At 48.6% G+C, this 64,484-nt stretch overlaps 3 protein-coding genes across 4 annotated transcripts in view; 1 reads left to right on the forward strand and 2 right to left on the reverse strand.

Annotated features, from left to right (window-relative positions):
* The window catches only part of Bicd (Microtubule-associated protein Bicaudal D), a 31,569-nt gene extending 21,745 nt beyond the window's left edge, over nt 1-9,824 (forward strand). The window contains exons 8-11 of the mRNA XM_077690227.1: nt 1,267-1,455; nt 4,274-4,372; nt 4,797-4,938; nt 6,481-9,824. Coding sequence (XP_077546353.1) covers nt 1,267-1,455; nt 4,274-4,372; nt 4,797-4,938; nt 6,481-7,304 — 1,254 coding nt within the window. The 3' untranslated portion in view covers nt 7,305-9,824. The remainder of the gene's footprint in view (nt 1-1,266; nt 1,456-4,273; nt 4,373-4,796; nt 4,939-6,480) is intronic.
* A 5,544-nt stretch (nt 9,825-15,368) lies between these two features.
* Lsm7 (U6 snRNA-associated Sm-like protein LSm7) lies at nt 15,369-15,930 on the reverse strand. Its single transcript, XM_077690228.1, has one exon. It carries the CDS (start codon nt 15,795-15,797, stop codon nt 15,474-15,476), a length of 324 nt encoding a protein of 107 aa, XP_077546354.1. The 5' UTR covers nt 15,798-15,930; the 3' UTR covers nt 15,369-15,473.
* Nucleotides 15,931-27,364: 11,434 nt separating this feature from the next.
* Nucleotides 27,365-60,638, reverse strand: LOC144159003 (venom serine carboxypeptidase-like). 2 transcript variants are annotated; one of them, XM_077690229.1, is made up of 5 exons: nt 60,495-60,638; nt 49,888-50,269; nt 41,260-41,455; nt 34,755-35,085; nt 27,365-29,182 (listed from the first exon to the last, which is right to left on the reverse strand). In XM_077690229.1, exons 2-5 carry the CDS (start codon nt 50,106-50,108, stop codon nt 28,377-28,379), a joined length of 1,554 nt encoding a protein of 517 aa, XP_077546355.1. In that variant the 5' UTR covers nt 50,109-50,269; nt 60,495-60,638; the 3' UTR covers nt 27,365-28,376. The 2 variants fall into 2 exon arrangements, with proteins under 2 accessions (XP_077546355.1, XP_077546356.1); XM_077690230.1 differs by having other exon boundaries at nt 49,888-50,274; nt 60,495-60,623.
* Between the last annotated feature and the right edge of the window lie 3,846 nt (nt 60,639-64,484).

Below are 64,484 nucleotides of genomic sequence, written 5' to 3' on the forward strand. Positions count from 1 at the left end.
AGCAGGAGCGCGATGAAAAAGATCAGCACAACGAGCCTCCTCTATTGCAGCGCCACCTAACATTTTTCAAATGAAACAGTACAAAAACTTATCAGAGACTCCGTCCGAATAGAAAGTTCAACTAAGCAGCAACATTAGACATCCGGATATATCCTCGCATGGAAACGAAACTGGAAGGCGAACAGCTGGCAGTGTAAGGCCGGTTTGAAGCGCTGTCCTCAGCGGAACAGATATCTGGCGACTGGGTGTGACCTTTTGACTTGCATCTGAAGTTCTTATCGCAGAAATCGGGTTAGGGTGGGGGGAAATCAGGAGCGGCGTGCTTTGTTCGAGGATCAGTCGCGGACGCTTCAGGCGCCATGGCAGGTAGCCTTGAAGTTGGGTAACTGCGTAGTAGCGCTAAATATGAATTTCGCGATGCAGAAACGAAACCGAAACTGTTGTAAACTGTTTGCTAATGGTCCTGGGGTAAGTAGAACTACCACAGTACTTAGAACAACTTGCGCAAAGGCAATAAAACTGCCTAAAATCATAAAGTAGCTTTGCAACCAGGCACTGCTTGACATTTTCAGCCGATTTCTGGGATTATTACTGTCAGAGCGCGAACCTGACGATTGAAAATCGTTTGCTAGTTCCCCATTCACGCCCTGATAGCAAAAAACAAGCGCTGGTGCAGAGCAATTACGAGTTGCACGCATTCTTCGTTGGTAGCCGTGACGCGCGATGACCATGCCCCTTTTCCACACCCAGGTGATTCAAAAGCGTGTCAAAAATCACGTTTCCGTTGCAAAAATGAAAACAAAACTGATTTTGAAAGGCCATTTTCTGATCTAACGCCGAACAGCTTTACTTGTTCGAGAAACGCCTGGAACGCTATGAAAAGGCGCTCGCAAAAGTATCGATCAAATTGATCGATTTTGATAGGCGCGGTAGCGAAAGAGTTAAGGGCGCCCGTTGGGTTGGTTTCTACGATAGCAAACGCAAAATGTGGCAGCGCAACGCCGGCACGTGCAGGGATAAAAGCACAAAGAGAACAGAACTCCCGCTGGCGCAGTTTCAGGCAGGGGGCGTGCGAGCACTGCGAATGCGGGAAATTTGAATTGCGTGGGGTGGTAGCAGTGAGCGGACAATGGCGGTACAGCCTGTTATGGTGAATCACTGCTCTGCCCTTCTGACAGCTTTCACATTGAGTGGAACGGCTTTAATTTTTTCATTCCCTGATTGTGCACAAACGTTCCGCTGCTTCTTCTTCGTCTTCATCCTTAGGATGTGGACGACGTGGGCAAGCTCCAGCGGCTGTTGGACAAGCACGAGCAGCGCCACAAGCAGGCCCTGCTCCAAATTGCCCAGCTGCAGGCTGAACTGGACGGCCTGGGCGACAGCGCTGATGGCGGGGAGCCCGATTCGGTCGCCAGCAGCAAGCTCCGCGACGAGATCGCCAACCTCAAGAACAAGGCAAGGAGCGGCCCCTCCCTCCCTCCTTCGTTGTTGTTGCGAAGGCGGGCTGTTGTTCGCACTTCGTACCGTATTTTTGCGCATATAACCTGCACCAAAAATGCGAAAATTTCAGTGGCAAAGTGCGGGTGCGGATAAAATGCGGGGTTTTTCTTTTAGACGGCAATGCGCGTTGTGCTGTGAAGGTGACCCTGTGTACAACAGTGAGGGTTGCGGCTCAAATGATAGCTCTAGCGAGAGCACAGGCACTGGGTGAATTGGGACTTTCGCCTTGCAGTCAGTGATTCTACTCACTGAGTATATGCTTATTCTGTCTACATAGCATGTGATGTGTTGCTTGAGCAGTAGCTTTGGTGCAGCCTTTCCTGTATCAAATGTGCGGGCAATACGCGAGGATTTTTTTTTTCGGAAGGCTGAAAGTGGGGATGCAAATTATATGCAGGGGCAGGTTATATGCGCGAAAATATGGTACGTCGATTGCAGTGCAGTCGAACGCAGCACAAGGAACACCACTTCGAAGAAGTTTGAGTGTGCTAAAATGAAGTGTATCTGCTTTTTTTTTTTTCCCACGAGTCACTCATAAGTGCTAATGCGCAAAAATTAATGTTGTACTTGTACTGTTATGCCTTATTGGAATTTTCGGGAGAGGGAAAAAGTCAATTTTCCTCTTTTTTTTGGCAACCAAAACTCACGAAGTCAGGAGTTTGTAAGATTGGCAACGTATGCACACAGTCGTCGTTCTACTACAGTTAAACCTCGATGTAACGAAGTCGGTAAAATTCGTAATTTACTTCGTTACATTGAAATTTCGCTACATTGAAATTCGCGGTTTTAATGAAGTGTTCATCCCGTGAAACATTTCCGAAAAAAAAAAAAAAAAACGTGGCGCACATACACGGCTGGCGCACTCTTTCTGTTTTATCAGAGCTTAATCGTCTATGCGGGCATGAGAGTGAACCGCATGGAGCGTTTTCTCCCCGCAAAAGCGCGCCCCGCAAGCCACAGGCGCGCTGACGCAGCCGCGGAGTCAACCCGCGCGATGTGAGTAGCTCCAGCGACCGCTTCCGCTCGCTGAAACGCAACTCGAGAGGCAAACGAGAGGGGCATGCGAGAAAAAAAGCGGGTAACGTGGGCGAAATTTTCACTGTAAAGCGTCATACGCGCCGCTTACGAAGGCGCCCATCAAATATCCTCGGCATGCCCGAGCGCTTCGAAGCTCCCGCCATAGGGAGCGCGCCTCCCCATTGGCGAAAAGTCGCTTCCTGGCGCAGAAGCCGCCGCCGGCGCGCAATCGCGGACGCGGGTATGAAAAAAAAGCGCGCACAAGGCTCATAAAGATTCACAAATGCTTGCTGGAACGATGAAACCCAACAAGCATGAGCGAACTCGAACGAAGGGCAAAACGGCGGCATGCGGCGGCGGCGGCCCCGCAAGAGGCGATTAGGCTTACCACCGCGGAGGATGTTTGATGGGCGCTTTCGTAAGCGGCGCACATGACGTTTTACTGTGAAAATTTCGCCAACATTATCCGCTGTTTTTATCTCGCGTGCCCCTCTCATTTTCCCCTCGAGTTGCGTTTCAGCGAGCGTTTGGAAGCGGTCGATGGATCTACCAACATAGCGCGGGTGGTCTCCGCGGCTGCGTCAGCGCGCATGTGGCTTGCGGGGCGCGTTCTGAGTTTTTGCGGGGAGAAAACGCTCCGTGCGGTTCACGCTGATGCCCGTAGTACGATTAAGCTCCGACAGAAACAGAAACAGTGCGCCAGCCGTGTATGCACGCCACGCAGTTTGTAGGCAAGGGGCTCGCTCACAGACCCGTGTCTCGCTGCATCCGCGGCAATGGGCGACCCGTGTTGCCGTTTGCGTTAAATTGAGACCCCATTTCGGCGCTTGCGTCTCCCAAAATATACCTCTACAACATAAATTTCGTGCCCAGTTCTCCATGAAACTTCGTTACATTGAAATTCCGGCAAACGGGACTTCGTTACACAGAGGGTGAAAATACATGGTGTGCATACACTTGAAGTTACGAAAAATTCCGTGGTTCGTTACATCGAGGGTTTCGTTACATTGAAGTTCGTTACATCGAGGTTTAACTGTATAGTCATCTTTTTCCTCGTGACATGGTACCTGCATGTTGTTGCTGCCACTGTTATGGAGCGTACCATTGTGCCGTGGTAATGATGGTATGGCATCAACTTGTAAGGCAGCTTACTTAAAAACTGCATCTCAGTCCCCACGGTGTCGTCGTGGCTGTGTTGCCACATGTTATGCAACAGTCAAATAACGAGTGGGGGCTTCTGTGGGAATGATTACTACCAGTTCATTAAAAGAGCATGCTTCAGAGGCACGTGCACTCGTTGCTGGAAGATGGTACACACAACGTGTCAGTTCCAGCAGGTACCTTCTTTGCCTAGGCGTGCATTGCACGTGCCGCTGTTGTCTGATTGCTTAGCAACGTTCTGCAACTGGCCAGTGAGTATCAATAACTTAATTGTGAAGTAGCTGTCAAAAGAATGGTCTGCATGGGGCAGTTACTTGAAAGTAAAACTTTGCCATTATTTTGCTCCCTAGTTTACTTGTTTGGCTAATTCACAATGGTGAGGTTTTCCACGGCAATAGATTTTTCTGGGTATCCTATTTATGTCGTTCTAGTGGGGTTTGGCCATTTACAGCCATCATCTGATCTTTTTTGCTGTACAGTCCAGGTATGAAGCTGAATCCATATGGTAGCAAATGGCAGCAAGCCACGCTCCAACATTATTCAAGCTAGTTGAATTGATTGATTAAAAAACGGTTTCGTGTCCCTTCTTTTGCAGGTGCATGACTATGAGCAAATCATGGCGGAGATCAAAGAGGACCTCGCGGTCGTCAGCGAGTTTACCGATGAAACACGCACCAGACTTGGAACCGCACAGGTCAGCACTTCCTTTTTTTTTTGAAGCCGGCTTGCAAGATTTGTTGAGTGACCTCTTGTTTTTACGCCCAGTGACAGTGGAAGTTTTCTAGCAAAGTGAGAAAGAGAACCCTAATAAAAAAACAACAGAATTGTTTTCATAACTTAGCTGCTCAAAGCTATGGTTCGGAGCACCCGGAACCCAATGTTGCGATCCCTACACTGTTGCTGTATGAAGTGTTGCTGTTGTACTTTTGCAACATTCAGAATCATATGAAGTGTTGCTGTTGTACTTTGGCAACAGGGAACTGGGCCTAATAGTTTGATGGAACCATGCCCCAGGTGTGGTCACCCTTGTGTTCTTTGGGGATTCGTTGCGTCTTTGCGGGCCTCCTCGAATGAAGGACGTTGTTGTTTCTTTCTTGTTTTGCTTTTTTCGACCGCAGGAGGAGTTGTTGGCGGTGTCGGATGATCTGGCGCAGCTGTACCACCACGTGTGCACGGTGAACGGGGAGACCCCCAGCCGCGTTGTGCTCGACCATGCCAAGGGCTCTCGGGCTGGCGGCAATGGAGACGGCGACTGCCAAGGTGGGCAGCAGTGCGCTCAGTCAAGCAAGTGCGAAGGACTGGGAGCGTCCTTTGAAAACGGTTTCACATTGATGTGGTTTCACATTGTTTTATGGAAGTGGCTATTTTGCCGGCAGCCGGCAGATTAGCCTGGGAGAAAAGTTGCCGGTAGTTCCTTCCCATTGGCTGGCCCAGACCACGTGATTACTCTGCCGGCACATTTTCGCTGTTGCTATTTTGCTGGCTGACGGCACATTTTAGCGGGTCCTATTTTGCTGGCAGTTCCTTCCCATTGGCTGGCCCAGACCACGTGATTACTCTGCCGGCACATTTTCACTGTTGCTATTTTGCTGGCTGACGGCACATTTTAGCGGGTCCTATTTTGCCGGGACAAAAGTTGCCAGCAGTTCCCTGGCAATGCCGCCTCTGGGCACGCCAATGCTGCTGCAGCTGGAGATGTCAACTTTAACGTTGGAAACAAGTTTTTGAACTTTCCCAAGCTTAAGGCGAAGGTTGATTGGTACTGTTCAGTGAATTACGTGGAGTTATAGAAAAAGCGAGTCTGCAAGATTGCGGCACTTTGATGATTACAGACAGTGGCTAGTGGGTAAGGGTGCTGCAAAAGCTGCAATTAAAGAAAATTAAAGCTGCAATTAAAGCTGCAAAACTTTTTTTCCTGGCATCTAGAGGTTTCCATTGCCAATAGTTTTATTTGGAGGTGCACACAGCTGCAGAACCATGGTGAGAAAGAGCAGGGGAACCTGCAGTACTGCCGCAACCTCGTCCAACAGCTGGCGAGTGATCTGACGGCTCGAGCCAAAAAGCGGGGCCTGTCTGCTTGTATGGGGTGTCAGTAAAGGCTACATGGGACACGCCGCTTCATCTAGAAGCTCCCAGGCTGAAGCAGCAAAGACTGCTATTTGTAACAGAACAAGAGAAAAAGAAAAGGAGGCAGGAGGGAAACTGTGTTTTTCTCCAAGACCTGCAGTAAGAACCTTGGCCGGCACTCAGGAGAATGCTTCGAGCGGTTTCACATGCTGCTTAAATATTGGTAAAGGAGTTGCAGGCAGAATGCAAAAGAAAAAATAAATATCCTGGGAGTTTTTCTTGCACAGTTCGCTTTTTTCTTCGTGCCGTCAAAAACTGATGAAATAGCTGCCGACCGGAACAGCCAAAAAGGGGGTAAAAGTTCCGGGCTGCAAAGAGTTAATGTTTATGTGTTGTAGGTGCGGGTTATCTGCGCGAAAGTATGGTATGTCTTGCTGCATGCTAACCAGTGTTATCAACTTTTCTTCGTAGCACACTAAGTGCTGTGCAGGGCTGGAACTTTGATGTCGACGAAAATTTTGGTTGGTGTTAGGGAAGTGTAGGTAGAGTTTATTCTCTTCGCTTATGCACTGCCAGTTGGCTGTGCAGTGTCATTTTGTAAGCGTAAACATATTGCCATAACAAAACACAATTGTTTTGCTCTGCTAGTATAACGTGTGTCTCAGTTTGGTGCTTTTGCCACAAAAAGAGCCAAACTCCGCAGACTTACTTTGCCTTCATCTCATTTCCTTGCAGCCCCCATTGAGGACACTCCATCCCTAGAAAAGACCCCAACAGAAACCTCTCCGATCGAGAAGCTCAAGAGCGAGCTCTTCCGGCAGGCCCTGCTCCGGGAAAACACCGTCGACCCGTCGCAGTGCGCGACTCTCAGCGAGACACTCCGCGACCAAGTCCGCCACTTGCGGGTCGCCGTGGAGACGACGATGGAGATGGGGCGCAACCGCGCGCCCGCCATCGGCGACGGCGTCGCCGGCACCGCTGAGGAAGAAGAGCTCCAGGAGCAAGTGATCAAGCTCAAGTCGCTCCTCTCCACCAAGCGCGAGCAGATCGCCACTCTCCGCGCCGTGCTCAAGGCCAACAAGCGCACCGCCGAGGTGGCCCTCACCAACCTCAAGTCCAAGTACGAGACGGAGAAGTCTGTCGTCAGCGACACCATGACCAAGCTCCGGCACGAGCTCAAGTCGTTGAAGGAGGACGCCGCGACGTTCGCCTCGCTGCGCGCCATGTTCGCGGCCCGCTGCGAGGAGTACGTGGCGCAGCTCGACGACCTCCAGCGGCAACTCGCGGCGGCGGAAGACGAGCGCAAGACGCTCAACTCGCTCCTCCGCATGGCCATCCACCAGAAGCTGGCGCTGACGCAGAGGCTGGAGGACATGGAGATGGACCGGGAGCGGTCGCACTTGCGGAGGCACACGGGAACGCCGCGGCGGGGCCCTGCGCAGCAGAGCGGCTCGGCGCAGCAGCAGCAGCAGCAGCAGCAGAGAGGCAGCCCCCACCACTCTTCTCTGCCCTTCTTCGGCTACGGCGGAGGAGGCGGACACCAGCGTAGGGACTACTGAATGCGAGGCTCTGCAGCACGGCTGACGACTACCGAACGAAGAGCTGCGCAGGGTAGCCGCCCGAACGGGCGTGCCGAGGCACTCAAAGGCGTCCCGGCTAACGAGACCTAGCGAACGGTGTTGCTTCCTGTATCGCGCACAAACGGGTTTTCCTGAAATCACTCGTCCAGTTAGAACCAGGAGGCATTCCAGTGACGGCGGTGTCGATTGCCTTCCGGGCAAGACTTGCTGTGCGGCGTTGTTTTGCGGAAGATATGTTTGCGGGTGGCTGGGAGGCTGCGTTGCGATTGTTGTGTTGGTTGAGTGCCAGGAGTGCGCTCCATCTACACTCTGCCGTCCTGGGAAGGGTATTGTGGTAGGATAACGATTGCTCACAGTGTCGATGCCATGAGACGTCTAGGAAAAAAGGAAACCGGTATTATTCCACCCTCGAAGAGACACCGTGTGAGTGTTGTGGAAGACTCGTCATCAAATGTTTTGCAGTACTGGGCAGCTCTTCTCGCGATGCAACGTGCGGATCTTCGATGGAAGACACAAGAAGCTCGAAACCTTCTGGAGGAATTCCGCGCCACGTTTTAGACTGCTCCCGTGCCGACGTGTCGAGGTCTCGCTTTGAGCACGGAAAAGCGAGTGCCCCCGGCTCGCTTCCAACACACAGTTTGGACTCTCTCAACACAATGTGTGTAACCCACAGAGCAACTTGAGCACATTTTCGGTGTTTAATGGCTGCCTACGGCAACGACTTTTAACAGGGAACAGGACGATTTGTCTTCTTATTGTCCAAGGCTTTTACACTGCGTGGCGGGTTGGTACTTAAAAGAAAATACGGTAATGGAGAATCGTTTTGCCGTCTGCACGTTCGCTGGCAGATGCGAGGTTGGTTCTTGCTAAAGGCCCTGAAGCTTACGATGGCACCGACGCATCACAACCTGAATGCATTTGCCTTGTTTTAGACATTAACATGACGCAACTGCTGTTTGAGACAGATTTTTTTTTTTACGTTACGGAAGAGTCATGGTTGGGTAAAACCAGAAATGGCAATGTGTAGCAATTGAGTAGCAATTCGCTATACCATTGCGTTTGATGGAATGTCGCCAAAAAAGTGCGGCAGCGTTTCGTGACGTGTTCATCCACGACGTGGATGAGATTGCATTCCAGTCCGGGGGGCCGGTGTTGTCCCCCGAAGCCAAAGTGGTGTTTGAAAGGTGTGTTTGGACCACTTGGAAGTGTCCCTGTATTTTTTTTGCATTTGCATAGGCGGCGCATTTTATCTACCCTCGTCCAGTTTTGCACGCTAGTTGAGGTCATTTGTGGGGGTGGTATTTTGTGTTTATATTTGCAGGAGTGTTTGTATTTTACCTACCGAGGTGTTGAGGTGGGTGCTCGCTACACCGCTCCCCTAACGTTTTTTCCCCGTGACTTACAGGCATTACGTGGCAGCAGCTCTAGTGCTTTGGACAATTGTATAGTAGTGTTGCTTGTAGTTTAACTTATATTTGTGTGCAATTTGTTTGCGTACGTACGCTAGCGGTAGCCTAGCTTGTGTTAAAGTAGGGCTTATAGAGATTGAATGCATTTGCCGTGCAGTGGGACGTGTTTTGTACCTTGTTCTACCAACGTTACTTCCTTTTTTGCACGTTACGCATGCTTTATGTATGAACGATAAACGTCTTTGTTTTGTAGGCGGTGGAAAAAAAAAAAAGTCAATAGAGCTGCTTGAAACCACTCTTTGCAGTGCATGCGTCAACCAAAAATAGTGTAAAACACTGGTGCTTATTTATTGCAGTTATAAATAGCTGTACTTGTTGTTCGCTTAGCACTTTCTTGGCGAGGTTCTCCCTCGGTGACTTAGACCTGTGTTGAAAAAGTTGCACCAAGACCTGGGCAACTGCATCCAAACGTTTAGCAGCTCATTTCTTCACACTGTCGACAGAGTTGAGCAGTCCAATACTCGTTCTCTTAGCTGTTGTTTTTGTTTTTGCTGTAACTGAACTTCAGCAGTCCTCTTTCTAGTGCAGCAGCTGTTTCCAGCAATCTAGCAAAGCCAAACTTGCGAGTCGTGCCGACTAACGCCAATCGGAGCGACTCGGGGCGCGCTGCGCATGTAGCGAAGTTATTGAAGTGCCTAACTGATGTGCCTTCCCCAAGTCCTCCTCCTCCCCCTCCATTTTTTTTTAGTTTGTACAACTCGTTCTGTTTACCCCACAACCTGAATGCGTGGCGCGGTTGCATGTTCGTAGAAACAGCGGCGCTACTTGTGTAAGAAAGTACTGCTTCCCGCGAAAATGTGTATTGTCTTGTTTGAGGAGCGGCGTCTGCGAGTGATTTTGCTTTCCGCGCCGTGTTTTCTTGTTGACGTGAAGGGGGGTGAGCCATCCTGCCAGGGCTTTGCGAGTTTTGTCCAGACGTCGTCCGTTTACTACCGTCGAGTCCCAACTATCAAAAGTTGCTTGCTTTGGAGTGGTGTGTTTATTATTTATACATTTATGCAAAATAAAGACTATAAGGTGCTTGTTGTGAGTTGGTGTGTGTCGCTCGCTGGTGGTGTGTTGGCAGTGCTGCAAGATGGCTAGTGATACTTGGCATCTCTAAATCAAGTGGTTCGGCTGAAGCTAACATTACAAGCAGTGACGTATGCGAAACGGGTGAGTAATCTACAACAAAACGGTACGTCGTAGTTGTCAAATTTCTAGCTAAAATTTACAACTGCTAAGAGCTCTTGTCACCTAAGCAATATATATATTCCCGATCATCGCTAGTTGAAAACCAAGACCCTACTTCTGTTAACGATGGGCGCACGAAATAATCGGCAGTGTGATACTACAGTCCTGCAATGGAACTGTAGAGGGTTCAAAAACAAGTCCGGGACGCTCCAGCAATACCTGTCAACTTGGAACCCAACCCCGGACGTGCTCGTAATTCAAGAAACTAATGTCCCCCCAAAATTACCGGGTTATGTATCACATATAGATCCCACAGGCAAATCTACAGCAACGTTAATTCAAAAATCCATCGCGTCCACGCAGCACCTTCTCCCTCAAAAAGAGTGTCACCACACGCTCACCGAGCTTATCCCTCGTTCCTCCCAAAACAAGAAGAGCCTGTTCATACTTAACATGTACTGCAGGCCAACGAAAAAGCAGTCGGGAATTGAAGACAATCAAAGCCGCGCTTCAAATTGCTGGCGGTTCCCCAGTCCTCATACTAGGAGACTTTAACGCTGCTCATCAGCTGTGGGGCTATTGCTACAGCAATAAAAGAGGTTTGGAGCTTCTAACAGCCATAGAAGATCAAGACCTCACAATTATCAACGACCTAAATACTCCCACAAGGACTGGGAACAGTGTAACGAGGGACACATGCCCTGACCTGTCAATCATTCACAACGTCCAAGAAGCCACCTGGATCAACACAACAGAATCTTTAGGGTCGGATCATGACATTATCAAAATACAAGTTAAGGGTATGGACTACAATGCCCGTATTGGTTCGGCGCATATCACTGATTGGGACACTTTCCGCAAAATCCGGAGGGAGCGCGAGATTCCATCGCCGGACCTCACTTATGACCAGTGGGCCGATGAACTCATTCAAGACATGAAGACCTCCACAAAGACTATAGCCACTTCTTATCAAATCCTGTACGTCGACTCCAAGCTGTTGCATATTTGGGAAGCACGACACAGCCTTACGCGTAGGTGGAAAAAGCAGCGACATAACAGAAAACTTAAGCTGCGTATAGCACAACTTAACAAGGAAGCGGCGGATTACGCAAATTCGCTATGCAAGGAAAACTGGTTGAAAATGTGTGACGGTCTTCGAGGAACACTGTCCACCCGGAAGACATGGCGGTTGCTTCGATACCTAATTGACCCGCTGAAAAGCAAGGGTGAAAGCAGCCGCACGTTAACTAAAACTCTCAATTCTTACCAAGGCACGACGGAAGACCTCATTAGAGATCTTACAAGCTAGTGCCTCAAGGCCGGGAATGGATCTCCATCTTTACCGTACACTGGGACCCCCAATCCCTTGCTCGACCGGGACATCCAACTACACGAGGTTCGAGCAGCCATCGCCGAAAGCAACCGAGCCAGCACACCTGGGCAAGACAAAATCACTTATAAACTCCTGTCAAACCTCGACGACAGAGCCATGCAAAGCCTCACAGACCATTTTAACTCCTGTTGGCGCTCTGGCAAACTCCCTATCGCCTGGAAAACAGCGGAAGTCCGGATGATCCCTAAACCGGGCAAATCTCGTCACATCGACAACCTGAGGCCAATATCTCTCACTTCGTGTGTGGGCAAAATTTTAGAACGCATCATACTCGTGAGGCTTCAAGAACACTTGGACCACACAGGTCAGATGCCAAACACTATGTACGGATTCCGCAAGCACCTTGGAACACAAGACGTGCTGATCCAGCTTAAGGAAGACATCCTAGTTCCAGCCTCCCGCCACTCCCCAAGAGCCATCCTCGCCCTGGACCTCAAGGGGGCATTCGACAACGTGGCACATACTGCAGTCCTACAGCGCCTGGCCGGAACGGGATGTGGACAACGAACATACGACTACACCGCGGACTTCCTCTCGAACCGCGTGGCAGTGCCCAGAGTTGGAGACGTCTCCTCAGCCCCTATCCACCTCGGAGACAGGGGGACCCCTCAGGGGTCAGTGTTATCCCCCCTGCTTTTCAACCTAGCACTACTCGATCTTCCGAGGCGACTCAACGAGGTTCCCAATATAAAACACGCCTTGTACGCAGACGACATAACAATTTGGACTGGCTCTGATTCACTGGGTGGCCTTCAACACAGCCTTCAACAGGCAGCCGACATTGTTAACCAGTATACCCAGGAATGCGGCCTTTCCTGCGCCCCGCAAAAATCAGAGCTACTACTAGTAAGGAAAAAACTCACCACCAAGGACTCCAATGACATTCAGATCAAACTGGATGGCCACACTATAAACCCTTGCAAACACCTCAAAATTCTCGGGCTAATAATCCAAGCGGATGCCAAGAACACTATCCTGGTGAACCACCTTAAGCACTCAGCAGAACAAGTAACGCACATGATTCGCCGAATCTCCAACAGACAGCGCGGAATGAAGGAGCAGGACACAATACGACTCGTGCAAGCCTTTGTTATCTCCCGAATAACGTTCGCAACCCCTTACACAGTCCTATCCAAGGCAGAACTCGAAAAAGTAAACATAATCATCCGAAAAGCCTATAAGCAAGCTTTGGGATTACCCATGAGTACCTCCACAGCCCGCCTGCTCAGTCTCGGCCTTCACAACACTGCCGAAGAACTTATCGAGGCCCACCTCGCAAGCCACAAACTGCGATTAGGCTTCTCCACTGCGGGGCGACTACTGTTGGCTACATATAAATGGCAGGCTCAGGAGAAGCAGCAACCGCAGATGCTTCCACCAGAAATCGGAAAGAATGTCTACGTCGCCAACCTCCCAAAGAATATGCACCCAGACCATCATGAGGGGAGGAGAAAAGCCAGAGCAGCGGCCCTCGACAAGCGGTATTCCAAAGACTCCTCAGCAGTGTACACTGATGCCGCCCCATACCAGCGTTACCGAGGAGCAGCGGTTGCAGTGGTCACCTCAAGGGATCAACCCCTCACCAGTCTCACAATCAAGACCGGTTCTATTCAGGAAGCGGAAGAAGTGGCGATTGCCTTGGCCATAACAGAAACCACCGCGATTACGATAATCACCGATTGTCAAGCGGCATGCAGAAGCTACGCGGCTGGAGTAGTTTCTTCAACAGCACTGCGCCTCCTGAGCAAAACCCCTCCCTCTCGCACGGTCAGAATCGTCTGGACCCCTGCCCACTCCGATCTCCCGGGCAACGACACAGCCCATGCATTGGCCCGCGCTCTCACCAACCGGGCCCCAGAGGAGGAGCAGAGTCCAACGCCGATTGAGACCTTCCAGGAAATAACAGAATATTATAGATTAGGTAGAAGGACCTTACCCCCCGCCCAACGCAGTTTGTCTAAAATGCAGGAAAACACATTAAGACGAATTCAAACGAACACGTTCCCAAATCCAGTTCGATTAAATCATCTATTCCCCACACAATACTCCCCGGAGTGTGTTTTTTGCGGCAATTCAGGCACCCTCTACCACATCGTCTGGGAGTGCGACCGAAACCCCGACCTTCCCCCCATTCCCAACTCTTCCCGTGAGCAGTGGGAGAGCATGTTGTCCAGCTCGAGCCTCGACGACCAGGTGATCTTGGTTGACAGAGCGGGCAGAGCCAGGACAGCCCATGGACTTCCGGACTAGGAAGCCACCCCACAATTTATTTGCTCATTAAAGTTTCTTCTCTCTCTCTCTCTTATAGGGTAGCTCGCTCACACCTTGAAGGGGCCATGCAGAGAAAGCAAGTTTGGTTCATTCGAAAGATTGCCTCAGTAGAATAATCCTGACACCACTCTTAATGTAAACTTCACCTAAATAAGCTATACAATTAGGCAAAGAGGGAATGGCCATGCGACCTACTAGCTCATTTCCTGCAACAGAAACTATGATGTCATATGCACCAGCTCTGCGATTAACGGAGGCTGGCAAAAACAAATGCAAATTAGGCAGAGCGTATAAGCTTCCCAAACGGGCTATTTGTGCTTACATTTAGGGCACGTTCTTTTTTATAGCAGTAAGAATGGTGCGGTAAACAGTGGAAGTTACAAAAGTACACGTAAAAGTACCGACGCGTACTGCTGTTGGTACTGCACGCACCATGCTTGTTTTAGCTGCACAGCACTGCGGCTCTTTGGGGTTGTCTCAGATGAGACTGGCCGATTGGCATAAGCACGGTGTCTTATGGGACCATATTGGTCGAGCGAGCACCATGTTTAACAAAGCGATTACTTTCTCCCTCAACAAGTACAATCCAGGTACAAATATGAAAAAATCCCGCCATCTCCACGAAGTGAATGTTGATGATAGGGGTGAAGCTAAAATGCTTATCGGTAAAACCGTGAAACATTTGCCCACACATCATACAAAGACTCGACACGTCAAGCTTTCCACTGCTCCGTTGACAAGCCCGTCGACGACGTCGATGTTTGTGGTGATTATGTAGGGCTTATTTGGGACGATGAGAATCTCCATGGGTAAGTTGGCGAATTCGGTGTGTGACATTTTAGCCACCTTGGCTGTCGCCTTCTGCAGAGCGTCTTGCGTCGCTTACCCCTGGTACGTGTCTTCAGCTCGCAGGTGACGAACGACAACCTCTTCTTCTTCCTCTCCTCCTTGTTGGGTAGCAACGAACGCGTTGAAAGGTTTGACTTCTTCGGCTGATCCCTTGGGGGATCCTGCCACAACCATCATCATTCCACCGTGTATGGCAGCAACGAGTAATGGGACAGAGCCCGAGCAAGAGCCTTGAGCTCGCAGGCGACGAACGACAACCTCTTCTTCTTCCTCTCCTCCTTGTTTGGTAGCAGCGAACGCGTTGAACGTTATGACCTCTTCTGCCAATCTTTGGTTGGCCAATCCCTGGGGGGTCCTGCTACAATCATCATCAACGTGCCGTGTACGGCCGGGACAGGGCCCGAGCAAGAGGAGCTTCGCCCCTAAAACAAAGCAAAGGCAGAAAACTGTCCACTGCAGTATGGTGGTGCCATCTAGGTTGACTAACGGTAAACAAGTCTCCGCTTCACACCAAGTTTAGCTTTAAAACACGATTTGGCGGGAGAAACAAAATTTCAACAATAGAGGAATTTTGCAGCGAATAAAGGATCGTTTGCTTCCGGACAAGCACTGGGGCGCTATTAAACACGAAGCCTTTTGAATAAAGCGAACTTGTATTTTGTCTGCAAGGCCCCTTTAAGTGCACGACCAGAGACTTTTTATAACTTCATGACCTTCGGGAGATTAGGATGGAAGCAGCACTCAGGTCTAGAACTATGTAATCATGTTCCACAACCGAAACTACCAAATAGCCCACATTGACGCTCTCATGAGTGACACAACTGCACGATAAACGCCGGCAGATCAATGAGCATGGCGCCAAGTTTGCAAAAAGGTGCTTCTGGGTGGTACGACAAATGGCATTTATTTACAGGCAGAACAAGCTCGAAGCAGCAGTCGAAAAGCTTTCTTGGTAAGAAACACTTGCACGGCAGGCCGAAGTGAGCAGCTCGGTTAGCCTTCGTGCTGTACGAACGGGTTCGGGATAGACTCCATGCCGTCCACGGGGCAAATCACCACCACCGCCGTTCCGCGGCACACCACCAGTCCCAGGGTCCTCGTGTCGTCGGTGAGCTTGTAAGGGTCGTCGGGGTCTCGCAGAAACTCCGTCGCGTTGTCAATGACGAGGTTCAGGAGCGGGTCGTATCCCTTGAGGATGCCGGTGGCCTCGCGGCCACCCTGGAACTTCACGCGGATGGCTTTGTCCAAGTACTTGGAGAGGTCGACGATACTCTCTTTGCGCTTCTTCTCCTTGTCTCCTGCAGCTGCGTTCGACATGGCTGGTTGGATTGGAAAGCGTGTTTGAACGCTACACTACGTGCGCGCAACGCAGAGGCTTCGAACGAATCGTAACACACGGAGCGTCGGACAGGAACAACGCAAACCTAACGTTGGCGGTGCAGATTTGGGACGTTTGCAATTTCCTCCGCACGAGGCGCCACCAACAAATAACGAAACCAAAACTGTCATTACGGAAAAATACCAGTGAGCGTTTCTTGTTTTCAAGTAATCAAGATGAAAGCGCCTTGATAATTGCCATTTTTCTTGCTTCATTTTGCGCACTTAAAAAAAAACAAATTTGTTGTTCCCTCATTTTAGTCGTGTCGCACAAGGACTGCGACCGTACATTGCAACGTAATGCTTACAGGCATGATGCATCGAATGCGAAAGCTCTACTTATCGAAGAATACGCGTTACTGTTACATAGCGTGTGTGTATCCTGCTGGTTTATGAAGCTAACTTAATACGGATTTGTAGCTTGTTCCGGATTCTGAATTGTCTGTGGTAGTGAAGACGAAGAAGGCAATTTCTCTCTCTCTCTCTCTCTCTCTCTCTCTCTCTCTCTCTCTTAGACCAAATTCTTCCTTCTGTTCCATTATTTGGCATCGCATGATTGATTACAATAGAAGCATAACTCTTTTTGGCCAATCCCCCTGAGTGGGTATGCGCTATTTTTTGAGCCACCACCACCACCACCAAGAATCTGACCTTTCTTCCAACTTTGCAACAATGTGACTACCCAAATCGGACCTTCTGTTGATCTGTTGTTGAACTTTTCTTTTAATTTTGCGGCCGCATTTCGTCCCCACTCGACCAGTCGACCAGCCCAAAGGACAGCGCCCTCGAAGCTCGTTCCGCTCGCTTGCAATCGCCAGGGGCATCCTCTTCGCCCCAGGACCTTCACCTTTCAAGGAGGCTCGTGCTGCACTTGCGGCTCTCTTCCCACGCACGTTCCGTTGCGTTTTCTCAAACTAAGCTCATTCCCAAACCCGGGAAGGCCTAGAGAACTTGAGGCCTATTTCACTGACCTCGATCTTGCCTCGGGAAGCTGATATGAGTACGTGGTAAATTTTGACCCGTCTCAACCGCCACATGGACACACATCAGCCTTTCCCGTACGCCATGGTGGATTTCCGGCCTTCCTTATCGACGCAAGATGTGATGTTACAATTTCAACATTAAATAATCGACAACCCGGGCGCGTACGTCCCTACTTTATTCTCGAGTCATGCTTGGCTTAATTGACTGCGTGGCACACAGCGCTATCCTTCACAATCTCAGTGACTTATATGTGGCCAAAAACGCGTAAAACTACATCGCCGACTTTCTGTCCCAAAGGAGCACCCGAATAACGGTACAGGGCCTCAAATCTGACCTTATAAGTCTGGGTAGCCGTGGCACCCCACAGGGGTCGGTCTTATAACCATTTCTATTTAATGTGGCCATGATTAAATTACCTTCCCTACTACAACAAATCCCTGACGTGCATCACACCATCTACGCTGATATAACAATCTGGACCGCTGGAGGCAGGGACGGATACATTCAAGAGAGACTACAAGATGTTGCCACAATTGTTCATAACTAAGTCTACTCACGCGGACTCGCGTGTTCGCCTCAGAAGTCAGAGATCCTCAGACCCGCCACAGCCGGTCGGAGGCCGAGAAATGCACTATGAGCAGAATTACCTACGTCACTCCGTACCTCAAGCCCACTCGAACAGAGAAAGAAAAGGTTGGGCGTTTTATACGCAAAGCCATCAAGTTGGCAGTGAACATCCTAATTTCGGCCTCTACCGAACGACTAATGGAGACATGGAGATGGATCAGACTAGCCGGAAGCGCCACCGGAAGAGCCATCTTAGATCTTCTCCGCATCTCCTACGCAAAAATTTTACTTGGGGACGAGTTACGCGCGCACCTCAGCGGGGCTCCTTTCCCGAAAAATATGCATCCGGAGCATCAACAAGAGAGACGGCTGGCCCGAGCCACGGCACTTCACAAGCAGTGCACTCCGACTCAGAGGTCTGCTGCGTTGACGCGGCGGACTACCCCAGACGACGAGCGGCAGTGGCTGTTGTAGTACTAGTAAACCAGCGGGGTAATACGGTCGCATCATGCTCCGTCACAGAGGCTAATCCCGACATTGGAGAAAAGGTAGCCATCGCTGTGGCCGTTGCGGGCACATCGGCCACGACCATTATCTCCGACTCCAAGACCACACTACGAAATAATTCACGAGGAAGAATATCCAAAGCTGAAGCCGAGATAATCCAAAGCAAACCAATCATACCCCTCGACACCAGCGCACTCGTCTCTCCCGGGAAATGAGATGACACACGAAGCGGCCCGAGTATTCTGCAGCTACCAGGGCCACTTCGAAGACAACGTGCCGTCATCGGCGGGGAGGGACAGGCTGGCTACATATCAAGAAATTACCCAGCATTATAGATTGGGCCGACGCACACTTCCAGTCGCTCATCGTACACTTAGCAGAAGGAAATAGGTTGCATGGTGCAGGATACAATCGAACACCTTCCCACACCCCACCCTGTGCCACTGCAGCTTTCCAGATAGATACACAAATCAGTGCAAGTGGTGCGGCGCCGCGGCCGCCACGCTCCAACACATGGTTTGGGTGTGTTCCAGTAAACCAGAGACACCCACACCAGGTGTACGCATTACAAGACATGAGCAATGGGAGGGCGCACTGCTTAGCTCCCAACCCGACGTCCCAACAGCAGTCGTCCAGCTGGCGGAAGACGCCGCCAGCGCCCATGGGTTCCTGACCGCCATCTGTAGGGACGAGGACACTGCCACTCACGAGCAGTGACTCCATCTGAACAGAGACGACAATAAAGTTTTTCATTATAATAATCATCATGGTCACCATGGCTACTTTCGGCAATTTACCGGCGGCTTTTCCTTCTGAGGACTTGGCAACCCTGACTTAAGCAGCGGTTGAGGTGGCCAAGCAGGGTTATCAGTAAAGGAAACTGGTACGGGAACTGACTGGTAGTTATATCTTGAGTTATTGCTGTTGTAACATTAATTTGCAAAAAAAAAAAAAAAAATCAAGGACAAATACTGCAGCCAACACAAAATAGTCGTATTACATTGCTGCGAAGTTTTTTTTAAGTGTACATTACTATCCCTCTTAAAAACTCCCGCATTTCGGTGTGCCAAAGGTTAGGCCCCCACACTTGTCAAATTTAGCACAAACTGTTAAAGGGGCCCTGAAAGGCATTTTGAGCACACTAAATGAACTAGCGCAATCGCTAGATTGGGTCGCCAACGTCACCTGTGCCAAGTATTACTCTTTTACGCGCAGCGGAAAGCTCACACTTTTGTTGCAAAGTTTGTCGCTTTTTTCTCACCCTTTCCTTCGTGTTTTTGGACGCCGCCATCTTCACATGTCTACATCATCGATTCCCAGATGTTCGTCATGAGCTAGACATCCTGTTATTGGGCGGCTTTTTCACGCACTTCCGGCAAAGAGATGAGTCGTCTGCTCAGCGTCGGCTCGCCGGCTGATCTGCCAGCGGAGTGCCGGAGTGCTTTGACATTTTACGACAAACGAAACAAGTGTAAACAAACGCTTAACCGTTTGTATTGAATGCAACACGGCCATAACACGACGTGGATTTTATCTTACGTGAGTACGTACCATAAAGAAAGTCCCGTGGCACTTCTTTGGTGCAATCGCAGAGAACGCCCTGAGCCGAATGCCCGGGTTTGACGCGTACATTTTATTCAACTTCAAAAGAATCCAGAGATGCGTTTCGAACGAACGCAACGTCACAACATGCGTTGCAAGTCTGAACCGCGATTGACAGACGATGAGTTGCCTCCTCCTGCCCGTCGTAAATTCGGCACTCACCTCACACCCGGTGTGCGGGGACGAGCAGCAAGTCACAACTCTGGCGCGCAAGCGAGAAGGCTTTTAGCCAGGCACACTGCACATACCCCATGCGAGGTTGAGTGCTACGTCGTTCGAGAAAGATAATCCAGACCATGGGAAGCACTATCCACCCGCAGAAGTACAATGTCGCATTTCATCGCGAAACGAACGCGTCCACAACACACAGGAGGCGATGCACACACACACACACACAGCTTCGGTCGCTGCATTGGCTTAGCTGCAAGCTTCGTTCGGACAATCAGCGATGCTGCGACGATACAGAGCTGCGTGAGGACGACGTGCTAACCACTTCACGTATTTAAAAACACAGGGGCAAAGAACTAGGTTCATCGGAAGCAAAAAATCTTTCCTCCATTATAGTGCCTGAAATATACTGGCTAGTGTGCCGAGGGCGGGCTCCAGGCGGGCGCCGGGAGCGATGTACGCGGCCGTCTGCCGCTTGGGGCGCTGCCGTGCGGGAGTGTGCGCGTTCATCCGGCCCGAGCAGATCGCGCGGTACCTCCGAGCTGCGTAGCAGACGGCAGCGGCAGAACTTTCCATTCCCGCTTGCGACGAAAGCGAGCGAAAGCGACGGGAATTCTGTCGCGCAACCAAAATTTGTCCCGACCATTCGACAAAAACGATCGTCGCGCGACAAAGCGACGGAATTCCTGCCGCTCTCACTCGCTTTCGTCGCAAGTGCGAACGGGCCTTTATGCGCAATCTCCGCCCCACATAAAACAAGCTCTTGCTTGTCGCCTGGGCATACGGTTGTTATCTGACTACGTTACACTCTGCTTGCCAGTGTATTTAAACGATGTCACTAGGTTTGAAACGTACGCGCTCGGCGTGCAGCTTTGTAAACGCAAGCGGTTTCACATACGCACGCTATTTTGCTGCTAATAGAGCTTTAGTACAGCGTTTGTGGCCTTTGCATACGCTAAACGCTAAATTTTTGCGTCCCGCTACGTGACACCGCGATGGGAGTTTTAGTAGAGCGTCTCATCAGTTTTGCGTAGCGACACACTAATGCATACGGCGCCATCTGTCAAATGTTTTCCGAAATGTCTCGCCGGCTGATCTGCTAGCGGAGTGCCGGTGTGTTTGGACATTTTACGACTATCCAAACAAGTGCAAACAAACGCTTTCCCGTCAGTGTTGAATGCAACACATGGGTGCAGCTTGTCAGAACACGGGTTCTCGCTGATCGAGTGCAGCGTTGGTTTGCTCTTCGCCTTCACGTTCATCGCCGCTGATAAAGCGATCCGATCCGGCGTGTTTTGTGCACGGGTTCTGTGTCGGTTGAAAATGTCTTTTTTCACATGCCGCCGGTAGTAGGAAATACAACCACCGCAAAATAACACCCGGCACCAGCGGGGCCACATCTGAGACCGCGCTTTTTGGATAAACAGTGCGCGGTGCACCAAAGGGAACGAGCGCACGATTCTCCCCACGCGGCTGCGAGTTCGCCGCCGATACCAACTGCAGCTACGTCACCGCGAAAGGGCAAGGCCAGGCCGCACACATGCGGCCAGGTCATTCGTTCGCTTTTCCAGCCTGTGTCCATGGTGTCTACAGAGATGAAAAAGCCGAAAGAGCTGGCCCGTAGCAGACGGCAGTCTGTGGGAGCGCAATAGCGGAAGTACGTCACCGCTGAGGAGCGGAGCATCATGGGAGGGGAGGCCAACAGCGAAGAAACAGTTGAAAGGAGGAGGAAATACGGCGCGACGATAATTCGCGGTTTTTGATTTACGATTTCTCAGCTAATACACATCGCTTTAACAAAATTCTTGCAGGAGGAGATTGCTAATACATTGCTTTATTTGGTTACATGTACATCCATGCATCGGCGGAAGGCATTTCAGGACCCCTTTAAGTACATGAAGCATTTCCTTATACTGTTTCCTAAGTGACAGTTATGAACCTTATAGGGATATCAAATTTATCAAATTTTTAGGATTGACATTACTAAAGAATATTTCTGGAATTTTTGAATGTATAAGTGCAGCCGTAAAAATGGGCTATGCGCTGCCAAATACAAATAAAAGTGTGTATCTTGCAACACACTTTATCTTTTAGCTTGGAAAACTTGCAAAGTGAGTGGAAAACAAAACAAGCAAAAAAGGCGGACACGTTGAAACAACCGCAACAAGGTTCACCTGGGAACCAACCATTAAACTGCCCTTCATAAGAGCAACATCTTGCCTTAATAAAGGCCAGTCCAAAAGCTTTTAATAAACCAAGTAAACCGTATTGCTGTGGTTTCAATGTGTGTCCTATTTTTTACATACATACAATATATGTACTTTTTGCAAGCAAGGGAGAATCGTATCATGGAGCTCCGTGGATTCAGTCCAATGTATCGTTCCCATATTGCTTTGAAGAATGCAAGTTTTCCATGCACTTGTTTTCTAGCGTTATCATGCACAAGAAGCAGCAACAACGTGAACTTCGTTCTTTTTTACACCCTTTTGGCGCTGGAGTAGCTATGGAATTCTGTTTCAATTAGCACACGTTCATGCTTCTGGTTACACGCTGCAACAATGCCTTCTTTTTTATGGGACGGGTAGCGAAGAATAGTTCGTGTATGCTGTTTCAGCGCACATAAGAGAGAAGCAGACGGTTTTAATTAATCTGTGCCCGTCCACTAGAGAAAGCCTCTTGACTTAGTGTAGCTTCAGTAGAAAAAGGCTAAATTTGCGGGAAAGAACACCTACATGGACGCCTCGGGACGCCTCCCGGCGCTCCGCTTTCTCTACCAGTATTGGTCTAACTGTGAACAATCTTTTTCATTTTTTAGTGTATTGTCCTGTATATATGTATGTATGTATCCCTACCCACTCTTTCTCCTCTTTTTGCTGCCTGTTGGTTTTCTCTATCTTCCACAGCCCACACCAGCAGGCGTTGTGATGTCCACTCTTAGGTGAGACGAACTACGCCTGCGGGAAAACATTCCTTTTTGTTGCTTGTGATGGTGGTGGTGGTAAAAAAATTATTCATCCAAAGCTGTACAGAAAGAGGCGCCGGCTGGGAGCACCGGCACACTACAGTCCCCTAGTCGACGGCCAGGAGCCCGTGGGCCCTAGCGGCGAGATCGGCCAGCCGGATTGCACACTCTGGCACTTGTGGGTCGGAACTGAGCAGCGTAGCCTCCCATTGCTCTAGCGAGGCTGAGTAGCAGGATGTCCAATGAGTCAAGAGGTACAACGCGTCAAAAGGTCCATATTGGATCTCTCGACTCGTTGGACCTCTTGTCTCGTTGGACCTCTTGACTCCCCGTGGACCTCTTGACGCGGCTGAGGCGAGTCGAAAGGTCCAACGAGTCGAGAGGTCCAAGCTGTAACAAATCACCGCTACAAATCACAGCCACGTTTGGGCTTCAAGTCGCGGCGTTATTACGAAAAGTTGGAAGTATAACGCGACTGCGTATATAAGTTTTGTATGTATATAATAGTGTATCAGTGGAAATTATAACGCGTCTGTGTATTAAAGTTTTGTAAGTATATAATTGTTTATAGATTGTGTATATATTGCCGCGAGCATGTCTTGCCTTTATTTTTAGCAGCGCACGGCCGCGCCAGGCTATTTTAGCTTTTTAGAGCTGAGCCGAGGTTTTCTCCGTTTATTGTGCGCAGCGCCGGGCGACCTTGTTTAATATGAAGATGGTTTCCCCCTTTCGATACTTTTGCATATCAAACGTCTCTTTGATGAACAATGTTTCCGATCCAATTCGATTGTTCGGGATATAATAACGCTGAAAAATAAATACTCACCGGGAAGAGTATACATTGTAGTCGACGACGCTCGACCGTGCACGTCACTTTGTAGGGTGCTTCTTCAACGTTTGTGTTTACTTGATTGTTGCGGACATCTCATTCAATTTTAATATCATTACACTGTTCAATAAATGGTTCCTGTAACTTTGCGTTTCTGTTTTAATAAACGTTCCTCATTACACTTTTCTCGAGTAAAATAATTAGCATGGCGCTTAAAGACTAGATAATCGACAGGGTGTGTCGGCGTTGGGAACTTGTTAGATGGAAGCTGAATTATTTTACTTTGCAGGGACGAAGAAACGCGTATATCGTGCTACGCGTTGAAAGAAGATTATTTCTGGTTGGGGTCTACAGCATTCGGCAACCTTTCGGAGCAGCCCCGATTGCTAGTCACGATATAAAACAAACAGAACACACGAGAATCCAGGACTGGTCAAAGTTACGCAAGGAAGTACTGACGATTAAGAGTACTGAGATATTAAAAGGGAAGGCTATACGTAAGATGCTGAAGGTCACTTCTATAGAATCGGTATAGTATGTTTCATAGAACGCGTACACTGGAACACCGACCCTAAATTGTAAAAGTACAAAATATGTCACTCAAGAGTCGGTGACCGTCACCAGGAGCCGTTATTAGCATATAACCGTGCAATCTGGAAAACAGCCTGTCTACTTTTCGCCAATAACCATATAGTAGTCATATAGTACAGAATCATCAAAATAGCTAGAACAGTCAGTAACCATCACAAGCAGCCATTAATCGCAATGTAGACCCGCATAACTGAAAGGAGTACTGACTCGAAATTTTCGTGTTACGTTTTTTTTTGCTGCTATGGGTACCTATTAGCCCACATTAGATGGTCGATAGCAGACTAAACAATAATTTACGGCGTCGTCTTTTCGTGTCAGTTTCGGTTTCACAAAACGAACGAGTGGCCGCCATGACAGGAAATAGCACTTGACGTCACCATTCTTGTGGCACCGCTGCAGGTCTGGACGCGCGCGCGAGCGACCGCACGCGCTCGCCCAGACGGGTACAGGTCTTCACCATCTCCGCGCGCCCGGACAGCACGACGTCGATCCCAAAACCATGACGTGTACACACGGTGTAGCAGCGCGCGCCAACCGCAGCCAGCGCGTCGGCTACGTCACGGGAGCCCCGACGTCGGCAGTTTGCGGCAAGTAGCAGATGATGTCATGCTAGCCCGCTCTGGGCTTTCTCGTGCGGACAGAGGTTAAAATGGATTTAAAATACGTTATACGGAACGGCTACTGTTCGAACTTTCTGGGAGATGTCTCCTGATAAAAAGTAAGCATTTTACATCGTTATCTCAGCTTTGAAATTTCGTGTCCTTTTAACGACCAAATATTACTAAGAGATTTTATTGCATTCAGCCATTTTATAAAATGAGCTGAAGGGGTTAATGTATTAAGAACGGCTGAGGGGAAATTAAAAATGGAGAAGACCAAAAAAAGCAAGGCTCGTTGGACCTTTTGACGCGTTGGACCTCTTGACGCGTTGGACCTTTCGACGCGTTGGACCTCTTGACGCGTTGTACCTCTTGACCCAAATTGGACCTTCTGACTCGTTGTACCTGTTGACTCGGCTGTCACGTGACTATTGGACCTCTTGACTCATGGGACCTCTTGACCAGAAGCGGGTTGGAGGGGCACGCGCCCAACTTGTGAAGGGAAGCGAAAGGCGCGCCGCACCTTGTGCACGTGTGGCAGTATCGCGTGGGGAAGGGGGGGTGGCACAATGCAGGATGCGGGAAAGTGTTCGTCTGGAGTGGACGCCACTGAACGGACTGCCTGCGCTTTAAGGTGTGAGCGGGGTATCCGTCTAAGGCGGTAGTGTTGTGTTATGTGCCGATACGCAACCAGGCGATCCCTCCCTCTTGCCCGAGGTGGAGAGGCAGCATCCGAGGCACCCCGGCAGCAGAAATCTCGGGCTACCTCGTTAGCCAGCTGGTTACCCGGAAGGGATTGTACGGTCGCAGTGCAAACGACATCGCCTGAGCCGTCGATGATCGTTGAAGCCGAAGAAACGGCCATCGCACTGGCAATGACGTCTGCAACTTCGAATAAACCGCTTCACGTAATTACGGACTACCAACAGGCATGCAGGAACTACGGCAACGGTCGCATCTCAACATCCGCCCTCCGATTACTCAAAAAGCACAAGGATACCCTGAAACCTACCATACTGATATGGACACCAGGTCACGCAGGGCTCGACGGAAACGAGCGAGCACACGCTACAGCCCGAGCATGCACCATCCAGGCATCGTACCAGTCGCTCCGTGACCCAGATCCTGTCCAGCAGCAGTTCCGTGCACTTCTGCAACACCACCGCGTTGCCAAATGTGCCTACCCACCACCGCACCAGAAGCTTACCCGAGAAGAGGCTGTAGCCTGGCGGCAACTACAGACCAACACATACCCCCACCTTAGCTTCCTGCACATCATACACCTCACAATATATACACCAACATGCCCACACTGCAGTGAACATGCAACACTGTACCACACCACGTGGGCTTGCCAGAACACACCAGCAGCCCCCATTATTCGCACCCCCACCCTCGAGCAGTGGGAGGCCGCGCTGTGCAGTTCGGACCCTGAGGACCAGCGACAGTTGGTGGACCGGGCACGCAGGACCGCAGCCGCCGCAGGGGCCCTGGACTGAGGGCTTCTCCCGCTTTCAAGCGCAAATCTGTTGAATGAATGTTTTTACCACCACCACCACCACCACCCGGAAGGGACGAAAGGGCTGGTGTCCATATCAGGCGTGGGCAATGTGCAGGCGGAGTCGGTGTAATTAAGTAATTAATTGAAAGAACAGTTGCTCTCCTGTAAAACGTGCTCCACAGCAAGCAGTGTAGCACTACAGTGAAGGGTGACGTAGCAAAGCGGAGCGACGTGCGAAAGTTTGAAGGATTAAGTGCTACAAATAAATCAACCCAAACCGAGCACCTGCCATTGAAAAAACAAAACAAGAAATGTCTTGATTTTTTTACTACGCATGTTACATGCGAGGCATTATTGCCGTGCGTGGGAATCATGAAAGGCGACGTGTTTACGCAATTTTCAATGACTGCTTTTGTTGTCGCTATTTCGTACAAAATCACTTATTCTTATCTACTGGCATGGTCACCTTTCAGAGATGAAGCTACAGCATTCACCGCAGGCTGATGCAACCTCCCCTATCTTCTTATCGCGGAGGTTCAGTGGGCAGATCGAGCACACCGATCACCTGCGGGCTGCAGGTGACTTGCTTGGCGTACGTATACGCAGTATACCTGTCAGTCCAGAACGTCCCACTCGAGCAGAACGGCGAGCTCATTTCCTGAGTGTGCAGGGACGTCCGGCGGTTACAGACAAGGCACTCGTAGTACTTAAGGACCTCAATGGGTACCTAGCGGAATTGGGTGGACATACGGATAGAAATGGGGCCCTCGCCCTCCAACTCGCGAACCAGCAAAACCTGGAAATTACTAATTTGAGTGCACATTGTGAGGGGCAGTAAAGGTGGTGCGCGCGGGGTAGCGAAACAGCGATTGACTACGCGTTGGTGTCGCCTCGCCTTGCAGAGATGCTGCGATGCAGCGACGTATGTACAGCCTCGGAAGCAACCACAACCGCCTCCGGCTTGAACATCTTGTGCTCACAGGAGTTCGAAGATAGCAGGAATAGCCGGGAGGCCACTTCGCATGAGCAATATGTGGAGGTTCAATGACAGGTGATGCTCAAGCACATGGCTGAGAGGAAGACTTCTAAGGCAGGGCTGAAAAAAACAATGGTGCGTGGGACAAGGAAGGGGTGGGGGCGTACGTGGCACGCACACAGTACCTCGAGAAGGAGCACAAGATACAGGCTCCCGTGCAAGCAAAATGTCCGTCACGTGAATCCCCCATAACCGGAACAATTGCAGTATCCTTGGACCTTCGCACTGTGGTGTGGCTTGCAGAGCTTTGCCCGCGAACAGGCATGTAAAGGAAAGAGCACCCCTGTACATGAACGTGATACCAAACATTCATATGATGCCGAAAATAAAAATTACAGGCCTGCTACGCTCAGACAAGCGGTACAAATTTCGCGATGCATTCTAATTTCTGACGCAACGGTTTTGGAAGTTCTGCGTCTTGTTCTGAAGTAGCTATCGTCACCGCTCTGCTTAGTATCGTCTCGTATGAAGGGCACGCGCATTCAAGCTTGCCGTCTTTATCTGGTACATACTGAGTCTGTTTTAGCAGGGGAGATCGTCTAGCTATTAGGCGCCGAAGTTAAGAGGTTTCCTGTTTCGTGGCTATCAAGGCGGCGACCACCCCTTCTGCGGTGGCTTATAGACTGGTTAATGTGGTCACAAGAAGGGAAGTCGATTCCTTGACCGCTTCAAGTGAGGTGTGCTCTGCTCCATAAACAAGCGTGGGCAGCTGCGGGGAAGACACGAAGCTAACGACACAGAAAATGGCATCCGAGTGTCAGGAATGGTGCGGACGTCTCTGGGCGGTTCCGTTAAAATTAGCGTATTAGTTACCCCTGCGATCGAAGAGGCAGCAAGAAGGACGCGCTCCTGAGGCGTCACTTTTTGACTGACTAGGGGACAGAGACAATTAGCAAATAGTTGATTTCGTTCAAAGATACATATCTATGCAGAAAGCGACACCGGAATATTTCAACAGGTTGCGAACTTGTCTGAGAAATAAAACGGGCGCATGTATTATAATCGAAGTAAAAACGCATAAACCACGAAAGCAATCGCGAATGAATCAAATGTGTCCACGCGAACGATGATAGAACACGCACACAGCCACTCCACTCAAGAGTCACTCTTAGCGCTCAATCAGTCCAGTTAGTTTTGTCCCTCGTGTCACGGGCTAGCTGGCTGGCACATGTACTAGTGCAGCTGCGTCAAATTTCCCGCCACGAACCTCCGCATCAAGTCGTCGACGGCTCGTGTCTGATCAAACCCCGGGTAGTGTCCGGCGTTGACGAGCACGACAAACGAAAAGTCGCCCGCCGTGGTCACGTATCCCGAGACGCCTTCCTCGCGCCCTCCGGCGAACCAGGGCGCGCGGTGGGCGTGCCTGAACTTACCGGCACGGCTCCAGTTGAGACCGCGCAAGAAGTCCTCGGTGGGGTTGACTGCGAATATCGGATCCAGCTGCCCGGTGTACGCGAGGAAGCGGTAGTTGTCCATAAGGGTGCTCACTATGTCCGATATGTTGCGGAAGTAGTCGAACGCCAGTTTCGCGTTGATCTCGGCGTCCCGACGGAACTTGGCGTTGCGTCCCACGTGGACGGCTTGCTTGAAGTCGGCGGAGGCCACGTGCTCACGGTACGCAATGAACTCGGCTGGCTGGACGCTCTGCAGCACGTTCCCGTCGAAGGCGTAGCCGCTCAGGCGCTGGAACAGCGTGGGCTCCTGGTTTGGATCCGTATTGACAAACACGGTCTTCATGAGAAGACCGAAGGCATCCATGGAACGGTTTGCGGTCACGAGGTCCTGCGCGTCCGTCATCGCCTTCTTGTAGATCTGCCAACCCTGGTAGTCGAGTACTCCGAGCTTGTGGAAGTAGTCGGATTGGTCCAGCATCGGCACCACGGGGCCCAGAAAACCGACGCCGCTGACGACACCTCGCAGTTTCACCGGGAGGTCCGGGTTCTCGTGGATTCGGATGGCCAGGGCTACGGCGGATCTTGCTGCGTATAGAGAGAAAATGCGTCGTTAGTTTGAGTGACGTATTTGCATTGGTTGATTTTTAGCCACGCATAGCCGCACAGGTCATCACGGCTGTGGAAGGCCGATGGGTCAAACGAGAAAGAAAATTGGCATTATTCTAACTGCGAATACAGATATTTTGCAGGATGTTGACGGGCTTTCAGTCAGCAAGAATTAGGACGGAGAAGTTTGGAGTGCTGCTTCAGATCAAATTCACAGTCAATGATGAAAGAGGAGCAGGATAGCACAGAAGCACTGAACAATCACCTAACTAAGGTAATCGTGCAATCAGCAGTAGCTGTGGGCGGCCCCGCAAGTAGTAGACTGTCTCAAAACACGAATTCAAAAACGCAGACACACGACAGTATCAATTGCGAAAGAACTTACGAATTGACTGTTTAGTCCCAAATTAAAAGCAATATTGCGAACATTCATGCATACAGAACGGCAACAAACTGAGGAAACATTAAAGCCTAGGGGCCATGAAAACGAAGCAAAAGTTTGGTTCACGAGAAAGGCTGTATGTCCCGATAACAGCAATACCAGTTTTATAGCCTACTTCAAACAAACACACATTCAACAGTGGCAACCCCTTAGCCACTTTGCGGAATTTTTTCTATGACGTCACAGAATCTCGTTTGTGCGATTGGCGGCTCTCGACCTAAGCCACCGCCAAAACATTGTAGTAGGGCTTTTAGTTCCATTTGATTATATCACTTGAATGACTAATGCGCAGTTAACACACCGATAAAGATGTTTTTAGCGCGGGTCCATAACACGTCACTCGTACCCACATAACGTCACTATGGCGCAAAATTTGAAAGTTGTTCTGTATTTATCGCGCAATTCCTAGAATGGAGCTGGGTGAGCTACCAAAATCTTGTTCTTTCAAATAGAACAAAGTCGTATTTTGTCTTCATTGCCTCTTTGAAGACAGCAAAGAAGAAAACTATTGGCAGAGATGGAGTGTGCGCATTTAAAGACGAATGACATCTTCCTACAGAGTCGATTCGTACAAGACCAAGAAGACATGCTCAGAGAATTGACTTACAAAGTTCGATTGCATACGGGTAACAGTAAATATAAAAGAAATTGAAAATAATGTTAAACAGACATGGGCGCATACATGTAGGTACTAATAGAATACCAGAACAACTTGATGATTATACCTTGGAAAGGTTGTCAGAGCTAATCGAAACCTTAAGAACGAAATTAGACGCATAATTGGAACAGGCAGGGCTGCGTCCGGCAAGTATACTGATGTGATGAGTAGTGGCTTCTTCTGCCCATAAAATGAACAAATGTGCCATTCCAGTGACGACATATGGGGCAGCAACTTTGGATCTTAACTCCGCAACTTAAAGGAAGCATAGGCCAGCCCAACGAGCCATGAAAATAAGGATGTTACAGGGGCAACACTTGAGCATGAGAGACGAGCCTAGTGTATTAGTGAAAAACATTGCGCCTCAAACTAAGCGGAAGAAGCGGGGTGAGACACGTCATGTAATGAGGCCAACGGACGATAGGTTGACAGCTCGTCTAACAGAACACAGCTCTGGGGTGTGAGAAAATAAATTTGCTTGCAATGTGCTTTCTGTGTTTAAACAAATTCGCGCATTGTGTTACATTCTGTGTAAATTTTAAACGTGTGCGTCGGGTTGTTTTATTTTATTTTAAATGCTACGTAACGCGTGCCTTTTGTTACGTACTTGGGATGTACTCTTTGTGTTTGTGCATGACATGGAATCGTTCGGAGTTTTTTTAAGTATCGTTTGAGTTCTATTCAACCTTATGTCAAATGCTTGAATGTTCTATTCTAAGCGCTATGTATCGCGTTTTTAGGGGCGAAGCTCCTAAAGCCATGGGTCTGTCCATCCCTTGTGTCTCGTGGTACGTGACCGCCGCATGCTTTCGGAGATGTCGCAAAGTGGGCCGCGTTGCACGCGTAAGAACCGGCTGCAACCGGCAGCGCAAATTCGGCACCGGGAGCGCGAGCTTGTCTGTGTTCGCCAACGGAGGCGCGAGCGCACGTGCACTGCGAGGGGGAGATCACGCAAGAGATCACGCCACGAACGCAGGCAGTCGTTCTCGGAGATCGAACGAGACGCAAGGACCTTTGCTCGTTTCCTCTCGTCTTGTTCGGGCACAAGTTCGCCCTAAATAAAAGTTCTTTCTTTACCGTTGTGTCCCATCCTACGTGACAAATTGTGGTGGAGGTGCGGGGTAGTCCTCGATGGCGCGGGGTCTTTCACCAGGTCTGGGCCTGGGAGCATTGACTCCGAAAATAAAAGTTGATTTGTACAATGTACGCACACAGGCTTACGTCTTCCTTAATGATGTAATGGGCGAACTTTCACGGGAGAGTTACGGTTACCGATGATCTCCCCCTCTCGAGCTTCGCCCCCCTTATCATCATTCATTCCGTGGATATGGCGTGATTTTTTTTGTTGCGTGCTTGAGAATACGTTTTCTGCATTAACTTCTACGCCGAACTGTAGGGGGGCAGAGGCTCTGTCAGGCATTCCGCCTATATCTCTGCCCTCCTCACGGATAGCACCCGTGAAAACAATTCTGAATAAAAAAATACGGGAAGACGAAGGGCTCGATGGAGGAGGATGAGCTAGGAGAATTCCTGGAAGATATTCATTTGCAAAATTCTGGAAAAGGGCGGTCGGAAGTATATGAGGCGTTTTTAAGTGCGAATGCACTTCTTAAGCGAGCCTGAATCGTCCGCCGCCGTCCGCATAGCAACAGCTGCGGTGCGCGCGCTCCTCGTCTTCCTCGTCTTCTCTAGCAACGGGGGGAGATGAACGCGCGCTGCCTGGCCGCTGGCATGGCACATACCCACGTGGGGGATCGTCCGCCGCCGTAGTCCGCATAGCAACAGCTGCGGGTGCGCGCGCTCCTCGTCTTCCCTAGCAACGGGGGGAGATGGGCGCGCGCTGCCTGGCCGCTGACATGGCACATACCCACGTGGGGGATTGGCCAGGAATCGGGCGTGAGAAGGGCTAATGCACCCGCTTAAAGGAGTACTGACACGAAATTTCAAAGCTGAGATCCGCTCTAGCAATCAAGTACAACGACAACACAAATAGGTGTCTGTGAATAAATGCACCTTTCTTTCTTTGTAGTTGTGTGTGTGTGTGTGTGTGATCTCTCTTTCGCGAACATTACCGAACCGCGCAAATTCAACTCGTGCATTCGCACTTTCACATTCTTCCCCTCGGGGAAATGCGGGGAATTTTTTTTTTTTTAAATGAGCCAGATCCACCTAACGCGAATTTGAGCAACAAGCGGTAGTTTGTTACCGGAGCTAACTGCAACGCCGCCAAAGCTATTATACGATGTATTTTACCCGCCAGCTAGGGGAAGTTTATGGCCACAAGCAATTGAAAATTATGCCGTAAATTTGGGAAATACTGGGGTGATAGGTTTGGATTTGGCATGCATATTCAGTTGAAACACCCTGGTTGATGCGGAATTCTCATGAAAACTTCAGTTAAATTGACTTTCAAGCACGGTGCGATTGAGTTTTGGTGGAAAAGGCATTAAAACATGCCACAGGGCTTCAAGAACAGTAGAACCATACACGGAGAGCAGGCGAGTCCTCTTGGCATTATTAGTAGCTCTTCTCGAATTCTTCCCTAGGATAATTTTCTTGGGCACGCCTGAAGGCACTCACGAAGTGAGCAAGCTCTTCATTGATTTGCCATGAATTTCTGGAACGCTTCACAGGAAGGCTGTTCATATCTTCACCCTAATGAAGTGGTTCGCGCTCCCCGAGGGGGTGGAGGGAGGGTAAGCGTCAGCTATTTAGTTAAGTGCTAAAATGGTATATATGGGAGTAAAGAAATAAATAAAAACAGAGTTACTTTGTAGGGACGTGGGATACGAACTGAAATCATTATTTCACATTTCCGTTTCGTTTTGTTCCCTTCTTCTGTTCATTCGTCGTTGACATCTGGGGACAGATATTTCACCCATCAGGTAATTGCCGCATGCATTTATTACAAGCCAGCTCCGAGAAACAAACAAAAAAAAAGCTTGCGAGAACAGACTGAACAGTCAAGCCAAAAGAAAACTCCCATTGGGAAATTGGACTTGCCTCATTTTGTTTGATCCATGAAATAGCTGGATCTGGATCATTTTCGATACGAACTACGACCTGCGTAAACGTTTTCAGGGCGTTATCTCAACTATTTTCTTGCCGCCCCTTTTTTAGGGTAAAGTTGCCGAGCTTTTCTTGTCACTGCATTTATCCAACTTCGTTTCGGTTTCTGGATCTCGCTAATTTCGAAAAAAAAAAAAAAATAACGCCTCATATATCGTCGCAAAAAGATGTTCCGGTACACCTTGGCTATGCACCGAGGCAGCTGCTGCATAGCCGGTGGCAAACCAAGGCGGTTGGCTATTGTGTCTGGTGATGTCGAAGTAAACAAAGAGGAAGACGAGCGCCGGTGCCCGGCTGCGAATCGCGAGCGTCCGTCTCGCTATGTCCAGATTCTTGCTGAATACACTACACTATGGCGGTAAATGTGGCCAGGGGCTGGCAATCCATAAAACCAGAATCAAGCGGTTGAGGGAAAACCCGGAAGAGCAGAAATTCACCATTAGCAATATAGTTGAAACTCACTACTCCATCTGACGAATAAGTTCTTTCACGCGTTGCATTATAACGCGCAAATAAAGAGTTCTAGCTAAGGTTTTTATTTCCTCTCAAAATGAAAGCGCCCTGAAGTACTACTTTTCGGCACGGACGCATTCATACAAGCTTGGCTCCGAGCGCTGCCTGCAGGGGCAAGGCGGTCGGCCGCGACGTCACGTTGATAGAGCGACATCATTGGCTGGAAGGGGGGCATTTGACTGGGCGACGCCGCTTTTTTCTTGACTTGTATCTGAGCATAGCTTTCACCTTGCTTACTCCAGAGAATATGGCAGATTGCTTCGTCCTGCAGCGGGAAAATTTAGTCAGATGATCATGATTGTGCTGATCAGGAGCTATTCCTTTTTGAAGTGTTTTGTCACATAGCTTGGTTGAACAGTCAGCACGGCTGCCACGACTACCGTCACCAAAACGATACAAAACTGCCGCCATCATGGTCCATGCCAAAACGACGCGCATGCGCTCCTGACATTGCGAAATAGATCCAGGACCATCGGATATATAGGCACAGCTTCCGCGCAGTCAATCAATCAATCAACTTCGGCTTCCGCAGAGAAGCCGAAGTTGATTGATTGATTGTTGGGTTTAACGCGCCGACGCAACGCAGACGATGAGGCGCGCCGTAGTGGAGGGCTCCGGATTAATTTTGACCACCTGGGGTCTTTAACGTGCGCCGAAATCTCGTACACACGGGCGTTTTCGCTTTTCGCCTCCATCAGAAAAGCGGCCGCCGCAGCCGGGAATCGGACCCGCGACCTCGTGCTCAGCAGCGCAACGGCTTAGCCACTGAGCCACCGCGGCTGATTTAGACCTGACGACCCTACTCGCCGGCCTTGCCTAATCACAGTAAATAAACCCATCCAATTAGTTGCATCTGCAACAATACGTACCTCCGTAAGACTCTCCAGCGACGTAGAAGTCACGGTCTTTGTACTCCGGGAACAGCTCGAAGAACTGCTCGAGGAAGCGGTATATGTCGCGGGACAGCTCCTCGAGGGTGGTCGGGTACCCCTCGGGGCTACCCGTTCGGCTGAAACCGGCACCAACTGGTTGGTCCAGGTAGATGACGTTCAGGTATTCGCGCAAGGTGTGCTCCCTCGGGTGCACCTTGCCGTGGGCATCGATGGCCAGGGGTCCGTTCTCGAGGAACTGACCGAACAGCGAAGAGCTGCCAGGGCCTCCCTGGAGCCACAGCAGCAGGGGAACCTCCAGGTGGTTTCGCTGTGGGAGAAACAAAATTGCGGGGCATTGCTTATAATTTTCTAACAATGTGAAAGCGAAAGCCTAGATGATCCCGCTGTTGATCTGCTGTAGAACTTTCTGTTGAACTTTGCGGCCGCGCCCGGCACCACTCGACCAGCCTCGACCTGGACAGCACCCTCAGAAGCTAGTTTAGCTTGCTCGCCATCGCCAGGAACCTTTGGTAACTTACTAAGCAGCCTTCCAGCCACACACAAAAAAAAAACAACAACAAAACAATGCAGGGAATATTAAAAAAAAATGGCCGCGCATCTGCTCCTGTCGTTGCAAAGGTCGGCGAAAGACGATAGTCGACTGGCACCCCTGGCAAGTAAATGCCTCCCTTCTCTTTCCCGCTTACCTCTCACGCTGTTCCTCCCCCGTCTCGTTCATCCCAAAATTTGCTCAAGTCAAGAGGTTTGCTCAAGTCAATTTAAATTTACTGCGTTCCACTGCTCCAAGTCGGGTGCCTCGACGCTAGCGCTGCCGTACACTGTAATCTAACAACTTCTAAACGGAAGTAACCTTTAGCATAAAGTTTACAATGGAGCTAATTTTATATTTTTTTATCCCAGGCCATTTTAAGGGTTACAGGCGTGAAGTTAAAATTGGTGTAAGGGTTACGTCACCTATATTTATAGGTTACTTCAACAAAATCTGACACGTAACCTTTACGTTGTAACCTATAAAACGCCCTGTAACCTATAAGAGATGCTTGTCACGCCATCTATCCAGGCGACCTGTGGTTTCTCCGTTGCATGACGGGATATACAGAAATGGCGGCGACCGCAGGCCCGGTGGTCGCGTTCGCGCCACTCGAGCCTTTTTACCGCTGTGATACCCTTACGATGAGGCGAGGATTGCCGTTACGAGACTTGTTTGTCGGCGTGAGTCGCAGAGACTGCGGCGAGACAGTTTGTGACTGTCAGCGCTACACGGCCCATTATTATACGACCAGCATCAAGTTGGCATGTTACCCGCCGCGGTGGCTCATTGGCTAAGGCGTTGCGCTGCTGAGCACGAGGTCGCGGGCTCGATTCCCGGCCGCGGCGGCCGCTTTTCTGATGGAGGCGAAAAGCAAAAACGCCCGTGTGTACGAGATTTCGGCGCACGTTAAAGATCCCCAGGTGGTCAAAATTAATCCGGAGCCCTCCACTACGGCGCGCCTCATCGCCTGCGTTGCGTCGGCGCGTTAAACCCTACAATCAATCAATCAATCAAGTTGGCATGTTGGACCAATGCCCCGGCGCCAGTGAAAGCGAACTCGGTGAGTATATTCCCGTAACGGTTTCCGTGTTTTCATTGGATATGTATCTTTCCGCTGGAGGCTTTTCAGTTTGAAATTGCAGCATTCGAGAGGGATTTTCGTTACCTGAATGGTTGCGTCCCTGGGTGTTTTCTGTTGTCCGCGACGGCAATTGAATGAAACTACGGGCTTGCGTTCGTTGCGTGAGATTAGAGAGGACGATCGGGCAAGCCCGCACATTGTAACAGATAACGGCGCTAATGACCTGCTTTCTGCGCTGTTTGCGCGCCTTAGTCATGTGTTGAGCGTTTGTTTACGCTGTTGGCTGCATCGGGTGCACTTGACGAGTTATTGGTCCATGTAATTGTCAGGTAGCTCTGCTTGAATAATTGAATTTTTTCTCTTTAAACTATTATATTATCGCGATATTCTGTGGGTATTATCATATTGTTTCAGCCGTCGGGGAATGTTCATTTTTCTCGCTGCATATGTTCGAAACGGTGTCTAGTTTATTGGTCTTGTAGGAATATATCCGTTAAACACAAGGTGTGCACTACAGAAAAGTAGTCCACTAAAAGCTGCCCGAAATTTCTAAACTCACTTTTGTCCAGCACAAGCCTCTTTTTTTGCGAAAGATTGCCCTACGGCATAAAAAAAGCTTTCATATGTACGACACCCCTCATTTTTGTCATTTTTTTCCCTTGAGTGGGTAAATTTGGTGTTTATCATTTTGAGACAGCGGGCCATTTTCACCATGTTAAGTGGGTTCATTATTCTCATTGGCACAAATCAGTTGTTTATTTATCCGCGTAGTATATCAGGGCACATGGTTGTTTCGCGTGATCCCATTGTATTTCAGTAAAGCGACTTTACAGAATGGTGGTATGTATGAGCCCGCATGCTGGCTGCTTGATTGTTGTTTTTTGATGATACAGAAATTGGGATGGATTTGGTTACAGGATGGGCTTGCCAAGTTACACAGAGACAAGTGCAGGTGTAAAAATGGGTGCTGCACCCTCATCGGTTCCTGGCTATTCGAAAAGTGTGGTTGTATCTGGCTACCTATGCTATGACTTATCAGCATTACTGTTTTTCCAGGCAGTGTTCCTTGAGCTGACAACCAGGACTCCCCTGCGTATGACACAAGTTGAAATGAAGTCTGATTTCAGTGGGAACAACGTTATGAAAATGCAATAACTAAAGCCCATTCATTCAAATATTCTTTGTAAAGATGGCAACCAGGCCTGCACAAACAAAAATATGATTCACTTGTAAAAATGCGAGGCATTTCTTCAAGTGTTATGGTTTTATATTTCGTATCTTATTTTGTCTCATGTTTAGTGACTCTTTCTATCAGTTCGTTACTGCATGTAGGTTATGAATTTACATAACGATGTCCTCAGCATGGAGATTTGTAGTTTTTCAGCAACTCTAGCTAGTCTATAAGATGGGTAGTTTTGCAGAGCCAAGAAGAAAAAGAGCTCTTTTTCGAAAAGAGCTCTTTAATAAAGATTCAGTTGTTAGTGAGTGCTTGTGTTGTGTTCTTTTCTTCGTCTTGTCAAGTTTGCGGTGTTCTTTTATTATGCATGTATACCAGCTGTCAAGCTGTCAAGCCTATTGCATTTTCACCCTATTAACCCTTCGGGTCATTACAGGTACAGACCTCCTGGAAATGCCACTTGAAGATAAGTGCAAGTTCTACACAGATCCACTCCCACAACACATCTGGACGATGAAAAAAATGTAAGTTGGCGATTACTTTTCACTAACAGCCGAGGAAGAAACCACCGATCAGGATCAGAACACTTTACTGAAATGAAAACTTTTCGGCTTCCACATGGCAACCTTGTTCAAAATGAAACTGCCAGTACGAGGGGGGAGGGGGATGTTTAAGTACAGCCAAAAATGTGACGCAGGCTGTGTCAGAATCGTGACAGCACGTTTCCTTGGTTTAGTGCGACGTTGGCTCTGTTGCGTGTACTAGTGATTCCACATGAAGGCGCGGAAATGTATTTGTTTTCTCTTTTGCAAGTGTATGTGCGGCCCCACAGTTTATCTCGTAGCCCAAAGTTTCTGCCTGTTGTGGGTGAAGAAGCACAAACATCGCGCGAGATAAACTGGAACACGGCACGATTAAAATTCTGGAGGGTTGGCCGGTATGGCTACAGTGGCTTCGCTTGTTCTGAACAATGCGACCAAGTTACTCTGTGTAACGATTACTGAAGTTATGTGAAATTGTTTGAAAGGCCGTAAATCACTCTATCTCTGGTGTGGCCTTTCATTTCATTCTCTGGTCTGCGTCTGCGTGTTCATTTCCGTGAAATATATTTTCGTACTTCACATGCCTGTGGTTTGGTGTAAGGGGCTTATGGCTGCACTGGATCTTGTTCCTTTTCTGAAATTTTCTGTAGATGGCTCTTCAAGGTGGGGAAATTTAGAGTTCCTGTATATCGCGTAGCGCAGGAGTTGCGCGTCTGATTGCCACATGACGCGGGTTCCAGTTCGACAGAAAGCCCGCTTTCAGTGCTGCGCACAGTCAGTTCTACCAGAGTCTTTCAGTAAAGCATTGAAAGACTCTGGTTCTACTCAACTGGGCATCGGCGGTTGTGGAAGCGGCGGCAGCGGCGGCCGCTCATCTGATAAGCGGTCCAATATCGGGCGCCAGTTTTTGCCCGGCCGCTCCTCGCCACTCCTCGCCACTGCCGCTGGCGCGTCGCCCCGGCGGCAGCTTTTCACGCGAGAAGGGTGGCTTTCCCGCACGACCTGGAACTCAAGATGGTGGATGGACGCGCAACTCTGCTCCCCTAGGGGAGCTATATACAGGAACTCTAGGGAAATCCAAGTGACGGCCTCTCACTTATATACCTCCATCTATGGCATCAGGGAACAAGTTATTCAGATGACCTCGGGTAATCGTCAGCGTGCCCTGATTTTGTGCCTGCTTGTGTACTACATAATTGCGAAGCTTATCTCTTGGAATTTTTCCAAGTGATTTTTTTCATGCAGGAAATTAAAGCTCCCATTGAAAGTTTGTCCAAAGACTGATTGCAATCGGCCTAAAAAACTGATTAGTGCAGCTTAAAAAATGATAACTTGGCGTGAGAATCACAACTCATTTGCGGGACAAGATGAAGTTGGCCGTGCAAACGCCGCAGACCGATTTTCTTTAGAAGTACGAGCGGGGCCCGCCGAGCCTCGTACGTGGTGGATGACCCCTGCGTGCACCTGCCGGCTACATTGGTGTCACTTGGGAGGGTGAGGGGTCACGGCGCCGCGCCGGGGAGGTCGACAAAAGGAGCTCTCCATGCGCTAGGCGTGTGCTAATTGAACTAGCACGTGCCATTCACGGGAGCATTCTGTGGGGTCGGCGGACGTCTGTTTGGCAGCGCAGTATATTCTAGGCACTATAGCAGCGCTGTAAGCCATGTTCATTTAGCGGACGGGTCACAATGACGGGAATATTTCGGCAACTTTAGGAAGAGAGAGTGAGAAGCGTGCAAGGGGGGGGGGGGGGTGTAAAACCACTAACACAACACTACACGAGGGGAAAAGAGAGCGATGGAAAAGCATTTTGAGAAGTTGGTCGGTGCAAGGGTTGCATTCCGTTGCGACAAACACTTCGTCTTGACCTCCGTGGTCTTGACCAGCTGGTCACCGGAGGTGTCTGGGATGAAAGTGCAACTTTGCGTAGCATTAAATAAAAATTCATATATTACAGAACTTTGAGCGCAGATGGACAAGTGCCGCGTCATTACAATGCTGCTTCTTTTTCTTTTTTTTTTTTCAGATCGGCTGTACAACACGCGCCTGTAAGTGTTGAAGTAGATTTAAAGAGCTCTGTAATCCCTGTAATGCCGGTACTTCCGTGGCTTCGTGGGAACATGCCAAGAGGCGTGGCGACAAAGTCAGTGTTTGTGGAGCAAGTGCAAGCGAACAGCGCAACTATAAATGCCAGCAGGACTTCACTGCTTGCTAATGGTTGACTTTTTTTTCGTTGAACAGAGCTGTAATAGTTAACGTTCTTTGCAAAATGCCTTTTATTATCGATGTACGCGGTATGTTGATTTAACGTTGCGATATTGTGTGGTTATTTATGTGTTTCGAAGCATGTTTGTATGTATGCAATTGCTATGCAATCAATTGCCTGTGTGCAGAGAATTGACCTTCCACGTTTTGCTACTGAAATATTCGAAAAAGGAAACAAGGAATTGCCAGTAACTAGTAATTATTAGTAAAAACTAGTAATTACAAGTAACTAGTAATCACGCCCAAAGCGGTTACTCAACACCTAAAATAAAATAAATGCGAGCTATGAGCCTCATAGCAGTGTCCAAATACAGTCGAAAATTCCCCCACAGCGCTTCTATAAAACAACTAAAATGGAGCAAAAATACTCCGAATTCAGCTGAACAGCCCTCACAACACGCCTCCCGAAAACTCCCAGTGGGAGAAGATAATATACGCCCAATGCTCACCTTAAAACCTCCCATTGTTAGTGGCAGTAAAACCTTACTCCCATATACTACTAAATAAACTGCGGAAATATTGGGAGTAGGGCAATACGCCCATCGGAAGGAGTACTGGATACTCCGACGTGGGACTAAGTTATGCGACAAGCCATTTACTCCCATTTTGGCTTATTTGTGTTCTGTTAGACCCGCGTATTCCCATCATGTGCCCCGTCTTTCAGCGCTAGCAGTATGCCTTCCAAGATAATGGTAAATGTGGCTGCCTGTCTGTTTTCTCGTTTGAGTGCGTTCTTACGCTGCCTCACTTCGTAGCGCGGTGTAATGGTCTCGCCGGCCACCTTTCGCTACTGCAAGGAACGCCTCGTGCTATGGAACACTCACCAGACACGTGGGTTTAGACCTTCGCAAGACGGATTTCTCGGGTTACAAGGTCGAACTCACCGTGGCTTGGATGTGAAGGAAGAAGAGGTGGCTGTCCAGCGTAGCGTTGACGGTTATAAGCCCCGCGTGGGCCTCGGACCCCAGGTCAGGGAGGGAGAACATGGGCACCACGCTGCGGGCTCGAGCTTCCTGCGTCTCCTGCTTCTCCACGTATGGGCTCAGGTACAGCGTGTCCTCGTCGCCGCCTTGACCGGTGCTGGCGGGAAGAATGATTCTTTTTAAAACGCCGCCTTAACCGTAAACGTCGGACTTTGTGGCACGGACCGTTAGGTTCGTTGTGTGCACAGAACACCACAGAGATGCCGGCGCGTCCTGCCACCTCCTTCAGCATCTGGGACACCTTTAGCACATTGGGCATGAAGGGCAAAACACACGAACGTAAAAAGATGCGTCTGCATATGCTTATCCGGCTCCTAAAACCGGTTCGGCTACCGGAAGACCGCCCGGATCGGCGACTCCCGCGTGCGTCCAATCTATTTTCCCGCGCCACGTCGGAAACCGGATCGCTCGGACGCGCATGTTTCTGCCTCATAGCAGTTGTGCTACAAAGAGTGGCAGGGTGTGCGTGCATCCGCGTGATGCTTTTTGCACTGTACAAGTTTAGCGCTCTTAGTCAAAGCATGAACTTGGAAGAGCCAAGGGACATCGTATGCCCTACTTGCCATGCCGGTACCAACGTTTTTAGAACAATTGTTCTAATAACGTTGGCCGGTACCGTGTCTCGCACGACATTCGACTCACGTGCGAAAAATTGACCCATGTAGGTCTGATGAAGCGATGCCCGAATGATTGTTTTCATGCGCATGCAAACGGGGGCAAAACTAGCACGGGCAGTAATAGTACTGCCACACACGGCTGTGAATGCGGTTGCTGGCCTAATATTCGAGATACGCAAGTTGCAAAAATACAAAGGGTACCGCAGCGAGAAGTAGGTGACACTTTCCTCAGGAAGAAAGCAGGAAAGAGTTGTGTAGGCATGGCGCCCGTAAATTTACGGAGGAACGATCACTTTATATATTGCTGCTTGACAGCTTAGCAGAGCGTGGGAGTGACTGGCTTCAGTGCTTGTGCCTGGGATAAAATAAAGCTAACAAAACTAGGGACCTTTATCTTTCCGTCGTGCCAGAACAGCTCAAAAAAAAAAAAAAACACTTTTTGAATGTCTTATTTTATCTTACTACCTTCTACACCGATTTTACGTCGATTCTATTTGGTATCGCAGTACTAATCTCGGGTTTATTTTTAGTTAAAGGGACAGACAACCAATTTTTGTCGAGTGTATATTCTCTATCCCAAATGAAAGGGCATCACTTAAAGCACCTTGACGAGAAACTGTTTTGCTGATAACGCCCTAGAACTTTTTAAATCGAAATTTTTAGATATGCGAGCCGTATGTGTCCCTCCTAAAAATAATGCTGGCAACCATGACATAGAGTAGTTTGGCAACATACTTTTGTCTGTATGCGAAATGAAAAACAATATTTAAAACTTGTCCCCAGCTAAAAAAGTTTGAATCACAGGCTTTCCTGTTCCTTTATGTGTTTTTTAAATGCAACGGTCTATTGTAGAGTTCCTGTATATAGCACCCCCAGGGAGCAAAGAGTTGCGCGACCGTCCGCCGTCTTGTTATACGGATTCCTGCGGGAAAGCCGCCCGTCGCGCGTGTAGGAGCCGCGCCGCCGCGCTTCCGACCGAATCCGACGGCGGCCGACGCGCGGTGGGGGCGCTTCGGTCGGCGGCGCCTTACGGCGGCTATTCGCCCCGAGCGCGAACACAGTCGGCCCCTGGCGGCGGCGGGACGAACCGCTCCTAGTGTGGATGGCGCTCTCGCGTCGTCTGCTTTTTCACGTTGCGTGCGGCGCAAGACGCGTGCTGCGCACGACAAAACAACCAATATGTGTGTTCGTTTGGCAGTAAGCAATGACATAGTTACCTCTGCTTGCGCATTTCATCTAGAAACGCAATAATCAGCGGCCGTTGCGGATTAATGCGCTGATTTAATTCCACGAAACATCTCCGCCCTGGTCACCGCTTGAGTGTGAAACGTGTTATAAACATTGCTTCCACACAATTGCACCTTTCTTATTGTTGAGTGCAGTCGTCTGCCGTTTCGGGAACGTCGAAGGATGCTTTTTGGAGGTGGCGTAGTGATTATTTAAAGGATAAAAGTTTAGTACGCGAAACGGGTAAGAAGCGACAAGACCTGTGCATACGCGGGCGAATTCCACACCCTTGTAAAATTGCGCTGTGTCCTTATAGAAAGAAGAAACAAACAAAAACATTTACACTGCACACGACCCGTGCGCTATCGCCCATACATTACCGGACACGTATTTTACACCCGCAAGCGCCTGTGTGATCGTGTCCTTCCCGTACCTTTTCTATAATAAATACCAGTTTTGGACAGTCGTTGTTTATACTGAGGAGGAGGAATAAACATTTATTCAACTGTATCGAGTTGCTGATTTTACGTATTATTTAAAATGCGTTTCTATGGATGCGCAAGAGTATTTAGGGGGATTCTCAGTTCGGTAAAATTAAGCAGTTGTGAGTTTGCGTCTGTCATGTGGCATTTCGTGTGTCATGTTCATATATATCATTTTCAAATCCGACATGAATCACCTTGTCCAGAAACGTGTCTCACTCAGCATAACCAAATGCCTAATATGGTCACGTCTTAACCTCTTAAGGTGGACCTGAGTTTAAAGAAAGAGGAGAAAACGCGTAATATAACGCACGTACCCACATGTGTGAGGGGTGTGTGCCATGACTCACTGTTTTTTTTTTCCACAATGCTTGCTTTTATTACAATTTTGAAAAAGTCGAGCCACAATTCCTAGACAATCCCGGACCAAAGGGGGGTTAATCAGTTTTGAGAATACGTACTGATTTTTCACCGCTACAGAACACGACGCCTAGTGTAGTTAGGACCCCCCCCCCTCTTCCCGAAAAAAAAAAAAACGAAATGCACAGAATTTCATTTTTTAACCAATCCCCCAGAATTAAATGCCAAGACAAAGGCGATATTCTCTTTACAAAACAAGGTAGTTACCGGGAACCCGTTGCGCTGATTCGCAACGAGAAATAAAAAGGAAATGTTTTACTACATCTGCAACAGCGCAACTTCATTTATTGCCATAGTTAGGGTTCGTAAGCGACCTTATACGCAAGAATGCAAACACATCTCGCTGTTGCAGGCACCTGCTAGATTTTAAAAGAAACGCAAATGGTCAACAGAGCAGCCGTAACAGAAAATTTGTGCTCACTGTGAGGTCCCAAAAGCTTGGTTTGCACACTGTAAACCTGCTTGTCACTTTGCGAAAACCTAGCTAAACATGAGATGTTGATTGTACTGCGTGCGTTGAGAATTCAATTCACAAGTTCACTTGCGGCGAAAGCCGTAAATAAGTGATCCGAAACCGTTATTCATCAAACCTCCCTTCAGAGTCTCTAAAATTTCATTTAAAAGACCCGTTAGAGCGGCTACATTTACATCTCTGCGCTGATCAAAATTCAGTAATTTCATGTTGCCTTTTGAACACACAAAAAATATCGTAAGCTCTTAGAAAGAATTTCGGGGCAGTTAAGTAGTGCTACCATTTCAGGGCATCCCACAAATGCAAGAATGCGTCACGCTACCAGTGAAGGCGATTGAGATTGCCATTGTAAACTGAATTTCAGAGATCGAGGCTTCCTGATTTGTTTATATTTATTTATTATTATTTGTTTCTTCCTGATTTGTTTCGATTGAAGGTTCAAAGCCATAGTCTGGAAAGATCGACCTTGCTACGAACCACAGCGTACAAGTTCATTGCCACAATTACGGCCATTCTGATATTCCCGATGAGTCGTCGCTTTTTTTGGCGTAGTAATGAAAACTGACATGCTATACATTGAACGTTGATGAACCGAACTACAACATACCACTCTTGTTTGCACCTTTCGTGCGCACATACGGCGGGAAAAAGGTACGAAGCGCGCCCACAGTGTGCATTCTTACGGGCCGCTCAGCGGAGCATCCACACTAGCAGCGCGACGCTGTCGCCACCTACATGTCGAGCTCGCGGCGAATAGTGCCGATAATAGTGCCAGTATATTCTAGGCACTATACGGCGGCTACGCTGGATTCCTGCGATGTCGCTCACGCTGATGCTGCTGCTGCTGCTGCTGTTCCTGGGCGGGGCGTGGTGCCGCTCGCGTCGGCGGCTGCGGCGCAGCCGTAGAGGGCGCTTCTCTGCGCGGCGTGGATAAACGGAGTGACGTCATCACGGCGGCGTGTGGAAAAGGGTCGCGCAACTCTTGGCTCCATGCGGGAGCTATATAGAGGAACTCTAGTCTATTGTGCACGAATGCGCCATCTGTTGGGATAGACGATGGTGGAATCTGACTTCACGTTGTGGAGGTGGGAAGTTCGATTCTCGCCGGGTTTTTTAAGCTGCCGTGGGCGTATTTGGAAACTGAAATCAAATATTTTGGCAGAACAAACACCCCTGTTTGGCAGAACAAACACCGCTGGCAGAATCGTCAAAGTTCCTTCAATGGGTCTGTTTACTGAACGCTGCCGTTGATTCTGGGCATGGAGGCTCAGTTAGCCACACTGAGAGCAACTCAGTGACGGTGGGCGGCTTGTCTTGAAAATTTTCAAAATAATGTTTAGAAATACATATACAATTTAACCTCGTACAAATACTTGTGTTAAAAGGTTCCAGTACGTAAATAAACGTTTCAGCAGTTACAGTAGCTGCTAGTTTTGCAGGTCACGTGACAGGGACACATTGTAGTGTCAAGTTTCGACGCTACGAACCACCACCCTTCCGATTTCAGGGAGTTTGCGGCCAAAATAATATTATTTCCGCCAATTTGTTAAGAAATTGGTTGTGGTTACGGGCTATATTAAACGTTGGCTTTCATATGAGCTAGAGAACATGTACGCGACAAAAATCGGTTGTCCGTCCCTTTAAAACAATGCTGCTATTGCCAGTTACGTGCTTGTGTTTTGCCTCAAACGTGCTTGCTTCCTTTTTGCTGAACAATGTTGATATGCATTATGCATACCGTCAATTTCAGTCATGCCTGTAAGTACTTGTTGCCGCATAATTGTCGCGTTTAGGTAACCCAAGAAAGATATCGCCCTCTTTAAAAAAAGGCAATCGAACCTCACGTCAGGGGTAGATAAGCCGCGAGTCGCGAGGCTAATGACCGGAGGGTCATTTTTGTGTTGTTCGGCACGCGTTCATCCTGAATGAGCACCCTTTATCTAATTGTCCTTCTGTCGTACGCCATATTATGAACACGTCCTATCAGTCGCACGTTATCTAATATTTACAAGACGATGTAATGCTGTCGATAAGGCGTACACATCTCGAAGCTATCCGAAGCACAACTGGTCATTTACTTCCAGATGTGAGGGGTTGAGTAAGTTTTGTACGAGCGTGGTAATTTGGGCGAAAAAGATTTCCTTGTTAGCCTTAGAGGAGAATGACGTCATGGACATTTGATATGGGGCTGGTTTTGATGTGTAGGGGCGTAGCAAAAGGCACTGTGTATTCATAGGTAGCACATCCGACAGCTGTATTGAGAGCTGTATGCCCCAGATTGTGCTGCCCGACTTTTCGCTGATACTGACCGCATATCTCGGTACTCAGATAGCGTGCACCAATCGCTAATACTGTTCGGAGCTCAATATGTTTTTGTTCATTAAAAAAGGAATAACTGCGCAATAAACCGATTCAACAGAATTAAGCTCTATGACCTCCTTTGCACGAGAGATAACTTCCTGCGTTGAACTTTTGTTTTGTGAATATTTCCAGCAGTTTTGCAGCGCAAGACTTGTACCAACGTAAAAAAAAACAATCACATGACGCTTAGTTTAGCGTAGTTGTGCAATTAAGTCAGAGCCTCCTAATACCCACGTTTAAGGCAAATGCAAACCTAAGTGAACACTGCCCACTCTAATGTCAGGGACATCAGTGAGTGAACGCACGCATTTCTTCTAAACGGTGATAGCAAAGTAGGATCCACAGTAATACAGTCAAACCCGGCTATAACGAACCCGGATAGAGCGAACTATGCTATATATCGAACAAAAATATTTCAGTTACGGAAATACATGAGAAACATATTCCTTATAACGAAGTTCACATCCGATATATCGAACTCTGGGCGCCTAGAATGGCCGCCGAAATGCATGATCTCGGAGCGGCGACTGAGATGTGGATTGGCCGCGACCACGGAGCAAGAGCCGTGACTGAGGCATTGCGCCTCGTACGGAGCGACGTGACGCCCAATACTTTCCGGAACTGCTTCCGATGCGCGGGACTCGCGACGGAACCCGCCCAGTCAGTGAGTGCGGACCAAGACAGCATGCAGCATCGGTGAACTGTGGGAAGAGCTCGCCAACGTTCCCGATGATGTCGCCAGTGAAATCCGTCCGACGCTTATAATGAAGCGCTTTCGGCCGTCGATGTGCTCCGCTAATGCTTCTTAGATTTTTGAGGACACGGACTCAGAACTGGTGCAAACAATGTTTCGTGTAGAGAATGCTATAGTTGAAGCCGCCAAAACGAAAGTGAAAACAAAAATGCCCTCCCCCCCCCCTTTTTTTTTTGCAACGTGGGCAGTTAAGGCGGAAAGTAGCTTTGATACTTGCAATAAATTGATTATTTTGGTCTGGTAATGGCTACTGTAATGTGTTCATTTCTGCATACGCGGATGGCGGAGTTGAGGAGGGGGCGGGGGGCTCTCGCGGATTGCGAACTCGTAACAATAAGCTCGTTATAGGCGGGTTCGGCTATATAGAACTATTGGATATATCGAACTAATCGCGGTGCATATTGCAGTTCGCTATAAACGGGTTTGACTGTATTAGTTTAGGTATAGACGAGGTGTTTGTTTCTAGACAAGGTGTCGTATTATAGAAACAGATATTCCTTCAGTGACGAAAAAAGAATAGAAAGGTTGGCTAGTTGGATAGTGTTCATGACGAAACACAACAAACAGCGTCTAGGTAGGGCGGTAACACACAAAAAAAGCAGTGTCTTTTTACAAGTTTACGTCCTGTCTATAAGTTCCACTGTTTGCCGTTTTTATAATGAACCGTTGCCGTTTTTATATAAGGGACGAGCAGTCCACGGTAACGCAAAAGCCCAGCAAAGAGCACAGAAATGCATCAAGGTTTTACCGACAGCCTCATTTCAAAAAGAGCTGGCTTTGTTTTGTGGTGAATAACCTCGCGGGCGGACCCACCCAAATTTTGTGATAACATTAAAAAAAAAAAAAACTTTTTCGGGCTATAAAACGATATTTATCGTAAACGCAAGCAATTTTTGCTGGGAAAGTCGACCGTCCAGAAACCTTCGAGAACTGCTTGGGAAAAATGATAGTTCACGTTCCGCTATGTCTTTTTTCGTGAGTACTCGAATACGAACACTGAAATGGTGGTTTTCAAGATGCTTAATATTTTTTATATATTTTTTTTCTGTCAAGAGCTACTGCCGATAGAATTACCTTTGATGACGTAGGTGTCCCTGGAACCTGGTAAGCTAGTCTGTTGAACTTTAAATTGTTCACAAAGTTGAGATTACAACTGCGTCGAATTACTTTGCATAATGTTAAATACTTCTGTGCAAACAGCCTCGAAGGAACTGTGATGAGCTGGAAAGCTGCTGTTGATAAATCCTAATCTCTGTGGTGTATTTATATAGATTATTGGGAGAATGGTTTACTCCTAATTTCAAAAACATTTCTGAACACAATATATTCTGCGGGTCCAAACGGAACAGTACAAGGAGATAAAAAAAATGAAAAGACATCTCTAAGAGCATTTCTCATGGTCGAGACAGACGTACACGAAAGTGATAGCTTAGGCTTGTTGGAGCAACATCGCTACGACAAAAACAGCCCCGACACAGACAAGGACATGCGTCACCCCCTTCCTTTGTCTGTGTCAAAACTCGGGTTAATTGGTTTTTAAAGACACGCGCGCTAGAAGCCGAGAGAAGAGGAAACCGGCGACACGGAAAACCGCGCGTAATAACGAAGGCGTTCCTCCGACCTTCCGCAGCTCCGGTAATATACATGCCACCACTAAAATCCCAGCTTGCTTCAGCACACAGATGCGAAAGAATCAAGAGCTTGGGCACTATTGCCACAACATAACTGGCCAGTTTGACGCCTCTTTGGTAAATAGACAGCTCAGATAGGAGTGATAAAAGCGTATCGTAGTTCTCGTGCCCTTAGAAACTGCCAAATGAGGGGATGCAAAAAAGGAGGTTGAGTATGGTCCTCGTAAAACGGCTGTAAGTCGAGCGCTCTAATGCAAGGGCCGCAAAACAAATTAGGTTGCATCTAAGAAGTCGCTGTAACAGTGGCCAGCATCGTCTCTTTCACTACATTAGGTAATGAGAGATAACAATTTTAAAACGATCCATATAACGCTGCTTCCTCCACTCTCTCGCGGCGTTTGGGAAACGGCTATAAGAATATTGTTAACTTCCGTAGTAATCGGGACTACGCGGAATCTGGACGGCCTCAACCGGGCCGTGAACACGAAACTTGGACCACTCGCGCGCGCGATAACAACGGCGCAGTTGGAGAGAACCGTTGCGAATGGTCTCATACAGCGCCCACCTTTTGCGAGGTACGGCGTAGGCTCCGATGAGGGCGATGCATAGCGCCAGCAGGACAACGGTCAGCACGAACCAGACCCATCGGCGGCCCCTCATGGTCGCCCGAACAGAGTACAAAAAACTTTCCCCTCCGCCTCTCTGAGTGTCCGCCAGCCGGTCCTGCTTGAGGTGCGTGCCGACGTTTGCCTGGCCGGCCTCTGCGGCGAAGGAGTCCGACGACATCGCGCCGATTGCAGCAGCACGCCGCCCGGGGCGCTGATATCCAGCCGCCGGATCGGTGGCTGGCTGTAGCTGATAGCCCTGTCGTCGCTGCCCCGGCTGGTAGTCGCAGCGGTGGCAGCGCGGGAACACTCACGGACTTGTCTGCGGTTTCTTCGGAGGTGCTGCACTGAATCAAATTCGAATCTTTTACGCGCCGAAGCTGCGATGATGATGACAATGATTGCAGAGCTCCCCTTTTTGGGGGGTCACGGTTAAAAAGCCACCTTGAAGTTATAAAGCTGGACCCCAAGGCTCGCCGGAGCCTAAAAGGTAGTAGTAGGAATATGTGCATTTTTATTGTGCAAATACAGCTAAGCCTAGCAAAGTTATTTTCGCCTGTCAATGTTACTCCGTAAAATATTCGTGGTATGCGTGTGGTGGAGTTGAAAATTGTTAGTATTCGGGTGTACGAGGCCCTGTCTAAAACATGGAAATAGGCATGATAAAAGATAGCTTGCAAGGTAGCCGTTAGTAGATGCGATATGGGTTCTGCTTAGCGACGAAGAAATAAATTTGGCATGTTGTGAGGGCCTCCAGACATCCTCAGCTGATACGAAGTTTGCCTCGGGAATTGAAGAGCTAAGATCAGGTTGGAAGAATACTAAGGGAAAATACTCGGTTATGTTGGCTAATTAAGTGGGATCAGTAATGAGTATCGTCGTGTTCTGTCGGATCTCAGCGTTTCTTCTTACTGACCATGTACTGCCAAAATTCAGCTGAGTTAGTTTTCATTTTAAATAAAGGTCGGTAATGTATACGACAAAATATTTCTAAATGGCCAGTAACTATCTGTTATTAAAGCGGTTTGAAGATTCCTAATGAATTCGGGATAGCCTGTCTTTTTTTCTTTGGGCAATATGTTTCGGTTATCCCAGGTATATATATATGTTACCTCCAATGGGACGAATTCGTTACCAAGAAATGAAATATTTAATACAAGCGCTAACTGTCCATCAAAATCATAGCATAACTCCCCGGCGCTGTTACACGGTAGCGAGCCCACAATTTTCAGATTTCATTATGTATGAATCATCGTTGGCATGAGCGAAATCGTTGCCATATTTAATGAGGTGCGTTTAGTCTTGTAGCAATTATTAGCGCACAAGTGAACAGCACAAGACTACGCCCCGATATGCACTATTCTAGGCATATTCGTACTCATCCATACTTTTCCTCACAAAAACAAGCTCAAAGGTGAAGCTACTATTACCGCATACACAAGTGCTTTCGCGGATGACTTGTGACGGAAAGCTGCTCGCCGCTCGTACTCATGCTGGTCGTACCCGGTCGCCCGGCTTCGCTGCCGTCAGCCAAGGAGGAGCTACGCCGCCGCCGTGACTTCGTGAGGCAAGCCGTCCCAAGGGGCGTAGCTTCAATTGAATCGCTGCTACAGGATCCAGACGCACCGACCCGACCGAGAAGGTCCAGGTAGAACCAGGGAGGAGGAAATGAAAGCTTTTGACCGGCGCGTTCCAAAGACCATCGATTTAGACGAGTTAAAAGCTGATTTCTTCTCTAGCTTTGAATATCACGAAAAGGATCACCTTGATCTGCTCCCAGGTCTACTTCGCCAGACCCTCCGCGCTTCCTTCCTTGGTTGCTGTTCAAAGTACCGGAGCGCCGAGCCTTGCTTTCACCGTCACTCAGTGAAATCACCCGTCGCTAATCGTCCCTCAAGGGAATCTGTTGCGACCTCCGCCAGTTGTTCCAGGCGTTGAGAATCCTCGCCAGCTGTGCAGACGTGTAGGGCGCAGACGCTCGGCCCACACGCGGAGTTCACGTTCGCCACATTCGACCTCCACCGTTCTCTTGCTGTCACCGGGGAGCGCTGCGGTCTTGCCGTGCCGAGGAACGCTGAAATCACGGCTCGGCGCTCCGGTACTCTGAACAGAAACCAGGGAAGGAACCGCGGAGGTTCTGACGATGTAGACCTAGAACGGATCAAGGTGGCCTTTTCGTGGTATTCATATATCTAGTGAAGAAGTCAGCTTCTAACTCGTCTAAATCGATGGTCTCCTGGACGCACTGTTCAAGAGCCTCCATTTCCTCATACGTGCTGTTGAGGGTGTGCAAGTACGAATGGATCTGCTCGGTCGGTGCGTCTGGATCCTGTAGCAGCTATTCAATTGCAGCTACGCCCCTTGGGATGGCTTGCCTCACGAAGTCACGGTGGCGACGTAGCTCCTCAATGGCAGACGGCAGCGAAGCCGGGCGACCGGGTGGCTTTAGCGCGAGCGGCGAGCAGCGTTCGAGGACGAGGCTTCCCGAATCAGCTGGATCCAAAGGAATCCCGAGCCTAGCGTACCTCGGCGTTTGCGCCGCGTCAAGTCGAGTCTGCTCGTGGTTCGATCTCCCGGGTTTCAGCACCAGAATGTCGCGGAAAGCGGCGTAGAAAAGAGCCACACAGCCAGTCGCCCGATTCCTCTTGTTGTTGTTCAACGTCTCATGGCGCATACCCACGCGGGGGATTGGCCAGGAATCGAGCAAGAAGGGGGCTAATTCGCCCGCTCAGAGCTTAGAAGTAGATACCTATCTGTTGGCATCCAGCAGCAGCACGAGATTGGAAGGAAGAATTGGCTACAAATTGAAAGTGGCAGTTGAATTTCAGAAAACATACCCGTGATAATAAAGGCTAACAGGGCAAACACCTGGTCTCGGACACACATGCATGAATGGCTGCAGCCACCCCTCGGTGACAATAACCCAGTGATGTGGCCCCTAGCGACAGTTGTACGGGCATGGAGATAGGAAGTCCAATTCGTTGTAATGGCCTGATAAGGTGACGTTGTCTGATAATTGAGAAACGACGGCAATGTAATAAGTAGTGATCTAGTGTCTCATGCTCACCGCAAATGGCACAAAGGGCGGAGGGGGCGAGACCAGACCTGGGGCTGAACACGAGCCACTGCCACGAGCGCGAGGAGCGAGCTATGTCCGCGTTCCCATGCCCGTACGAGCCGCCTCTTTATTATCATCAACATGACTTGCTCAAGATCACGTGTGATAATTACATTCACAGGATGTAATCCATCCATCCACCATTACTTCCACCATTACATTCATTACATGTAATGATTACAACCACCAGGGGCCTATTAATATGTTCACTGCAATTCTTACACAATGAAAAATGATGAATAAGCATGTCTAAGGGAGTATTGGGGCCATGTTAAATTGGGGCCATGTTAAAACATGGCCCCAATACTGGGGCCATGTTTTAACATTATTAAAGCTACGCATACGCGACAAGTCGGCACGCGGGGTAGCCGGACGTTGAGACTGTTGGGCTCGTGTTACTCAAATATTCTTCACCTTCTCAATAAACAGCGATTAGAGTCACTGTTATCTTCTGTTATGAAAAACTTGGCTCGTACACACATTGCGGAAAACTGATAACAGTGCTTGCTGGAAACAATGGGGCTAGACATTTATCGTCGCGTATCTGTTTGTTTTGCACTAGGGCCAATACCGCATCACCGGGTTTGCAATTATGCAAGGTCCGGTAGAAAACACCATGAGCCTACATGGTAGGTGCAACAACACTACGAAGGCTCCCTGGGGCGCGAACAGTGCGCTAACCAGGACATGATCTGGCTACCCTAGTGCAGTATTTGACCTTAGCGTCCCTACAAACCGAATGCAGCCTACGAGGGCCTCCAGCCCCAGCAGCTAAAGAGCCCCATAACGAGGTAAGCGTTACAGCAGAGGGTGGTAAAAATCTCTGGACCAGGACAGACAGTCTTTGGAACATGAACCTGACCATCGTCTAGCGAGGTCCGATTAGCTGTGCTATTGTAGGGGCTTTTAGGCATTAAATTTGATACCACCGGATTAAACGAGGTTCGAAGAAAAGGTGAGGGTTATAAGGATACATAGTATAGAAAACAGCGCAATGGACAAGACGCGTTAACATCAGACAAGGACAGGCGTTGTGGGATGGTGCCGCCAAAAATCAATTCGGGGTTTTCAACAAATTGTAACGTCAAATGGAAAAGGAAGTGAACACCAACCCACGAATTCATAGATGTATCTTAGCCGGCGGTAAGTTTTGTTCGATTTAAATTGAAAAGATGATAATCTATGACTTCGGAAAAAGGCTTCGGGTGGGAGGGAAGCGGTGTCGTTAGAACAACTTCAGAGTGATTGGAAGGAGCTGTAACTGCAGAGCGGAAAGCTTGGCAATCAGGAAAATCTAGGTACGTACATAAAATGCAATCAAACTACACTTTCTAACTTTAACCCCTGGTACAGTGCATGATAAGAAAAGCTACAATGCATGGTTCTGAGTTCTTCGCCGGTAAGCAACAAAACACTTCTCACTTACCAACACAAGCGTTACGCAAGGAACAGGCAGCTTTAACCCTGATCGCGCTGAATATTCATTGAGGTTTTTCACCTAGAAGCGGCCCTACTCCGTCGAATATGTCGGCGTACGATGTGCCCTTCGGTGTACCAGAAGCTTCGCGAGTACAATGTCAAAGGGAGGTACGCGCGGGGAGCGGGGTCATTCCACTGAGGTCGCACTGGCAGCTGGGTAATTGTGTAAAGCACCAAGAAAGGTAGACACGGTAAAGCTTCCATGATAACGGGCTCCGTCTTTTTTGCTTTTTCACAGGGCCGCGAGCATTGCAGGCCCCTTTCGCGCAGTATAACCATGAAACCCTACCCGCTTTATCAACGCCATAGAAAGAGACCACGGGCACTCCGGGCGTGGAAACAGCTCTCTTGACGCTATGAGGCTGTTATGGAGCGCTGCTGTTTCGGGTGCTCGCCTTGCTATGTGCTTTTGTTCAGCGAAGAGGGCTGTATTGTGTTTGTCACGGCGGAGGGGGATCACAAAAGCGAACGGAAAGCCGAGAGGTTATCCAGGCTTAGAGCCCGGATTGCTACTCGGCACTGGGGAAGGGGTGTTCAAGGGATGAAAGAGAGTGTAGGCGAAAAAGAGGGGATAGGAGCGAAACCACCTACACACTTTAGACCCTTTGTGGGCACTATAGTCTTTCATCCATGTTTGACACGGAGGGAGTTCATGCTACCGTATCGGCTAGATGTCTGAACCTTTTGCAACCCATATGAAAACAACAGACGGTCACCCCAATGTGATACAACGTATACAGAGCAAGATGTTGACGTTCGGCACTGCGATTATGATGACTTTATGGACCGCGCTTAATGCAGTCCCCTAAGGTTGTCGTGTTGAAACAAAAAAAGAAAATTTTTCGCGCATGTGTACGTGCCCTGTGCGCTTATGTGTGTGTTCGACATACGCGTCATGTGTGCATAAGAAGCCTAACGCTGTGTATTTTTGAGGCTAAATCTACAAGCCATCAGATTTTTTAACTTGGACTACAAAACTTAGACACAAACTCGTTGTGATAACTTTGCATCATTGGGGAAGTCTGGGGGCCGAGTGGTCACCACGATCATTGATTCGGAAGCAGGGGGCACTGGGTGAGGTATTCAGCACTACTACTTCAGCACTACTGAAGTGTCAAGACGTGGGATCGGGTACTTGTGCGTCATAATACTGGTGAAGCAACAAAAATACGATGAAAATAAGTGGTTTTAATAGCGAAGTGCATTGAACCCCGTTATAACGAAGTCTTCGGTACAGGAAACTGGCTTCATTAGAAAGGGTATTTCATTAAGAGTGGGGATGATTTGGTCTCTGTGCGCTGCTGTGGGGGGCGTTAAACACTTTGAATAGGGTGGTTTAGATAGATAGATAGATAAATAGATAGATAGATAGATAGATAGATAGATAGATAGATAGATAGATAGATAGATAGATAGATAGATAGATAGATAGATAGATAGATAGATAGATAGATAGACGGATGGATGGATGGATGGATGGATGGATGGATGGATGGATGGATGGATGGATGGATGGATGGATGGATGGATGGATGCATGGATGGATGGATAGATAGATAGATAGATAGATAGATAGATAGATAGATAGATAGATAGATAGATAGATAGATAGATAGATAGATAGATAGATAGATAGATAGATAGATAGATAGATGGATGGATGGATGGATGGATGAATGGATGTATGTATGGATGGATGGATGTGTAGCGGCCACTTCGTCATCGACAACAAGCGCCTAGCATCATCATCATGGGCCGGTACCATCGGCAGCAGCGCGTGGCTTGGGCACGCAGGACGAGCCACGCGAAAAAAAAAAAAAAGAACGCCCAGGCTTCTGCGCTGCTCGGCCGCATTCTATGAGAGCTCCTCGACTCGCAGGCTCCTGCTGCCACCGAATCTTCTCTGTTAATAAATGTAGGGCCAGCCGCACGACCACATTGGACACTCGTAGTTAAATCTCGAAGAATATTGTTTGACCGGTATTAAAAATAAAAAAAAACACCACTATCTTTTAAGTCTGTGCGGACCAACTCTCGTATAACTTGAAGTAATTCAAGAAAAAGATTGAGGAAAATTTTTAGTGGCACAAAAAGTTTCCTTGGGTAGGAGATTTCTGAATTCTTAAGAATACCTGGGGGGTTTAAATTATGGGCTCCATCTTTGTTCCAGGTCTGGGCTCTATCTTTGTTCATTGAAAATAGATTCGCCATGAAAACCTTATTTTACAGTTGGAACACAGGTACACAGCCTTTTTTTTGTATCTGGTGTTGATTCTCGATCGCGGGAAAGGGCGCGTGCGTGGGCACTTGGGAGAAGATGAGAAAGAAGTGCGCGGTGTTGTGCGCGCGGTCGGGATTGGTCGTGAGAGAGGCTTCTGTTCCGGACAAAAAAAGCTGGTGTAGGTATACTTTTACCTGCGCTTGACTGGAAATTTCCTTGCGCCTTCCAAATTTCACGTCAATATATTTGGCAGAATTTTTAGGAATCACGCTAGGTCTTCGTAAGCTCAGCGAAGAGCATTCCCAGGTGATCATTGTGACGGATTCTTTTTCGGTCTGCTCCGCTTTATCTTCACCAACCGTTTCTCCACTTCGCCGATCGCTGTCGATGCTTATACCGGCACATGTCAGGGAAATCCGTCTAGTCTGGGTCCCACGGCACAGAGGTGTTGAACTTAACGAAACCGCTGATTACCTGACAGGAGTAGCACTGAATGGTCCTCTGGTTGATACTGGGTCCCCGATAGCCTACGTTGTTGCAAATAGGTTTCGAAGGTACAGTTCGCTGGACAGCTTCCCACCAGACAGTATCGCTGGCTGCACTGGCATTGAGCATCTCCGGTACTCTTGGAGGTGTGACTTTGCGCAGTCTCGACTGTGCGAGGTCACACTGACTTGCTTTCGATGCCGAACACCTAATTTGAATTTTTATCTACACCTAGCACGCATAGCCCCATCGGCCATGTGCGGCTTCTGTCAAGAGGAGGAAACAATTGACCACTTCCTGTTGTCTTGCCGGCGGTTCTCCTCCATCCGAAATCGTTACCTGGAGATTCCCCTCCGGCGCCTGGGTCTCGCCTTGTCGGTGCCTAATTTATTGTCATTTGGGGCAGTCGGGCTTGGTTGGTGCAACGGGGACGTTTGTCGCGCGCTTCACTCTTTTATTGCCGGAACAGGTCGCTTGCCTTGTTAATCAATCGCATCAACCAATTTTAATCGGTCATTGAAATACCTGTTGTTAAAGCAGTATAGAATTTTTTTTTTGGTTCCAAAATTCTTACATCACTGTACCCTATGTTCGCTTAGTTTGAAACTAATTCATAAGCTTCTTAAACAGTGAAACCACAATCAGACTTGGCCAACTTGGGTTTTAATTCCTCGTCTGTCTTATGAGCAGTGGGAGAGCGTGTTGTTCATTTCCAGTCCGGAAGACCAGCTTCGGTTGGTTGAAAGGGCTGTCGCAGCTGGCACCACGAATGGGGTCCTGAAATGAGGACACCACTCCACATTTTTTTTTGCTAATAAAGAAGTTTATTCTCTCTCTCTCTCTCTGACTTGGCCAATCCCCCAGAGTGGGTACGTGCCATTCTTGTTATGGCTCCAACCAACCAACCAACGAAATAAAAGTTGAAGGTGTTCCGAACGGTAGCGCGGCGTCGGGTCTTCTCGAGTTATCTGGTGTTACGATCGGCGTACGGTGTTGCGAAGATCGTCCTCAATACTATCGGATTCAGCCACCCAAGCCTTCCGTCGTACGGTCACCCCCCTTATTCAGCGGGAAGTGGCCCGGACTTGTGCGCAATGACGCGGCGGAGACTGACGCTGCTGCTCGACACAAGCCGCTTTCGGCGTAGTCACGGTCACCCAAGCGCCCGTTGGCGAGGGCAGCCACAATGACCGAGAACGTCGAACGGAGATGGTGACAAGGCGTCGCGCGGCGCCGCCCGTTTGGCGGAAAGCTAAGTGTTCCTGTCTTCTTCGGCGGCGAGTTACGCATCGTGGGAACCCTTTGTGGAGTGTCCGAAACGTCGCTGTTCAACGAGCGCCCGACGCCGGATCACCGACGGGGCCCAGGCGCCCTCCTGTCGCTTCAACCTCGGGTGGTTCGACCTTAGTAAGATTGCACCACCGAAGTCAACCTTACGCTGAGCTGTGCGAGAGGAAAACTGCCTTCTCTCTGTGTGTGTGTGGGCGTCAATTTCAGTGCCATGGATTTTCGTGATTGGTGCGTTCCTGAATACAACGGGACAAAAGATGAAAGCGGGCGGACCCAACCTGGTTATTTAATCTCGCGCGCCCAGGAGCGCAGAATCCTGCTCACTCAGTCAAACGCCATGTAAATTTCTGTACATCAAGTTGCTTCCTTCGCCCTACTCGGCCTCAATGTTTGCCGCAACTCAGGACAAGCGGACGTCATCACCGGTCACGCTACCAGATCCGCAACACTGGTATAGCAGCGAATAATTGTTGCGAAGCCCTCGTTGCATTTGCTGTCTTTCCCTGTTGTTTAGAACTACTTTCGGCCGTCAAGGCCCCCGTTTTACTCAGAAACCAATGTAGCCTGTGTTTGCGCCCCGACCGACCGAAAGACGCGGCTATGGGGTGAGGAGACCTTACTGGCCGAGTGTCGCAGGGGCTCGGGTTTCGGCGTTGTAGAAGATTCTGCACCCCCTGTGGTGTTCGTTCCGGGCTCAGAGCCCTCTCTATTTCCAACGGCTGTTACCGGTTTTTTCTACACTTTACTGCACTGTTTTGTCTCAACTATTTCGTTTACATCAATAATTATATTGCCGAAGTGCGCGTTTTCGGTCTCAAACTTTGTGTCTGTTAGTGTTTGGTTTCTTTCCTTTTGGTGGGAACATGGCTAATTGGTGTTAAGAAGTGTCTCCCCAATTAGTTGTGGGAAATGTGTCCAGAATGCGCTTTTTTAGTGGCCTGGTCGAAACAAATCAAAGCCCTCTCCGCCGGGTTCACAGGGAGCAGCTGCCGGCGCCGGCGGCGTCTCACGTCAGAAACATTGGCGCCCGTCGTCGGTCCCTTAATTCTCCAGGACACCTTCACCATCAGCTATGTTCCGTTTAGTACTCCTGCTCTCTTGACTATTTTCTCATTTCATGGAATTGTTGTTTAAAATGTCTATGCGTTAAAGGTCTGCCAATGTTATTAGTAAATTAAAGCAGTTAACCTTAAAAATGCTGAAGCTTCTCGACTGCTCCACTGCCGATCATCATGCCACCGCAGCGTCAGAGAACGGACAATTTTCGTAGCTGCATAATAGTCAGCTGTACTGCAAAGTTTTCTCTCTCTGCATTTTAGCGCAAATAAAAATCACGCGGAGACTGCACGTGCTTTACGCTGTGCTTCCCTTTATCAGCGAAGAAGGCTTTATGGAATGCTTTAATTATATATACTTCTCACCATGATCTCCCATCGCCCCTCCTTCCCATTGTACTTGCAAACTCGGGTCCGAGGTTTCGGGCAATGGCAAAAGCCTTCGCGTGTCTCTTTGTTGTTATGCAAAGGTGTATCCATTATTACATTCCTCCTGCAGGCTAATTGTATAGGCTATGGCGGCTGATCTGACGCTTATATTTTTCGCGTACAAAATTTAAAAAAACTCTACAACTACTCTTGTATAGTTTATATATTTTATTCTCTATATTTATTTATTTATATTTATTTGTATTATTTACATTTGCCTTTATAATTGTTATTTTATATTTTTATATTTATATATTATTAAATTTTATATGCGTTGTCAAAATTTCACCCCCCGCGACAAAAATCCTGGGTGTGCTAATGCTAGGAAGTCGCGCGGTCTGCTCGCTGCGGCTGTGCCAGCCATGCTGAAGCACGACGAACAAACACACAAAAAGAGAAAACTTACATCTACGGAAACTGCGAGCACTCGATTAATAGTAAAGCGCGATGTTACGCAAATAATTCAAGAGGTTTCAAAGAAAAATTCACCGGTGGGCGTCGGTGGGATCAGTGGTCAGCAGGTGACGAACAAACGGCGTGGTGGGCAAAGCGGCAGTGATGGCACTGTTCGGCACGAAAGAGACGCCTGAACGGCGTTTTGGTGGTCACCGGCGAAATGCCGACGCGAAAGCGTCGCTTGACAGTCTCTCAAGTGGGCTCGCGGTAGAGTAGAACCGAGGGCGGCAGATAAGGATCGCTGCAGAACTCAGGCCCGAAGGACAACGGGTGGCGTCCCCAAGGGCCTGGAACTAGCTCCGCTATTGGTTACTGTCAACACCGGCGAGCTGCTTTCTGGTCGGCGAGTCCCAAAGCTCCACTCGATGTTCGACTCCCACGGGTTGAATGAGGTTGCTTGCTGATGTTGATGGCGATTTTGATAATCTCAGATTGTGTGAAACCCATTCAGGGCGATTGGCAAGTGGTCATTAATGCCAATCACAGGAAACAATGGCGGTGGCCTAAAGAAGGGCAGAATGGAACAGAAAGGAAGAAAAAAGTTCAGTGCTAAATAAACTCTTGCACATGCAAACTAACATGCACACAGTTCCCCTCCATCCGCTTGTTTCGTAACTGTCCCCTTTGAGTAGTAGTGGTAAGGTCCTCTATTAGGAAAGAAGAGGTCGATAAGGGACTTTACTACTACTACTTTCTGCAAGCATTGGCCAATATTCCGTGATTGGCCAGTCTTTGGAAAAAAGAATAAATAAATAAATAAATAAATAAATAAATAAATAAATAAATAAATAAATAAATAAATAAATAAATAAATAAATAAATAAATAAATAAATAAATAAATAAATAAATAAATAAATAAATAAAAAAAAAATAAATAAATAAATAAAATTTCTGCTCAACACGAAATGTCCAGTTCTAATATGCGGTCAGCACAGAAATCGAAAAATCGCGCCTCCTCTGTTTAGCTTTCGCAGATATACGACCAGCTGCTTCCTTAAATCACGCTACTAAGCGATTCTAGAAAAACAAAATAGCTGTAATAAATCCACACTCCAAAACCTTTTGAAGACACGGGGACAATTTTTGATAACACCAACCTTTGCTATATTTCCGAGGTCGGGCAGCAGAAGTTCGACCGCACTTTCTCAGATACCATGGCTGTCGTAGGCTTCGCTGGATCTTCCTCTTCAGCAGGTGACGTCGAGGTCTTATCCAGGACGGTTGGTTATTTTAGATGCGGCGCTGAGAGCATCTCTTGTCGGTGGCCCTTTCCTACCTGCGTGCGTCCATTGTTGTCCGCAGCCTTTCCACTCTCCCCCTCTCCTCTCCGATAGAGAACACTCTCTCGCGAGGGGCATTGGATTGGATTCGATTGGCTTGGCTTGGCTTGACTTGGATTGGATTGGATTTGGATTGGATTGCATTAAAGTGGATTGTGTTGGATTGTGTTGCGTCATAGCCGCGGCGGACGCACTGGCGCCGGCGCATGCCCAGGTGAGAGCGAACACTCTCTCTCAACATCTGCGGGTGTGCGGCCCAGCGCGCTCTCACTCCGCCGGTGGGCGGCGCTGCGCGCGGTGCTGCGCATGTGCGGTACTCTCTCTCTCCGCGGTCTCCTCTCCTTCGGGCGCGCTGCGCATATAACCGGTGTGCCGCTCTCCGGCGGCCTTTCGGTCGACGGTTGCTCTCCGCTTGCGGCGCATGAACCCCCCTCAGCGTCGCATCACACCAGGCTTCCCGCGAGGGTAGGTGGGCGTAATTTTTTTTAATAGCGCGTTAAGCTTCATTCGCCTGCGGTCACGACACCACTCACACAACTCTGATCAACTTGATAGGTCCGGTTTCGATTGATTGATTGTAGGGTTTAACGCTCCGACGCAACGCAGGCGATGAGGCGCGCCGTAGCGGAGGGCTAGGGATTAATTTCGACCACCTGGGGATCTCTAACGTGCGCCGAAATCTCGAACACACGGGCGTTTTTGCTTTTCGCCTGCTTCAGAAAAGCGGCCGCCGCAGCCGGGTATCAAGACCGCGTCCTCGTGCTCAGCAGCGCAACGCCTTAGCCACTGAGCCACCGCGGCGGGTGGTAGGTCCAGTTTCTTTGGTCCCGAAAACTTCGACCAAATCCTACGGTCACGACTAAATAACTCGTTCTCTAACTTAGCGCAAGTACAAAAACAGGAGTACTACAATAAAAAAATTCTCCTGGAATTCAGAGATTAATCTGTTAATGCGTAGCATTCTTATGCCGCTTGTCTTTAGTGGGAGTTTTTTCCAGCCAAATTTTTTTCTAAATCCCTTCGGCCCAATTATTCCCAATTACGCGATTATAACGATCACCGGGGAAACTTTCGCAAAATCTTCATTTTCGTGGAAATGCAGGGCGTTACACAATTCGCATTTCACGTAGTTATTTGATATTTTTCATATTTTTTAGCTCTCCAAGATTTCGTTGGACCCATTATGTCCATTTACGCTATTATAATGATTAAAGGTGGAACTTCCGCGAAATTTGCGTTGTTGTGGAAATGTAATGCGTGATAGGTTATGCCATTTTTCGTAATTTTTAACATGTTTCTTATTTTATAGTTTTTAAAAATTTCGTTCGACCAATTAGCTGCGTTTACGTGACTACAACTATGACATTTGAAACTTTTTCGAAAGCTGCATCATTGCGGAAATGCAGGGCGTTGCCCGGTTCGCCATTTTCCGTAATTATTTTATATTAGATGCGACTGCATCTCATTCACTCGCCTTGTCCCTCCATACGGCGTTGTTGTTGTCCGTCCACACCCCTCCCCCATTCTCCTCGCCGTGCGAGCTGCGCTCTCCGCCGCTCACCCCCTCTCCTCTCCGAAAGCGAACACTCTCTCGCAAGGGGCATTGGATTGGATTCGATTGGATTGGCTTGACTTGGATTGGCTTGACTTCGCTTGGCTTGGATTGGATTGGATTTGGATTGGATTGGATTAAAGTGAATTGTGTTGGATTGTGTTGTGTCATAGCCGCGGCAGGGGGTTCACGGCACGTTTCACGCGATGGGAGAATCAACCTAACGGAAACAACAACAGAACTCCCTATGCGTCTACACAGGGGTTCCCGCGAGGGGAGGTGGGAGAAATTTTTCTCTTAACTTTTTTAGTTTTTTTTAAAGTTTCGTTCTCCCACTTATCTCAATTTACGCTATTATAACGACGACAGGTGGACATTTCGCGAAATCTGCATTATTGTGCAAATGCAGGGCGTTACTCATTTCGCCATTTTCCGTAATTTTTTACTTTTTCTTATTTTTTAGTATACAGAGATTTCATTCGAGCAATTATTTCTATTATGCTATTATAACGATTACAGGTTGAACTTTTGCGAAATCTGCATTATTATGGAAATGGCATCCGGTACACGTTTTCCCATCTTTTGTGATTTTCTAAATATTTTTCGTTTTTTTTAGTTTTTCCGAATTTCGTCCGACCAATTATCTCCATTTACGTTTTTACAACGCATACATTTATTACTACAACTATTACGATTACACCGAAGAGTACTCAAGTGGGGGGCTAAAGGATACTATATTGAGCGAACAGCGGCCATTACCAGCCAATGGGCGGATATTCTAAGGTAGTATTCTATACCGTGACTCTCATAGACATTTGTCAGTTTCGAGGAGCAGGTTTATGGTAGTTAATGTCAGAGGCTGCTATAATTAGAACAGGTGCAGACTTTTAGCCCGTTATAAGCAGCTTCGGCACCCGCTGTGGACTTTCTTTTCACTCGAGAAGTTTTCATTTCAAGGTGGGATTTCTTCCGGCATGTGAACATGTTGATTCGTCGGCGGCAACACGTTACAAATTGCGCACGGTTGAAATTTCGGTGCAATACCGGAAATAAAAATGAATAAAAAACTTCTTTTTCTAATAAATCAGTGTTCATGCATTCGGCTAGAAATAAGGTGCCCAAATTCAATCTAGGGTGTCTTGAAGAGAACCGTATACAAAACGGATTTTGAACTAAGCTGGTTATACACC

This window comes from Haemaphysalis longicornis, unplaced genomic scaffold (genome assembly GCF_048455015.1).
Source record: "Haemaphysalis longicornis isolate Haplotype H1 unplaced genomic scaffold, Haemaphysalis longicornis Haplotype H1 scaffold_10, whole genome shotgun sequence".
Classification (NCBI taxonomy): Eukaryota; Metazoa; Arthropoda; class Arachnida; order Ixodida; family Ixodidae; genus Haemaphysalis; species Haemaphysalis longicornis.

What these genes read in the sequence shown, in the direction of transcription:
- Lsm7 (XM_077690228.1), bottom strand. Translation starts at nt 15,797, where the DNA reads ATGTCGAACGCAGCTGCAGGAGACAAGGAGAAGAAGCGCAAAGAGAGT.
- LOC144159003 (XM_077690229.1), bottom strand. Translation starts at nt 50,108, where the DNA reads ATGTCGTCGGACTCCTTCGCCGCAGAGGCCGGCCAGGCAAACGTCGGC. An exon ending in TACGCCGTACCTCGCAAAAG is followed by an intron (nt 41,456 to 49,887) that starts GTGGGCGCTGTA and finishes TCTTCCCGCCAG; the next exon opens with CACCGGTCAAGGCGGCGACG. An exon ending in TCCTTCACATCCAAGCCACG is followed by an intron (nt 35,086 to 41,259) that starts GTGAGTTCGACC and finishes TTTCTCCCACAG; the next exon opens with CGAAACCACCTGGAGGTTCC.